Raw genomic sequence first — 72,089 nt, forward strand, 5'->3', positions numbered from 1 at the left:
CTGGACCTTGTCCAGGCTCCACCAACCTCCACCAACATACAAAGGTAATACTCGAGTATACCAAAACGTTCACCCAGGTCACCGTATCGCCCGACCGAGTCCGCTTCTGGCTCGAGTCGATCGGTAACAAGGGGCAGTGGCCAGTTCAGCCAAAAGGCTTACATCCATGCGCAACTAGCATTTCAATTATTAAATCCTTGAAAATTGCACAGTTATTTTGGTCGAGTGCGATAAAGTACACCCTCGCCTAGAAAGCTCGTTTTGGAAATCATTAAAAGAACTTAACACGTTATTAATCAATAATACAAGTTATGAAGTCAAGAAGCATTTAACAAACAAGGAACACTCACATGTAAGCACGCATGATATGCAAGAAAACAGTTCAAAAGTAACTTTGGAAACAGTTCAAAAGTAAATAATGCAGGAAACGGTTCATAAATAACTTTAGAAATAGTTTGAGGTCACTCACCTCCATGGCTCAGAAATCATCCATCATATAACATTGCCTTGCTCAAATCCAAGTCTTAGATCACAAACTCAATGCAAACAAATCCCTTCAAAGTTCGGACAGCACTTCCCCTGAATTTGCTAACTTTTCCAGCCATCATGGCTTCATTATTTCCTCAGCCAGTCCCAAAGTCACACGAAATATAAATTCTTCACAGCGGCCGTTCAATAGGCTCCCAATAGTACAAGTACAATTCAAGCTAGGGAAAAGTCCGGAAATGAAAGTTAAGCTCAAAACCAGAAAAACAGTTTTTGACGTCATTTTACGGTAATGGCACCAAATGCGCTACGATTGTCGGATGAAGGTGCAAGATACACCGTTTCGAAGCTAAGAGATAGGGCTACAATATTTCAGAAGGTCACTCAACCCAGTTTCGAGTGTAACCAGGTCAAAAAGGCAAGATACTACACCAGAACCGCAAAAACAGATTCACAGAACGCATTCTAGCGGAAACATCATAAATCAGGCTACCTAAGTCCAAATCCAGAAATTCCAAAACCAGCTGAAAGCTAAGAAACAGGGCTACATTTCATCATAATACCTCAACAACCAATTCGGAAGCAATTCCAGCCAAAACAACCAATTACAGGCGCAATTCTTACATTCGGGTAAAACCAGGACAGCAAGGGTAATTCCGTCTTTTCACAAGCTACAATGCTCCGATTGACCTGAAATTTTGTAGGCACCTCTAAAATGTCATTCCCTACAACTTTCATGTTTTAAGCCAGGAAAATTCGGCCTCTAACTAGGAGCTATAAATTCGGGCAGAATGTATTCATCATAACCCTAACTTTCCAAAATTTCTTCCAAAACAGAAATTGGTTGCAATTAACCACTTTTCCCACCTCCTAGAGTCATTATATACCATTTCCAATCATCATAGACAGCCACACAATCATGTTCATATTAAAACAGAAAAATCCCCAAAAATTATAAAACTTCATCACTTCAACCACAAATCAAGAAATAATCCATAAACTTGCATCTCATACTACCACTAATCATGATTTAAGCATCAATTAAGGGAGGAGGGTGGTTCTTCATAACTTACCTTAGAAACAAGAGAGAGGGAGCAATAGGTTCTCTTAGCTTTCCAAATAACTCCACAAATCAACTCACAAACACTAAGAGAAGAGGTTTTATAGAGAGATTGCAAGATTAAATGGTTAGATTGTTGAACTTGAGCAAGATTGAAGCCAAAAATTGAAGAGTTTTCTTTCTTTTCTTGCCTTGAAGAAGTAGGCCAAGAGGAAGACAAAAATGAGGAATTTTGGTGAATTTTTAGTTATTTAAGTCAATTGGTAAGACATGGAATAGTAGTCAAATGCTCCACCCAATAGCTAAGTGACACTTGTCACTTAATTTAATGCTTGCCTAACTTTTGTCTCTCTCATACGAATCCACTTAGCATCCTCTACTTATCTCTTAACACCCGATAAATTAATTCCAGTATCCAAAACTTAACCTAGTTGGCCGAATTTTACCGAACTTTTCGCACTAGTGGGTCCCACGTCCGGTATATGCTCTTAATTTCTCAAAAATTATCCGATACTAGAAAAATCATCCAAAAACTATATTTACTCATAAAAATTATTTTCCCAATTTCTCACATCAATAAAATGTGGAAAAACGTGCAATTATATAAAAAAAAATAAAACCAAGTACTTTAAAACAAAATTACAGGCTCTCACACTTATACTTTTCGGGGCGTCACAATCTCCCCTCCTTAAAAGAATGTCGTCCTCGACATTTCCTCTTGTACCAATCAAGTCATGACATCCCGCAAAAATCACTCAAGCATTCCAAGTAAACACTAAGAGTCAAATCAAACCCACAGTCCGGCATCCTAAACTTCAAGCCTAGGACACACTACAGAGATCTGAAGCCTAAGCTCTGATACCAACCGTGACAGCCCCACCTCCCCCTAAGGCGAACCAGAGGGTTCGGCGGGCCGCCTGCCCAGCTCTCGCCGGGACTCAGTCGTTCACTACATTCCTCAAACAGATTACAAGATAAAACTCAAATATTACATCAAATTCTCCACTAATTACATATCCAAAGCGAAGCGTCCATGCTTCCGCTGCGCCACTCTGATCCATGATCCAACTATTATACAAGAGGAAGTCCAAATTCAAAGTACACATGAGATAATTCATCCGATCACAGGAATAAGTACTACAAGCCTTCCTTCGCCTTGAGCCCTGTGGAGGGGAATAAAATATTTTTGGGGTGAGCTAGAAGCTCAGCGAGTAACCAGTAAAATCAGTAATCAAATCGGTTTAACAATAGTTCATTTCAATGAAGTCATAAATCAATGATGTCATAATTCAAATGATAAGTCCAGAAACAATTACAACATTTACAATGGAAAGCGATAGTAACATTCATGAAAAGGATACGGGCCCACATGGAGCCAAATATTCGCGCGCTCGCTCGTTCTCCTGCCATTTCCCCTTATTCCTCCAATTATTTGAAAATTTCATTTTGTGAATAAACCCTCGTTTGTTCGTTCATTTGTTCATTTCATTCACCCTATCCTGGACCTTGTCCAGGCTCCACCAACCTCCACCAACATACAAAGGTAATACTCGAGTATACCAAAACGTTCACCCAGGTCACCGTATCGCCCGACCGAGTCCGCTTCTGGCTCGAGTCGATCGGTAACAAGGTGCAGTGCCCAGTTCAGCCAAAAGGCTTACATCCATGCGCAACTAGCATTTCAATTATTAAATCCTTGAAAATTGTACAGTTATTTTGGTCGAGTGCGATAAAGTACACCCTCGCCTAGAAAGCTCGTTTTGGAAATCATTAAAAGCACTTAACACGTTATCAATCAATAATACAAGTTATGAAGTCAAGAAGCATTTAACAAACAAGGAACACTCACATGTAAGCACGCATGATATGCAAGAAAACAGTTCAAAAGTAACTTTGGAAACAGTTCAAAAGTAAATAATGCAGGAAACGGTTCATAAATAACTTTAGAAATAGTTTGAGGTCACTCACCTCCATGGCTCAGAAATCATCCATCATATAACATTGCCTTGCTCAAATCCAAGTCTTAGATCACAAACTCAATGCAAACAAATCCCTTCAAAGTTCGGACAGCACTTCCCCTGAATTTGCTAACTTTTCCAGCCATCATGGCTTCATTATTTCCTCAGCCAGTCCCAAAGTCACACGAAATATAAATTCTTCACAGCGGCCGTTCAATAGGCTCCCAATAGTACAAGTACAATTCAAGTTAGGGAAAAGTCCGGAAATGAAAGTTAAGCTCAAAACCTGAAAAATAGTTTTTGACGTCATTTTGCGGTAATGGCACCAAAGGCGCTACGATTGTCGGATGAAGGTGTAAAATACACCGTTTCGAAACTAAGAGATAGGGCTACAATATTTCAGAAGGTCACTCAACCCAGTTTCGAGTGTAACCAGGTCAAAAATGCAAGATACTACACCAGAACCACAAAAACAAATTCACAGAACGCATTCTAGCGGAAACATCATAAATCAGGCTACCTAAGTCCAAATCCAGAAATTCAAAAACCAACTGAAAGATAAGAAACAGGGATACATTTCATCAGAATACCACAACAACCAATTCGGAAGCAATTCCAGCCAAAACAACCAATTACAGGCGCAATTCTTACATTCGGGTAAAACCAGGATAGCAAGGGTAATTCCGTATTTTCACAAGCTACGCTGCTCCGATTGACCTGAACTTTTGTAGGAACCTCTAAAATGTCATTCCCTACAACTTTCATGTTTAAAGACAAGGCCAATTCGGCCTCTAACTAGGAGCTATAAATTCGGGCAAAATGTATTCATCATAACCCTAACTTTCCAAAATTTCTTCCAAAACAGAAATTGGTTGCAATTAACCACTTTTCCCACCTCCTAGAGTCATTATATACCATTTCCAATCATCATAGACAGCCACACAATCATGTTCATATTAAAACAGAAAAATCCCCAAAAATTATAAAACTTCATCACTTCAACCACAAATCAAGAAATAATCCATAAACTTGCATCTCATACTACCACTAATCATGATTTAAGCATCAATTAAGGGAGGAGGGTGGTTCTTCACAACTTACCTTAGAAACAAGAGAGAGGGAGCAATAGGTTCTCTTAGCTTTCCAAATAGCTCCACAAATCAACTCACAAACACTAAGTGAAGAGGTTTTATGGAGAGATTGCAAGAATAAATGGTTAGATTGTTGAACTTGAGCAAGATTGAAGCCAAAAATTGAAGAGTTTTCTTTCTTTTCTTGCCTTGAAGAAGTCGGCCAAGAGGAAGACAAAAATGAGGAATTTTGGTGAATTTTTAGTTATTTAAGTCAATTGGTAAGACATGGAATAGAAGTCAAATGGTCCACCCAATAGCTAAGTGACACTTGTCACTCAATTTAATGCTTGCCTAACTTTTGTCTCTCTCATACCAATCCACTTAGCATCCTCTACTTATCTCTGAACACCCGATAAATTAATTCCAGTATCCAAAACTTAACCTAGTTGGCCGAATTTTATCGAACTTTTCGCACTAGTGGGTCCCACGTCCGGTATATACTCTTAATTTCTCAAAAACTATCCGATACTAGAAAAATCATCCAAAAACTATATTTACTCATAAAAATTATTTTCCCAATTTCTCACATCAATAAAATGTGGAAAAACGTGCAATTATATAAAAACAAAATAAAACCGAGTACTTTAAAACAAAATTACAGGCTCTCACACTTATACTTTTCGGGGCGTCACAATCTCCTCTCCTTAAAAGAATGTCGTCCTCGACATTCCCTCTTGTACCAATCAAGTCATGACATCCCGCAAAAATCACTTAAGCATTCCAAGTAAACACTAAGAGTCAAATCAAACCCACAGTCCGGCATCCTAAACTTCAGGCCTAGGACACACTACAGAGATCTGAAGCCTAAGCTCTGATACCAACCGTGACAGCCCCACCTCCCCCTAAGGCGAACCAGAGGGTTCGGCGGGCCGCCTGCCCAGCTCTCGCCGGGACTCAGTCGTTCACTACATTCCTCAAACAGATTACAAGATAAAACTCAAATATTACATCAAATTCTCCACTAATTACATATCCAAAGCGAAGCGTCCATGCTTCCGCTGCGCCACTCTGATCCATGATCCAACTATTATACAAGAGGAAGTCCAAATTCAAAGTACACATGAGATAATTCATCCGATCACAGGAATAAGTACTACAAGCCTTCCTTCGCCTTGAGCCCTGTGGAGGGGAATAAAATATTTTTGGGGTGAGCTAGAAGCTCAGCGAGTAACCAGTAAAATCAGTAATCAAATCGGTTTAACAATAGTTCATTTCAATGAAGTCATAAATCAATGATGTCATAATTCAAATGATAAGTCCAGAAACAATTACAACATTTACAATGGAAAGCGATAGTAACATTCATGAAAAGGATACGGGCCCACATGGAGCCAAATATTCGCGCGCTCGCTCGTTCTCCTGCCATTTCCCCTTATTCCTCCAATTATTTGAAAATTTCATTTTGTGAATAAACCCTCGTTTGTTCGTTCATTTGTTCATTTCATTCACCCTTTCCTGGACATTGTCCAGGCTCCACCAACCTCCACCAACATACAAAGGTAATACTCGAGTATACCAAAACGTTCACCCAGGTCACCATATCGCCCGACCGAGTCCGCTTCTGGCTCGAGTCGATCGGTAACAAGGGGCAGTGCCCAGTTCAGCCAAAAGGCTTACATCCATGCGCAACTAGCATTTCAATTATTAAATCCTTGAAAATTGCACAGTTATTTTGGTCGAGTGCGATAAAGTACACCCTCGCCTAGAAAGCTCGTTTTGAAAATCATTAAAAGCACTTAACACGTTATCAATCAATAATACAAGTTATGAAGTCAAGAAGCATTTAACAAACAAGGAACACTCACATGTAAGCACGCATGATATGCAAGAAAACAGTTCAAAAGTAACTTTGAAACAGTTCAAAAGTAAATAATGCAGGAAACGGTTCATAAATAACTTTAGAAATAGTTTGAGGTCACTCACCTCCATGGCTCAGAAATCATCCATCATATACATTGCCTTGCTCAAATCCAAGTCTTAGATCACAAACTCAATGCAAACAAATCCCTTCAAAGTTCGGACAGCACTTCTGTACAGCCCCACTTTCCCCTAAGGCGAACCAAAGGGGTTAGCGGACTGCCTGCCCAGCTCTCGCCAGGACTACGGATCCGTTTACGTCAATCTAATACGTTCCGGAACTTACCAATGCGCGCAACCAAGTCAAAATGGCAACATAACCCAGAATAAGAAAATGAAATCCGGAGTCGGCCATGATAGTAACCGACCCGTCAGAACCCAACCGAAAGAGCACGCAAACATTCACATCTGAACTTTAGCGATTACAATCCAAAATGACATACAAAAGTTTTCAAAAGTTAATACATATACACGTTTTTGCCAAATCAAAAGAGAAAACGCCCCAAAAGTACACTTAGGGTTTTAACTACATGAGCTATACAAAAGATATGTTCAACTAGCTCAATTTGGCAGCCATTTGTCAAATCCAGACCAAAAGGGTTTATTTTCCTGTAAGGAAAACAAAAGGAACAGGAAGGGGTGAGCTTGCACTCAATGAGGTACCAAACATATAGCAGAAAAATCATGGCATTTCATATTTAACAAATCAGATACGCATGCCAGATGTAAAGTAAAGCAACTAATGATTCACATAGGAAGGATACAGGTGGCTCTCAGGAGCCAAATTTCCAGCGCAGTACTTGATCCAAACTGGTTGACTCTCCGTCAACGTATATAGAACCAAAACGTCCGTAGACTCCTCTTTACACCGAATTCCGTCCACCAAACACCCCTTTACCGGGCCCGCTCACCTCAAACGAACAAAATGGTAATACTCGAGTATACCCGGAATCAAGGGTCTCAATACCCAAAATCCCCGAACAGACTACCGTGGTTCGTTATCTAATCGTCCAGGCCCTTGCCGGCCTGACTCGAATAACTTAGCCACAGGATTGAGCTCATAGGTCATAGAAATCCGAACAGATACAGACACAGATAACAGATTCAAATTTTGCATAGAAATTGGCACATGAACAGACTAGAGAACGAGTGTGATAAAGTACACCCTCGTCTCAAACAAATAAACAGATTGCAGAGCAGAAATCAAGTTAAACAGCAATGGAAGGGAGTGGTACACTCACAGGCTCAACTTCAAAAGTTTTCACTTCAGATTGGCCTTAATCGCCAAGAAACCCTAAAATAATCAAAATAAACCAATTGAAGGTTTCATATCCAAATCGAGCAAACGGAATGCACAAGTGAGGCTCGACTACACGTCGTATGCCTTGCCAAATAAATAATAATGCAAGGGTGCAAAAAACATGATTTTCTTGGAAACAAAAAGGTAACATGAAGACTTAGGCGCAAACAACCCAAAAGCCTTTCATTTCTACCAAAAGGCAAATCCAACTTAAAAGAACCAAACGGCCTAGAAAATCGGGCAGCACTTCCCCTAAATTTCTTACTTTTCCAGCCATTAAGGCTTCATTATTTCCTCGAATCAGTCCCAACATCTCACACAAAATTCACCTCATTTCCAAAGCCATTCACTAGGCCCAAAGTAAAAGTTAACTAGGAAATGACCGGAATAAAAGTAAGCCTTAAAACACACAAACAAGTACAATGAGACTCGATAACGCGTCATAAAGCCAAGCCAAACATAACCCCAATAGGGTTTCATATGCATATATAGACATATAAGCAAACCAGAAAATCAGGAAATGGAACTCATTTGTCCCAACACCAAAAACAGTTTTGGCCTCCTAATGCGGTAATGGCACACAATGCGCTACGCTTATCGGATGAGGGTGTAAGACCCACCATCTCGAACCTAAAAGACAGGGCTACAACAATGTAGAAGGCCACTCAGTCCAAATCTTAGCACAACTAGGTCAAAAATGCAGAAAACCAACCCAGAACCGTAATTGCAGTTTCCCAAATCACACAAAACTGTAATCAGTCTATCTCAGCCTACACAGGTCCAAATGCATTGATTCAAAAGGCATATGAAAGCTAAGACATCAAGATACATTTCATCAGAAGACACCAAAAACAAAATCCAAACCAATTCCAGTCAAAACAGGCAATTACTATCGCAGTTCGGACATTCTGTTCACCAAAAACAGCAACAGTAAAAACGGCATAACTCACTCTATACTACTCCAAATTCCCTGAAATTTTTCAGGCACTTCATACTCATCAATACCTACAACTTTCATGTTTTGAACAAAGTCCAATTCGGCCTCTATCTATGACCTAAAATTTCGGACAGATTAGGGGTTCATGAACCCTAACTTTTCACATTTCATTCCAAACCCAAAATTGATTGCATTATCAACAATTCACACCCACTAGAGTCAAAGCCCCTTATTACCAACCATCAAAAACAACCACACCATCAAGATCATATGAAACCAGAAAATTCCTCAAAAAATAAAAACTCAACCAAATCACTTCAAACCAAGAAATAAATCACATATACCATCACTCAAGCTACTTCTAAGCATAACATAAACATCATTAGGTGTAGTAGGGTGTTCAAGCATCACTTACCAAGAAATTAAGAGAGAGAGATGTTGGACACCTTAGCTCTTCAAACAAACTCCACCAAACTACTTACTAGCACTAGAAGAAAGGTTTTTATGGAGTAGAATCTATTCTAGGTGATTAGTTGTGGAAGATTGAGTGAAATGGAAGCTAGAAAGTTGAAGAATTTCTTTCTTCTTTGCTCAAGGAAGAACCGGCCATGGAGGAGAAGAAAATGGTGATTTTTGAGCAATTTTTCAAGATATTTACTCAATTTGGTCAAAAGTCAAAAGTGTGAATAGTTGCCAACAAAGTCCAACCAATGGTTGTGTGACACTTGTCACTCCATTAATGCAATCTTATCACTTCTTTTTCTCTCTCACATCAATCATTTCACACACTCTACTTATCTCTTAAATTTTACACAGTATCCGGAATTTAACCTAATTGGCCGAATTTTTCCGAACTTTTCGCACTAGTGGGTCCCACGTCCGATATACGTCCTTAATTTTTCAAAAACTCTCAAATACTAGAAAAATCATCTAAAAACTATATTTACTCATAAAATTTATCTAGAAATTTTTTTCCGGATACAGAAAGTGCAGTAAACAAGCCATGAAAATTGCGAAAACCTAGAAAATGCAAATTACGGGTTCTCACACTCTCTGTGGAAATTGATGAACTAGGGCTTGTGGAAATTCTGCCCAAATTGTTGTATGATGCTTATATGTTGCAATTGAGGTTTTATAAGGTGTTATGGTAGTGATTAGACCAAGAAATTAAGGAAAGTTGCACTAGAAACTCAAAATTCCAAAATCTGGAAAATTTGCTCAACATTCTGTCCGAATTTGTATCTGTATGTTAGAGGCTGATTTGGCCTTAGGTCAAAGAAGAAAATTTGTAGAGAATGGCATTTTATAGGTGCCTACAAAATTGCAGCTCAATCGGAGCAACGTAGGACGTAAAAAGTCCAAAATACCCTTACTGTTCTAAGTATTTCCCAGCAGTCCGTTTCAGCAGTTACGTCCAGTTTATCGCATTTTGTGACCAGGATCCATTCTGATTTAGCTCTGGGCCAAAACATGAAAGTTGTAGTTTTATGAAGTAGCTTTAAAATGCCTCTAAGAACACTTGAATTTGATTTTTGTACACTGAGTTATGACCATTACAGTGTTCTGCGTTTAAACAGCCGACGAGTTGGTTTCTGGTTTAGTAATTTGAGAATTTGACCAAGTTACATTAGAAACTGGACTAAGCGACCTTCATGAACAATGTAGCCCTGAGTCTTAGCTTCGAAACGGCATAGGTTGCGTCTTACTCCGATAAGCGTAGCCTCGGATAAGTTATTTCCGCATTCATACGGCAAATCTGTCTTGTGCTAAATTGAATTTCTGCACTTGTGATTGTTGTGATTCTTGTTGTTACGATATTGTGAGCCTATGGAACGGCTCTTGACCTGAATTGCTTATATGTATGATGTTGGGTTGGTTGAGGAAAAATAATGAAGCCTAAATGGCTGGAAAATTAGGTAAACACAAAGGGCATGCTGCCCGAATTTTTACTCGAGAACTAGAAAACTATATTTGCAACTTGAGTGAAGGTTAAGTGATTACCACTTGAACTAGCGAGAACTTTTGCTACTTTGTTATCGATGGTATACATTAAAAACCTAAACGAACTTGTACTCTTGAGGAAAAGATATAATGGCCAATGTAAACTTGTATTTCCTTGTACTTTCAACTCAAGTATTGTTTCCAAGTATATATGCTACAAAAACCTTACGATTTGAAAAGCGAGCAAGTATTTCACGAATGTCTTTCAAATGAATTTCAATTGGTTGATTCTTATGAACGGAACGTTTAAGTCTCAAATCTTACTCGTGTTTCAAAGTTCTCAAATTGGATTTCTATCGCAGATCTGGACTCCAAACCTGGAGTATAATTGAACGTGACTACTTGAAGCACTATAGTTTGAGTGAGTGATCCCTCGACCGTTCCCAAAGTTACTTTTGAACTAATTCTTGCATTTTTTTACTCCATTGCATATCATTTGGGGTTCGGGTGTGTGCCATGACATAATTGGCTCCAATGAGTTCCTGGAAAGTCTTGTGCTTAGAACCAATGTCTCCACTATTGTTTACACATTCTTTGGAGCCCGATGGCTCCTTACTTCTGTTTCACGGTTACTTGATCTAAACGAGCATTGGATATTTAAGTACAAGAACTTCAATGGCTCACATGAGCAATAAATGAACATTTGATTACTGCATCATGACATCATATCAATGCTTTATTGTGAAATATACTTGGCTGTTGATTTTACTGGTCACTCACTGAGCTTCTAGCTCACCCCCTATTATCTTCTTCTCCCTACAGGGATCGAAGTAAATGAAGAACTTGTTTTTGGATCTTTGTGTAGCTGGATGGCGTACATCTTGTATAGTTTAGTTTTAGTTTTGGTTTATGTACTTTTGGGCCTGTATAAATATTTGGAATTGAATCAGATGTAAATCTATATTTTACGCTTAGAACTAGTTTCCGCTTCGCTCATGATATGTAATTTTGGAGAATTGGATGTATTATTTGAGTTGTACCTTGTAATTTACTTGAGAAATGTAGTAAGTGAGTGAGTCCCGGCGAGAGCTGGGCAGGTGGTCCGCTAAACCCTTTGGTTCGCCTTAGGGGGAGGTGGGGTCGTCACAATTCCAGCCGAAACAACCAATTACAGGCGCAATTCTTACATTCGGGTAAAACCAGGACAGCAAGGGTAATTCCGTCTTTTCACAAGCTACGCTGCTCCGATTGACCTGAAATTTTGTATGCACCTCTAAAATGTCATTCCCTACAACTTTAATGTTTTAAGACAAGGCCAATTCGGCCTCTAACTAGGAGCAATAAATTCGGGCAGAATGTATTCATCATAACCCTAACTTTCCAAAATTTCTTCCAAAACCGAAATTGGTTGCAATTAACCACTTTTCCCACATCCTAGAGTCATTATATACCATTTCCAATCATCATAGACAGCCACACAATCATGTTCATATTAAAACAGAAAAATCCCCAAAAATTATAAAACTTCATCACTTCAACCACAAATCAAGAAATAATCCATAAACTTGCATCTCATACTACCACTAATCATGATTTAAGCATCAATTAAGGGAGGAGGGTGGTTCTTCACAACTTACCTTAGAAACAAGAGAGAGGGAGCAATAGGTTCTCTTAGCTTTCCAAATAACTCCACAAATCAACTCACAAACACTAAGTGAAGAGGTTTTATGGAGAGATTTCAAGAATAAATGGTTAGATTGTTGAACTTGAGCAAGATTGAAGCCAAAAATTGAAGAGTTTTCTTTCTTTTCTTGCCTTGAAGAAGTCGGCCAAGAGGAAGACAAAAATGAGGAATTTTGGTGAATTTTTAGTTATTTAAGTCAATTGGTAAGACATGGAATAGTAGTCAAATGGTCCACCCAATAGCTAAGTGACACTTGTCACTCAATTTAATGCTTGCCTAACTTTTGTCTCTCTCATACCAATCCACTTAGCATCCTCTACTTATCTCTGAACACCCGATAAATTAATTCCAGTATCCAAACCTTAACCTAGTTGGCCGAATTTTACCGAACTTTTCGCACTAGTGGGTCCCACGTCCGGTATATGCTCTTAATTTCTCAAAAACTATCCGATACTAGAAAAATCATCCAAAAACTATATTTACTCATAAAAATTATTTTCCCAATTTCTCACATCAATAAAATGTGGAAAAACGTGCAATTATATATAAAAAAAATAAAACCGAATACTTTAAAACAAAACTACAGGATCTCACACTTATACTTTTCGGGGCGTCACAATCTCCCCTCCTTAAAATAATGTCGTCCTCGACATTCCCTCTTGTACCAATCAAGTCAAGACATCCCGCAAAAATCACTCAAGCATTCCAAGTAAACACTAAGAGTCAAATCAAACCCACAGTCCGGCATCCTAAACTTCAAGCCTAGGACACACTACAGAGATCTGAAGCCTAAGCTCTGATACCAACCGTGACAGCCCCACCTCCCCCTAAGGCGAACCAGAGGGTTCGGCGGGCCGCCTGCCCAGCTCTCACCGGGACTCAGTCGTTCACTACATTCCTCAAACAGATTACAAGATAAAACTCAAATATTACATCAAATTCTCCACTAATTACATATCCAAAGCGAAGCGTCCATGCTTCCGTTGCGCCACTCTGATCCATGATCCAACTATTATACAAGAGGAAGTCGAAATTCAAAGTACACAAGAGATAATTCATCCGATCACAGGAATAAGTACTACAAGCCTTCCTTTGCCTTGAGCCCTGTGGAGGGGAATAAAATATTTTTGGGGTGAGCTAGAAGCTCAGCGAGTAACCAGTAAAATCAGTAATCAAATCGGTTTAACAATAGTTCATTTCAATGATGTCATAAATCAATGATGTCATAATTCAAATGATAAGTCCAGAAACAATTACAACATTTACAATGGAAAGCGATAGTAACATTCATGAAAAGGATACGGGCCCACATGGAGCCAAATATTCGCGCGCTCGCTCGTTCTCCTGCCATTTCCCCTTATTCCTCCAATTATTTGAAAATTTCATTTTGTGAATAAACCCTCGTTTGTTCGTTCATTTGTTCATTTCATTCACCCTTTCTTGGACATTGTCCAGGCTCCACCAACCTCCACCAACATACAAGGGTAATACTCGAGTATACCAAAACGTTCACCCAGGTCACCATATCGCCCGACCGAGTCCGCTTCTGGCTCGAGTCGATCGGTAACAAGGGGCAGTGGCCAGTTCAGCCAAAAGGCTTACATTCATGCGCAACTAGCATTTCAATTATTAAATCCTTGAAAATTGCACAGTTATTTTGGTCGAGTGCGATAAAGTACACCCTCGCCTAAAAAGCTCGTTTTGGAAATCATTAAAAGCACTTAACACGTTATCAATCAATAATACAAGTTATGAAGTCAAGAAGCATTTAACAAACAAGGAACACTCACATGTAAGCACGCATGATATGCAAGAAAACAGTTCAAAAGTAACTTTGGAAACAGTTCAAAAGTAAATAATGCAGGAAACGGTTCATAAATAACTTTAGAAATAGTTCGAGGTCACTCACCTCCATGGCTCAGAAATCATCCATCATATAACATTGCCTTGCTCAAATCCAAGTCTTAGATCACAAACTCAATGCAAACAAATCCCTTCAAAGTTCGGACAGCACTTCCCCTGAATTTGCTAACTTTTCCAGCCATCATGGCTTCATTATTTCCTTAGCCAGTCCCAAAGTCACACGAAATATAAATTCTTCACAGCGGCCGTTCAATAGGCTCCCAATAGTACAAGTACAATTCAAGCTAGGAAAAAGTCCGGAAATGAAAGTTAAACTCAAAACCAGAAAAATAATTTTTGACGTCATTTTGCGGTAATGGCACCAAAGGCGCTACGATTGTCGGATGAAGGTGAAAGATACACCGTTTCGAAGCTAAGAGATAGGGCTACAATATTTCAGAAGGTCACTCAACCCAATTTCGAGTGTAACCAGGTCAAAAATGCAAGATACTACACCAGAACCACAAAAACAGATTCACAGAACGCATTCTTGCGGAAACATCATAAATCAGGCTACCTAAGTCCAAATCCAGAAATTCAAAAACCAGCTGAAAGCTAAGAAACAGGGATACATTTCATCAGAATACCACAACAATCAATTCGGAAGCAATTCCAGCCGAAACAACCAATTACAGGCGCAATTCTTACATTCGGGTAAAACCAGGACAGCAAGGGTAATTCCGTCTTTTCACAAGCTACGCTGCTCCGATTGACCTGAAATTTTGTATGCACCTCTAAAATGTCATTCCCTACAACTTTAATGTTTTAAGACAAGGCCAATTCGGCCTCTAACTAGGTGCAATAAATTCGGGCAGAATGTATTCATCATAACCCTAACTTTCCAAAATTTCTTCCAAAACCGAAATTGGTTGCAATTAACCACTTTTCCCACCTCCTAGAGTCATTATATACCATTTCCAATCATCATAGACAGCCACACAATCATGTTCATATTAAAACAGAAAAATCCCCAAAAATTATAAAACTTCATCACTTCAACCACAAATCAAGAAATAATCCATAAACTTGCATCTCATACTACCACTAATCATGATTTAAGCATCAATTAAGGGAGGAGGGTGGTTCTTCACAACTTACCTTAGAAACAAGAGAGAGGGAGCAATAGGTTCTCTTAGCTTTCCAAAAAACTCCACAAATCAACTCACAAACACTAAGTGAAGAGGTTTTATGGAGAGATTGCAAGATTAAATGGTTAGATTGTTGAACTTGAGCAAGATTGAAGCCAAAAATTGAAGAGTTTTCTTTCTTTTCTTGCCTTGAAGAATTCGGCCAAGAGGAAGACAAAAATGAGGAATTTTGGTGAATTTTTAGTTATTTAAGTCAATTGGTAAGACATGGAATAGTAGTCAAATGGTCCACCCAATAGCTAAGTGACACTTGTCACTTAATTTAATGCTTGCCTAACTTTCGTCTCTCTCATACCAATCCACTTAGCATCCTCTACTTATCTCTTAACACCCGATAAATTAATTCCAGTATCCAAAACTTAACCTAGTTGGCCGAATTTTTCCGAACTTTTCGCACTAGTGGGTCCCACGTCCGGTATATGCTCTTAATTTCTCAAAAACTATCCGATAATAGAAAAATCATCCAAAAACTATATTTACTCATAAAAATTATTTTCCCAATTTCTCACATCAATAAAATGTGGAAAAACGTGCAATTATATAAAAAAAAATAAAACCAAGTACTTTAAAACAAAATTACAGGCTCTCACACTTATACTTTTCGGGGCGTCACAATCTCCCCTCCTTAAAAGAATGTCGTCCTCGACATTCCCTCTTGTACCAATCAAGTCAAGACATCCCGCAAAAATCACTCAAGCATTCCAAGTAAACACTAAGAGTCAAATCAAACCCACAGTCCGGCATCCTAAACTTCAAGCCTAGGACACACTACAGAGATCTGAAGCCTAAGCTCTGATACCAACCGTGACAGCCCCACCTCCCCCTAAGGCGAACCAGAGGGTTCGGCGGGCCGCCTGCCCAGCTCTCGCCGGGACTCAGTCGTTCACTACATTCCTCAAACAGATTACAAGATAAAACTCAAATATTACATCAAATTCTCCACTAATTACATATCCAAAGCGAAGCGTCCATGCTTCCACTGCGCCATTCTGATCCATGATCCAACTATTATACAAGAGGAAGTCCAAATTCAAAGTACACATGAGATAATTCATCCGATCACAGGAATAAGTACTACAAGCCTTCCTTCGCCTTGAGCCCTGTGGAGGGGAATAAAATATTTTTGGGATGAGCTAGAAGCTCAGCGAGTAACCAGTAAAATCAGTAATCAAATCGGTTTAACAATAGTTCATTTCAATGATGTCATAAATCAATGACGTCATAATTCAAATGATAAGTCCAGAAACAATTACAACATTTACAATGGAAAGCGATAGTAACATTCATGAAAAGGATACGGGCCCACATGGAGCCAAATATTCGCGTGCTCGCTCGTTCTCCTGCCATTTCCCCTTATTCCTCCAATTATTTGAAAATTTCATTTTGTGAATAAACCCTCGTTTGTTCGTTCATTTGTTCATTTCATTCACCCTTTCCTGGACATTGTCCAGGCTCCACCAACCTCCACCAACCTACAAAGGTAATACTCGAGTATACCAAAACGTTCACCCAGGTCACCATATCGCCCGACCGAGTCCGCTTCTGGCTCGAGTCGATCGGTAACAAGGGGCAGTGGCCAGTTCAGCCAAAAGGCTTACATTCATGCGCAACTAGCATTTCAATTATTAAATCCTTGAAAATTGCACAGTTATTTAGGTCGAGTGCGATAAAGTACACCCTCGCCTAGAAAGCTCGTTTTGGAAATCATTAAAAGCACTTAACACGTTATCAATCAATAATACAAGTTATGAAGTCAAGAAGCATTTAACAAACAAGGAACACTCACATGTAAGCACGCATGATATGCAAGAAAACAGTTCAAAAGTAACTTTGGAAACAGTTCAAAAGTAAATAATGCAGGAAACGGTTCATAAATAACTTTAGAAATAGTTTGAGGTCACTCACCTCCATGGCTCATAAATCATCCATCATATAACATTGCCTTGCTCAAATCCAAGTCTTAGATCACAAACTCAATGCGAACAAATCCCTTCAAAGTTCGGACAGCACTTCCCCTGAATTTGCTAACTTTTCCAGCCATCATGGCTTCATTATTTCCTCAGCCAGTCCCAAAGTCACACGAAATATAAATTCTTCACAGCGGCCGTTCAATAGGCTCCCAATAGTACAGGTACAATTCAAGCTAGGGAAAAGTCCGGAAATGAAAGTTAAGCTCAAAACCAGAAAAACAGTTTTTGACATCATTTTGCAGTAATTGTACTAAAGGCGCTACGATTGTCGGATGAAGGTGAAAGATACACCGTTTCGAAGCTAAGAGATAGGGGTACAATATTACAGAAGGTCACTCAACCCAGTTTCGAGTGTAACTAGGTCAAAAATGCAAGAAACTACACCAGAACCGTAAGAACAGATTCACAGAACGCATTCTAGCGGAAACATCATAAATCAGGCTACCTAAGTCAAACTCCAGAAATTCCAAAACCACCTGAAAGCTAAGAAACCGGGATACATTTCATCAGAAGACCCCAACAACCAATTCGGAAGCAATTCCAGCCAAAACAACCAATTACAGGCGCAATTCTTACATTCGGGTAAAACCAGGACAGCAAGGGTAATTCCGTCTTTTCACAAGCTACGCTGCTCCGATTGACCTGAAATTTTGTAGGAACCTCTAAAATGTCATTTCCTACAACTTTCATGTTTTAAGCCAAGGTCAATTCGGCCTCTAACTAGGAGCTATAAATTCGGGCAGAATGTATTCATCATAACCCTAACTTTCCAAAATTTCTTCCAAAACAGAAATTGGTTGCAATTAACCACTTTTCCCACCTCCTAGAGTCATTATATACCATTTCCAATCATCATAGATAGCCACACAATCATGTTCATATTAAAACAGAAAAATCCCCAAAAATTATAAAACTTCATCACTTCAACCACAAATCAAGAAATAATCCATAAACTTGCATCTCATACTACCACTAATCATGATTTAAGCATCAATTAAGGGAGGAGGGTGGTTCCTCATAACTTACCTTAGAAACAAGAGAGAGGGAGCAATTGGTTCTCTTAGCTTTCCAAATAACTCCACAAATCAACTCACAAACTCTAAGTGAAGAGCTTTTATGGAGAGATTGCAAGATTAAATGGTTAGATTGTTGAACTTGAGCAAGATTGAAGCCAAAAATTGAAGAGTTTTCTTTCTTTTCTTGCCTTGAAGAAGTCGGCCAAGAGGAAGACAAAAATGAGGAATTTTGGTGAATTTTTAGTTATTTAAATCAATTGGTAAGACATGGAATAGTAGTCAAATGGTCCACCCAATAGCTAAGTGACACTTGTCACTTAATTTAATGCTTGTCTAACTTTTATCTCTCTCATACCAATCCACTTAGCATCCTCTACTTATCTCTTAACACCCGATAAATTAATTCCAGCATCCAAAACTTAACCTAGTTGGCCGAATGTTTCCTAACTTTTCGTACTAGTGGGTCCCACGTCCGGTATATGCTCTTAATTTCTCAAAAACTATCCGATACTAGAAAAATCATCCAAAAACTATATTTACTCATAAAAATTATTTTCCCAATTTCTCACATCAATAAAATATGGAAAAACGTGCAATTATATATAAAAAAATAAAGCCGAGTACTTTAAAACAAAATTACAGGCTCTCACACTTATACTTTTCGGGGCGTCACAATTCACACCTCCCACTATCCCAGTTTTCGAAGGTCATTTCAGTGGTACACCTTCTCACATACCCGTATTTGGCTATACGTCTGCTGTTGTACCGTCCTCTACTATGCCTAATACATCGTTTCATCTAGAAATTAAGTTTCAAGATGATCTTGACCATATGTACCACTTCCTAGGGATCTCGACTGGCTTCTCACCTATTTTCCATATCGACGACGATAGCATTCCGTTAGTGCTCCTTTCCAGACGTATACATGGTTCCCAGATGTGGCCAAACTCTCGTGTTGAACGCCTTCGTTGATGATGACGAGGACCAAACGCCTGAACAAGTGCATGCACCACCTTAGAGGTCCGAACGACTACAATTAGGACGAGATCTACCATATGAAAGGATCCATTGGAAATGTGGCTGCTCTATCACTCCGCACGATAAGGGCAAGAGGCGCATTGATGGGTGATATTCAGATTTTTAGAATTTTTCTTGTCAAACCTCGCGTTTTATTATCATTCGAGTTTATATGCTAATTATTATATCCATTTATCGTTGAATACTACATTATTTATCGTTATTTAAATTAACATTAACATCAAAAAATTTTAAAAAAAAGATGACTTGGGCAAATTTTAATAGTAGTTAATAGATGCTTAATCATCATTTATGAAACTAACACAATTCTAATATCATATATTAAATTTTTTACAGTTCCACAATTAGGGTTTATAATAGGGTTTTAGTAATAGGGTTTAGGGATTTTGGTTATAGGGTTAGGGTTAGGGTTAGGTTAGGGTGAGTGTCGAAACTTTTTTAAAAAATAATTTTCACCGCTCATTTGAAGGGCTGTGAAGCCTTTGACAACAACAAAAAATTCGCTCACCCAACTTCATCGCCGACAAAAATAGAAATTTAAAATATTTTTCGAATCAAACCTCCATTACCATTTGCTTAGAAATTAACATAGAACACACTCCTGATTTACACCACTTTTCTGATATTTTTGAATTTTAACAATATTTCAAGAAATTCGCCCTTCCACGGTTAGGGTTTATGTTTATATTTGGGTTACAATGGTAGGGTTTAGGGATTAAGGTTTCAAGGGTTAGGGGTGTTAGGGTTACATTTTAAGAAGAAAAAAAATGTAAAAGGAATCGCCGCTTATTAAACATGTAGTGATTCCTTGTTTAATAATAAGCTTTGTCGCTCATCAAATGTGCTGCGAAGCCTTTAAAAAAAAAGAGTCCTTCACTGCTCATTTTAGGAGCAGTGAAAGCTTTTCCCAAAAAAAAAATAATAAAACTTAAGCCATTTAGACTTTTTCTTAACATAAAATCTTCTAACATGTCACATGCACATTGCTTTCATTTCATGAAAATATGTCACCAATTTTATATTTCATAGCATAGCAAAACAATTCAAATAGGCATACACGATCCATTTTACATTTATCAAGTAAGCTTTCATTTGAGAGCTTATGTTTAACATTTTAAAAACACAGGGGGCAAGTACCAGCTGTGACAGTCCCACCTCTCCTTAGGGCGAACTCTAAGGATTAGCGAATTGTCTGCCCAACTCTCGCCGAGACTCAGTCGACTAATGAACCAGAAATCCAAGGAAAATAACAAAATATCTTCAAAAGCAAAGGGTACAACCCTTTATAGAAATATAAGTTGCCACACCACTTTCCAAAACTTAGAATATAGAGCTAAGTATCAAACTTCTAACTCCACACTTAATTTACATAATATACGTCGAACTTACAATTCACGCTTACAAGAGTCAAAAGTAAGGTCTTCTAAACAAAAGGTTACGAACCAAAATACAAGTTCAAGACAAAAGCTAAAGTTATGAAAGTTCTCGACCACAGTTCCATCCCCGATCTGTTAAGGAAAACAAAAGGAGTAGGGTGAGCTAAAACTCAGTGAGGTTCCAAATAAACATGTAAGTACATAGCCAAATAAAGGCGTAATATAAACAAGTAAACACTGTATTGTATTATAACGATTTAATCACAGTTCAATTCAAGGATACGGGTGGTTTCCAAAAGCCAAATCCACTTGAGCTTAATCATAACAAGAACCCGTTGACTCTCCGTCAAGGTTTGCGTTTAAAGAATATAATGTCCGTAGAACACCACTTACTCCAATTTCCATCCATCAATCAACTCCCTTACCGAGCCCGAACACCACAAACAGTAATTAGGTAATACTCGAGTATACCGGATCCAGATTCAGCAAGCAGTCCTAAAGGTTTATCGGCCTTCTCGACCAAGCCCTTGCTGACTCGATACAACCGACTCACCTATGAGGTTGGGTACCCAAACAGTCACAATAGTTGATGGGATATCACCCAAACAACTCACATACAGTCAAATATAGAGAAATCACATCTCATAATAGCAGTATATAGAGGCTTAGTGGAATCGAAAGAGATCGAGTGTGATAAAGTACATGCTCGTCTCAAATTTGTCAAAACAATTGTTTAGCTCAACCAGTCACAGATCAATTATTCAGATATTTCACATAGACAGGTAACAGGTAATGGAACACTCACCTATCAAGAAATGTAGAGTTCAAATGTCAAGTTCTTTGGTTACGTTCACCTCCGTTTTCCAATCCTAGGGCAATAAGTGAAATCGTTAACAATCTATGTTCATTTCCAACCCAAATGCAAGTCCATTATGTGACCAAGTGAGTGGTTAAATCGACTCAATTTACCATGCAAGTTAGGCCCAAAATGCAGTAAAAGGTCATAAGAAAACAAGTTTGACAAGTGCAAGAAAGTTGAGTAAAAGCAAAATCTCATTCAAGTTCAAAGTAGCCTTCACGGGTAGAACAGTCGCGCTCGTGAAGTTTCGGGAAAATGGCCATATCTCACTGTAGGACAGTTGGAATCATGTGCCGTTAGCGGCTTTAGAAACTAGATTCAAAGGGTTTTCCAGCGGTACCAAAAGCAACCTTCAGTTCCTCTCCTATCAATACCAATAGTTCGGGGAAATTGGTTGATTTTTCAGTTCTGATCAGCTTAGAACCCTAACAAAGTCACTCTATTTCTTCTTGCCAACTTCACTTGTTTTGGTTCAAATTCACCCAATTAAACCTCCTAGAGTCCATATATAGGGGATCAAGTTATCTAGAACCATTGGAGCTTAAAATGCAAGACAACAAATGATCAAGTGAACCAAAACAGTCTAGCCAACAAAAAGAACCGAAACAGTCCACTAGTTGCCCAAAAACAACCACTTTACTTGCTTCATTTCCATTTCAACTCACACCAAACCTTAAACTAGTGTTTAGCCAAGTTCCTTAGGTTTAATTAAGGTGCAAAGAACCACAAAAATCAAGGAGAAACCTTCCCTTCAAATCCGGTCAGCCAAGAGAAAGGAAAACAGTCCACAAGTTCACATGCATCACCAACTTCCATCCTTTAATTATAGTTAACTTAACAACATCCCAAGAGTTATCCTTAACTTTAAAAGGATCCAAATCATGTTAATACATCAAGAAAACCACAAACAAAACTTTAACAATTAATCAAATACATGGTAGGCTAAACAACCAACCTTACATCCACTTGTTTAAGTCAAGAAATTTCACCACAAATATCATCCATACAAGTCCTAGTTTGCCATCAAAACTTTAAATATCAATATAACACCATAAAATCAAGAGTTAAGGATCATATACCTCTCTTATGAGAAGCATGAAATCACCCAAATAGCCACCAAAACCAAAAGCTCCAAGCTTGAAATCACACACTAGAGTTGAAGGTTGTTCACTCAACTAACTCAAGTCCTTCACTTTTGATTTTTGCTCAAGATCAAGCTAGGGTTTAAAAGGCATGAAAATGGAGTTTTTTCTCTTCCCTTGGAAGCTTCAAAATGGCCGGCCATCCTAAGGAAAAATGGAGCCAAGAATGGTTTAAATTTCCTCTAATTTCTTTGGTCAAAAAGGTTGAATGGCTAGGGTTTTGCCACTTGTCTCAATCTTGGCCATTCTCCCTCTAAACTTTGCCAAATCATGTTTCTATCCTCCAAATGATTCGAATGTCTAACTAACACCCCAAAACTATCATATAAAATCCCAACCACAATAAAAGGATACTTGGTCATAGAGTATGTGGTGAAATAAGATAATACCAAGTCAAGGAAATGTTACAATTCAAATAAAGGTAGTGCGATGCAATGCAAGGAAATGTTTTAAGTGATTTAATCATAGGGCAAGGAAAGTGATTTAGGAAAATTTATATTTTTAAATGAAGCTTCTCACATTCTCTCCCACTTAAAAGAATTTCGTTCTCGAAATTCTCACCTTGATTACTGAATAGCTTGGGATATTTTGCACGAATGTCTTCTTCCACTTCCCAAGTAGCCTCTTCTACCTCATGATTTCTCCAAAAAATCTTTACCAAGGGTATCCGCTTAGTCCTTAATTCCTTTACTTTTCAGCCTAAGATCTATACCGGTTTTTCTTCATAATTCAGAGATTCGTCAAGATCAATTTCTTCTGGTTTTAGTACATGAGTGGGGTCTGGATGATACTTCTTCAACATAGAAACGTGAAATATATCATGGATCCTGGATAAACTCGCTGGTAACTCTAACTGATAGGCCACATTCCCTACTCGTTGAAGAATCTTAAAGGGCCCACATATCTTGGTTGAAGTTTCTTTCCTTTTCCCACCTTGAAACTTCAAAGTGGGGTAACCTTTAAAAATACCTTATCCCCAACTTCAAACTCCAAGTCCTTTCGTCGATTATCTGCATAACTCTTTTGTCAGATTTGCACTATCTGAAGCTTCTGACGTATCACCTTCACCTTCTCATAGGCATCTTCGATCCATGGTACTGCAATTGGGTCTAAAACCCTTCTTTCCCCTATTTCATCCCAGTATATTGGTGATCGACACTTTCTTCCATAACGAGTTTCGTACGGTGCCATTTGTATGGAGGAATGATAACTATTACTGTATGCAAATTCAACTAACGCCATATATTGTCCCCAACTTCCCCCAAAATCCAAGATACAAGTTCTTAGCAGGTCCTCAAGTGTTTGAATGGTTCTCTCTGACTGTCTATCAGTTTGGGGATGATAAGTGGTACTAAAGTTCAACTTGGTCCCCAAAGCTTCTTGTAACTGTTGCCAGAATCGAGAAACAAATTGTGGATCTCTGTTAGAAACAATGTGTTGCTCCCCATTTTTGAAATAATAAATAAATGGTTTAAAAAGTGAATTTTGATTCAATTTTTGGTTGGAAAATGAATTTTTGATTTAAAAAGAAAAAGAAAAAACATGGGTCTAAATGGGACATGAAAATGCGACGATTTGACCCAAAATATAGTTTAAAAAGGGTTTATTGAATGAAAAATAGAGTCGCCACTTGGTATAGAGTTAAGGTGTACCAAGTCACCTAAAATAAAATTTTAAAGAAAAAATGGAAAAACCCTTTTTAAACGACTCCAAATCTACGTAAATCAAAGAAAAAGGTTCGGGAGTCACATTTGAGAAATCCAAGGCAAGGTTCTAGTTGGCTAGTTGCGTGATTTAGTCAAGGATTTTCTTATTTTAACCAAAAGATTTATCACATGTGGACGTGCTATATGAATGCAACCCTAGACCTAGGAGGGTATCGGGGGGTCAAATTTCTCTTCAAAGCTCAATTGATGCCAATCACATTAATTGTGATGCCCAATGCGGATTCTTTGGAGAGGTCACGAATAATGCAGAAAATATGAGACTCTAAGAAAAGAAATAAAAAATAATTATAGAAATATACATGTCTTAAATGAGTGCATCATGTCGGGTACGGGGGACTAATGTTCGTGACTCAATTTTCCCTTTTAATAGAGGGAATACGAGCGTGCTAAGGCTAGAAAGCCAAACTCGTCCATATCCCATATTCAAGGGGTGTTTCCTAGTCTAATCAAGTAAATGTACTAACCTAGGTCTAGTGCTTAGATGAAATGCAGGTCTAACGTCATGTTTCATACAAAGGGGTAAGTAATATACATATAAGGGAAAATACGGGGGAAGGGATATACATATATAAGGAAAGTGTCATGCAACATGGTGAAAGAGGCCCTAGAAAGTAAAGATATGCATGAGATGAAGTGATTTTATCACACAATCATGATCTAACGCGCGAAGGGCTCCCAAGGGTCTAGCGTTGGACTAGCCCATGTCTATGACTTCTCACTAGCATTGGACTAGTGAGAAAAACGGAACAAAAAGCCACAACTAGCATTGGACTAGTGGGGATTCGGGAAAGGGGACCACAACTAGCGTTGGACTAGCGTGGTGACGTCACGCGTTCATTACAGTCAAATAAATCATGTAAAGCATAATAAAGCAAATAAACACATAAATCACATATAGCACATAACACATAAGCATGGTATCTAGATGCAAGGCCCTAAGAAAGCAGTAACACATAGCACGTAAGCATGCAAACCACACAAAACAAAATAAAACCAATAAGTCCTAACTATTACATTCGGGGAGCCCTACTGCAATCTAAAGAGAAAAATGAAAATAAATAAAATAAACCTAACTATTACAACTTGGCATTTAAATGCCTTTTAAATAATTAAAATGAACTAAAATAAATATACAAAATTAAGACGACTAAAGCGAATAAATAAATAAATAAAATGAAAAACATTCAAAAGGCATGCAATTAAACACATAAATCACATAAGTACACATAGGGTCAAATAAAGTAAAATAAGGGGTAGAGTGTACCTCACTTGAGTTGGTGTCCTAATGAAATGAATTTACTTATTTACCCTCCAAAAACAAAGAAAATGTCAAGGCATCACTTTGATTAACAAAATAATCACACGAAATGGAAATAAACAGGAAATTGAATCATTCAAATAAACTAAACAACTCATATTCATCAAGTTGAAGCCAACAAGGACCCAATTGAAACAATCAAAGAAGTTAAATGGGCCAATTTGATTGATTTTTCCAATTGTTTGGGCCTTAGAAGAATTAGTTGAAAAATTAGGGGTTGAAGTATAATTCTCGAAATTATTTCATGCATGCAACGAAGCCTTCAGCTTCTGCAATGTTTTCTTTGCTGCAAAAACTCGTAGCTCATCAAATCACTGTCTTAGGCACCAGGCAAAAATATCAAAAACAACAAGACAACCCTGCGGATTCTTCTAACATGAACAACCAAGAACTAACATCAAAAGGATAAAATGAATTACTTCACATCAGCCAACAAGATTGCCAAGACAGGACTGTGCGAAAACAAAAGAGAACTCCAGCAATGAGAGAAAAGACATTTTTCTTTGCAAAGAAACACTTCAACCCCTTTACCCACTACGCAACTCAAAAATAGCAAACAAACCCCTAAACATCACGCAAACTCAGATTTTTATCCATCAAACAATGCGTCTAGCAGCGCCTGCGACAAACAAATGCCCTGTTGCAGCCCACTGTTGTACCGCAGATTGCTGCTTTAAATTGCAGCCAGCAAGTGCATGAAACGACGATCAAACAACAAGCAACCCAAAGGAACACTCAAACCATTCCAGGAACTTCAGCAAAGACCATCACTCGACATCACTTAACAAAATTGAACACTTCAAACTAACAAAATGGAACCCAAATCAGAAAATAAATTCCAAACGCATGGTTAACATTCAGGCCCCTCCCAATTCCAAAGTGCATTCACAAAAAAACAATTTTCTTCACTGACTTGAACTGATAGCATGCGATAATCTTAACCAAAAACAATCCCAAATATTTATCAAGCTTCTTACAGCTATCACCAAAAGGTAACATTGAACGCACATCGAATGAAAAAAAAACTGAGCATAGGAGGAGCTCGTCAGACCTCAGATTCACTCATTAGTTTCAAAGCTAAAGACTTGTCCAGACACATTTTCAGACCAGAGGTTGTTCATGGCATTTGACTCAAGTATAGACAACAAAACAAACAGGTCAAATGAGTAACCGCTGCAGCAAAACAAAGAAAAAGAAGCCGACATGCCTGAACTGCTGCAACAAGTCGAAAGATTCAATCTTGTTGCAGCAAACTCTTAATCTAAGGACCCGAGAACAAAAGGCCATACTCACAAAAGGAACCTCAACATCAGTCATCAAAGCACCGAACAACATCCAGGTTTCTCACAGTCCCATCATTAATAGAAACTATCTATAAAGCAAAGCAAAAAGAAAGCCTTACAGTCACGTTCTTGGTAAAGCTCTCGGCAATAATGGTGGCGATGAGTTCCTTTTCCGTGGTTTTTCTTTCCGCCGTTACGCACAGATTCTCCCTGCAATTCCTCTCTTTTCCACCTGAAACTCTTTCTTTTCCGTTCTTTTCCTCTAGCTATCTCTCTCACTTCCCTGTTTTCTCCCTCAGCCCTGCCGTCATTCTCCTCTCAAACCCCCAGCTCCTCTCTTTCCTTCTTGCTTGCCCATAGCTTTCCGTGTCCTTTCCTTTTCATCAGCCGTTCTCCCTATCTCTCAGACTCACTCTTTTCTTCCTTGCCTTTCGCTGTTTTTTTTTCCCGCCGTCAGGCACACTCCCCGCTCCTCATTCTCTCAAACTCAGTCGCCCCTTTTCATCAGCCGTCACCAAAACCTCTCAAGCGCTCCTCGGTTCCTTTCCTCATCCCAAGCAGCCAACCTCATCTGGTTTCTATCTTACTCAGCTATCCCGCTGTCACTCCTCGCTCTGTTTTCTATTCTCTCTCGCCGCCACCCTGATTCTCTTTCACTCCCCTTTTTCTCTTGGCCGAAAGCCTTTTTTCTATTTTTGCCCTCCCCGCCGTCACTCCTCTCTCGGGTTTCTTTCTTCAGCCGTCCAAAACCTCCCCCTGAAACCTTAGCTTTTCACCGCTTTTTATATCAAAAGCTCGCTCCTGAAACCTAGCATCTAAGGCACGGAAAAACTCCATCTTCTTTTGCATTTTTTACAGCCTTAGATTTTCATGTTTTCTGATAAACCTTGGATCGAGCCAAGTGTCTTCTATTGGGATCATCAGACGGAGGAGAAAATTGGGTCAACAATGGAGCTGAAAATTTTTCTTTTTGTATCTGCGTTTTTGCATATGAAATGTAAAGGGGTTTTGATTGTATGCTTCTCGGGTGCATGAGCTCGCTTTTTCTTTTCTCTTTTTTCGCTTTTTCCTTTTCTTTTCCCTTTTTCTTTTTTCTTTCCTTTTTCTAAAATTTAGTGTAAAATGCTCTTAAATCGATTAAAATAAAATGAGAGACATGAAACATAAACAAAATAAAATAAAATAGAAACCTAAAATTGAATCACATAAGTCAAAAATTTGGTGTCTACACAATGCTTACTGGGATCCCATGCAATCTCACTATCTCATTCATGTATAGTTGGGCCAATTTTTTCAAAAAGTATCTCATATTTATAGGCAAGAAATGAGCAGACTTAGTCAACTTGTCAACTATTACCCAAACTGTATCATGACCTTTCTGAGTACGAGGTAATTCTGACACAAAATCCATCGTAATATGTTCCTATTTCCACTCAAGGATTTCAAGAGGTTGTAGAAGACTTGAGGTTTTTTTATGTTCAGCTTTTACGTGTTGACACACTAAACATTTTTGGACAAACTGAGCAATTTTCTTCTTCATTTTATCCCACCAATACAGTCCCTTTAAATCCCGGTAAATTTTATTGCTCCCGGGATGTACTGTATACTTAGATCGACGTGTCTCTTCCAAAATGTCTCTTTTTATCACTTCATCTTGCGGCACCACTATCCGATCACGAAACTTCAAAATACTCTCGGAACTCATATTAAAATCTAAGATTTCCCTTTTTTGCACTTTTCTACCCATTTTTGTATCATTCGGTCATTCTTCTGAACTTCTTTAATTCGGTCGAACAAATCAGATTTCATCGTGATATTTCCCAAGATCACTTTCTGTCGATCCAACCATGGATTCCATTCACTCACCTTTTCTAATAAATTCCATTCATTGACCATTAATCCAGCTACTTGAACTTTCCGACTTAAGGCATCCACTACAACATTGGCCTTCTCCGGGTGGTAGTTAATTGTACAGTCATAATCCTTAAGAAATTTCACCCACCGACGCTGTCTCAAGTTTAGTTTTTTCTGAGAGAATAGATATTTCAGACTCTTATGGTCGGTATAACTTCAAAAGTCACCCCATATAAGTAATGCTTTCACTTCTTTAAGGCAAAGACTACAAAGGCCAATTTCAATTCGTAAGTCGGGTAATTTCGCTCATGAGATTTTAATTTCCTAGATGCATAGGCAATCACATTTCCATTTTGCATTAGAAAACATCCCAATCCTTCTCTGGAGGCATCAGTATATACAGAGAAACTGTCTTTTCCATTTGGTAAGGTTAACACTGGGCCCGAAGTTAACCGTTTCTTTAATTCTTGGAAACTAGTTTCACACCTAGAAACCCAGATAAATTGACCATGTTTTTTCGTTAGATCGGTTAAAGGGCCAGCTAATTTGGAAAATTTTTTTATGAACCGACGGTAGTACCTGGCTAAACCCAAGAAACTACGGATCTCAGTTGGTGTTTCTGGTTGTTTCCACTCAGATACAGCTTCTACTTTTACTGGATCTACAGAAATGCCATTTTTAGATATTACATGTCCTAGAAAAGAAATCTGCTCCACCCAAAATGTGATGACCCCACCTCCCCCTAAGGCGAACCAGAGGGTTCGGCGGGCCGCCTGCCCGGCTCTCGCCGGGACTCAGTCGTTCACTACAAATCTCAATTGAATTTCAAGATATATATATCAAATATACATCAAAGGTTCCCAAACTTTACATATCAAAAGCGAAGTGTCCACGCTTCCGCAGCGCCACTCTGATCCTTGATCACAACTATTATACAGGTGGAAGTCCAAAAATAGCCTATTACACATCCAAGCAATTCTAAACGTTCAATACAATCCCAATATGAATGATTACACAAAAGAAAATCCACGTTCACTCCATACATGAAATAATCCATGAATAAACACTACAAGCCCTTCCTTCGCCTTGAGCCCTGTGGAGGGGAATAAAATATTTTTGGGGTGAGCTAGAAGCTCAGCGAGTAACCGGAAATATCAGTAATCAAATCTGTTTAACAATAGTTCATTTCAATGATGTCATTTCAATATGGATTATCAATAATTCAAGAAACATTTACAATGGAAAGCGATAGTAACATTCATGAAAAGGATACGTTCGTTCTCCTGTCATTTCATTGCATTTGATTTCATTCGTTCATTCATTCACCCCGTCCCTGGCTTTTGGCCAGGCTCCACCAACCTACAAGGTAATACTCGAGTATACCGAAACGTTCACCCAAGTTCCTAGTCGCCCGACCGAGTCCGCTTCTGGCTCGAGACGACCGGTAACAAGGGGCAATGGCCAGTTCAGCCCAAAAGGCTTACATTCATGCGCAAGTAACATTTCAATCATTCAATCATTGAAAATGTCATATTTATTTAGGTCGAGTGCGATAAAGTACACACTCGCCTAGAAACTCGTTTTAACAATCATTGAAAGCAAAATCAATAATAACAAGACATTGATATGCAAGCACGCATGATATGTAAGAAACAGTTCCAAAAGTAACTTTGAAAACGGTTCAAAAGTAGATAATGCAGTAAAGCGGTTCAAAAGTAAATTTGGAAACAGTTTGAGGTCACTCACCTCAATGGCTCAGCAATCATCCATCATACACTCAATGCAATCAAGTGCTTTCAAAGTTCGGACAGCACTTCCCCTGAATTTGCTTACTTTTCCAGCCATCACGGCTTCATTATATTTCTCATTCCAACCCAAAGGTACACACACAACAACAAGTTCATCCAATAACCATCCAGCAAGCTCCAAGTAGTACTAGTACAAGTCAAGCTAGGGAAAAGTCCGGAAATGAAAGTTTAGCTCAAACCAGAAAAACAGTTTTGACGTCATTTTACGGTAATGGTGCCAAACGCACTACGATGGTCGGATGATGATGTAAGACCCACCGTTTCGAAGCTAAGAGACAGGGCTACAACAATGTAGAAGGTCACTCAGTCCAAATCCTAGCACAACTAGGTCAAATATGCAGAATACCAAACCAGAACCGTAATTGCAGGTTTACAAATTACACTATGCTGTAATTAGTCCAACTCAGTCTATACAGGTCCGAATGCAGAAATTCCAAAGGCATATGATAGGTAGGACATCAAGATACATTTCATCAGAAGACCTCAACCACCAAATCCAAAGCAATTCCAGTCAAAACAGACGATTACAGGAGCAGTTCGGCCATCCTGATCAACCCAGAACAGCAACAGTAAAAACGATATATCTCACTCTACACTACTCCAATTTCCCTGAAATTTTACAGGCATCTCAAACACATCAATACCTAAAACTTTCATGTTTTAAGAAAAGGCCAATTCGGCCTCTAACCATATGATCCAAAACCGGACAGAAAAGGGGTTATGAAACCCTAACTTTTCACAAATTCCTTCCAAACCCAAAATTGGTTGCAATTACCAATCATTTACATCCACTAGAGTCATAACCCCTCATTACCAACCATCATAGATAACCACAACCTCATGATCACATTAAACCAGAAAATTCATCAATAAAATAAAAACTTCACCAATTCATCTCAAACCAAGAAACAAACCTCAAATTTCAGCACTTTAGCCACCACTAGGCACAAATTAAACATCATTAGGTGTAAGAGGAAGTGTAAGCACCACTTACCAAGTAAACAAGAGAAAGGAAGTTGTAGAACACTTTAGCTTCTCAAAGAAACTTCACCAAAACACTCACTAACACCAAATGGAGGAATTTTATGGAGTAGAAACTAGTTTAAGCACTTGAGTTGGATGATTGGCACTAAATGGTAGCTAAACTTGGAAGAGTTTTTCTTTCTTCTTTGATAGAGAGGGCCGGCCACCAAGGAGCAAGAAATGGTGATTTTTGGTGGTAATTTTAAGATATTTAACCAATGGGTCAAAAGTCAAAAACATGAATAGTGTTCCATAAAGTCCACCCAATGATATTGTGACACTTGGCACCTCTTTAAATGCATTTCTATCCTTTGGTCACCTCTCACATCAATCACTTCACCTCCTCTACTTATCTCTTAACACCCGATAAAGTTTACACAGTATCCGAAACTTAACCTTATTGGCCGAATTTTTCCGAACTTTTCGACTAGTGGGGCCCACGTCCATAATCTATCCGTAATTTTTCAAAAACTACTCAATGCTAGAAAAATCATCTAAAAACTATAATTACTCAAAAACTAACCGATACTAGAAAATCATTTTAAAACTATTTTTGCTCATAAACTTTATCTGGGGAATTTTTCTAATAAAGAAAATGTAGAAAAGGCGGGCGTTTAAAAAATAAACCCTAGAAAATTAGAAACTTTCCGAGTTCTCAAACTCATTTTTTTTCAGGGCGTCACACAAAACTCACACTTGCTAAACTTGGCATATAACTGGTGTTCTCTCAAAATCTGCAAAATTACTCTCAAATGTCATTCATGATCCTCTCGAGTCTTAGAATATACCAAGATATCGTCTATAAACACCACGAAAAATTGGTCCAAATAAGATTTAAAGACTCGATGCATTAAATCCATAAATGTAGCCGGGGCATTTGTTAAACCAAACGGCATCACTGAAAACTCGAAATGTCCATATCTGGAATTGAAACGGTTTTCGGTATGTCCTCCTGCTTAATTCGTAGCTGATAATAATCTTGCCTCAAGTCTAACTTAGAGAAAATCACTGCTCCTTGCAACTGGTCAAACAACTCGTCAATGTGTGGCAAAGGATATTTATTTTTCACCGTGACATTATTTAAGCCACGATAGTCGATACAGAATCTCAAACTGCCATCCTTCTTTTTAACAAATAGAATAGGCGCTCTCCAAGGTAATTCACTTTCTCGAATAAACCCGCGCTCTAACAAATCCTGTAACTGCAGTCTTAGTTCCTTGAGTTCGGCAGGGGCCATTTGGTGTGGTGTTTTCGCAATAGGAACGGTTCCAGGCACCAAATCAATCTTAAATTCTTTTTCCATCTCTGGCGGCATCGACTTTAACTCGTCAGGGAAAACATTGAAAAATTCGTTGACTACTAACACATCCTCCAGTTTTACCTTATCTCTAGGAGTATTAATCAATAAAGCTAAGTAACCCTGCGCCCCTTTATTTAATAATTTCCTGACCCGAATTCCCGAAATAAGTGCGGACGAGCCTAATCTACCTCGCACATCCAATCTTAGAGTCGCTTCTCTGGGTATGCAGAACTCTACCACCTTAGTCTTGTAGTTCAACTGAGCATTATAACGAGCCAACCAATCCATGCCTATAATCACGTCATATCCCTTGAAATCTAAACTTATCAAATCTACCACCAACTTCCGCTCTCCTACCCAAATTTCACAATTTTTATAAATCATGTTGGTACTTAGGCTTTGATCCCCAATAGGTGTTCTAACTTTCAAATCGTAAGGTAATTTTATGGGATTTACATCAATACCACACATGAAGGTAGGATTTACAAAAGAATGAGTTGTCCCAAGGTCAATTAAAAGCTTAGCTAAGCGGTAGAATACAGGGATCGTACCTTTCACTACTTCAGATGACTCAGGGGCTTGCTGATGGTCCAAGGTATAAACCCTCGACTTTCGATTTACTCCCACTAGCAGTTGGTTGCTTAGCGTTTGACTTCTCTGGTTGTACACCCTTATCTCCTTCACGGGTTTTAACAGGACAGACTGCGATTTGATACTCGAAACTTCCACAACAGAGACATTTCCTCATTTTTCGCCAACAAGTATCCTCGGTGTGGTTTGTCTTACCACAATATCCACAGCTCGCTCGAGGAGTAGGTGCAAGACCTCCTTGGGAGACAGTCCTCTGTTGTCCCCTTCCATTTTGAGCCCCTCTGGATTGAGCTCCTCTCGGTGTCCCTGAGATTCGAACTCCACCCATATCTCTTCCAAATTTAGGAGACGGTACATTCTGATCGCCTCGCCCGGTAGTACTACTAGATACACCTCATCTCTTTGCTTGAAAAGTCTGAACTTGAAATCGGGCATGTTCCACTCGTTAAGCCTTCTCAAGAGCATCTTTAAATGTATCAATTTGAGCTGCAGCTAAGTCTTTCTGAATTTTCACATTCAAAATCTGTACAAATTGCCTTATGCACTTCTGCTCAGTAACCACCAGTTCTGGAGCAAATTTAGAGAGTCTGGTGAATTGGATCTCATATTCCACCACACTTGAAGTGCCTTGGCGCAGTTTGATAAATTCATCCTCTCTTTTCTCCTGAATTAAAGGCGAAAGAAATTTCTCATTAAATTCCTGAGTGAAGTTAAACTAGGTACGTGGGGTTTGATCCCTGTCCCATTTTACCCTTACTACGTTCCACCAGGAATGGGCTGCGCCTTCCAACTGAAAAACGGCAAAAGTCACTTGCCTTTCCTCGGTGTAGTGCAATGCAACAAATATATCCACCATTCTTTCAAACCAGTTTTCGACAATTTCGGGATCTGGTTCTCTAAGAAATTTAGGAGGAGAAAACTTTTGGAAGCATTCCAGGGCCCTATCTTCACCTACTTCAGGGTCTCTTTGCTGATTACCAGGCACTTGACCCTGCTGGTCAACCAATCGAGCTAACAGATCAGTCATACGATTGATAGCCGTAGCTATCTGGTCCCCTTCTTCATCTTCAGGTCCCTGGTTCTGATTGGCTACGGATCCTTATTCCTCTTCTTGCCTGGGTCCACGCCCACAGCCCCGACCACGTTGTCGTCTACCCTCAATTATTTCTCACCGGTCTAGGGTCCATGGATTATAACTAATGGTGCAAGCAAGTATTAGCATATAATAGATACTTGTGCGTAATCGAAAGTCAAAGGAAAATAAAATCGAAATCACGATAGGCAAGTGAAAACACAAAGCATTTAAATGCCAAAATCGAAATAAAGTCAAAGTCAGAGTCAAAGTCAAAATATTATACATTCAAAGGCTCATAGCAGTTATTTACAAGCTAACAAGGCCAAAAGGATCAAGTACAAGCCTCAAAAGTACAAACACAGTCCATCCAGCCATATCATACAAAATCCAAAGCAAGCAGCCAAAAGAAAACGGTACAACCACTGAGTCACCACCTCCCCTATCCTTTCTATGTACAAGGGTCAAAATCACCCAAAATAGTAACCTAGTAGTCAAGACTTAGTCCGCCGCGGGACTAGCTAACCTCCCATCCTGGGCAGGTTCAGCTCCTACTCATCTCCTACGTTAGAAGCCTCATCGCTTAAGTCCCCAAGTTGATCTCCACAAATATTCAGGATCGACTCAGCTCTAGTCTTCACCTTCATGGTTCCCCTAACCAGCTGTTCCTAGGCTTCTCCAAGTTGTGCACTGAGGTCATCAGTCCTTTCTTGACCCTCCAATGCATCATCCTCAAGTTCCTTAATCCGGTCGACTTGCATTTTAATAGTTTCCTTTAATTGTTTCACTTCCGCTTCAAACCTAACATTGTCCTTCGCTAGCGCTTTCCTTTCCTCCACCACAGCCAAAACTATTGGGTTGGGATAGGCATAAGTGCGTTGACACTCGCAACGTCGATGGTGGTTAGCTGGACTCTAGTGTATGATAACTTCTTCGGGCTTGATCTGGTACCTAATCATCGGTAATGGAGCACGGGGCTGCCCGCCAACCTGACTATCGCTAGGGCCTCTAGGTCCGTCCATCCTACACAAAGTATAGATAAAACTTAAGTACTCTTAAGAGAAAATAGTCAAATATAATCTTAAAGTCAAAAATTTCTAATACATCCAGGCCAATTCAAACCGAGCTTCCGATACCACTTGTGACAGCCCCACCTCTCCTCTGGGCGAACCCTAAGGATTAGCGAACTGCCTGCCCAACTCTCGCCGGGACTCAGTCGACTAATGAACTAGAAATCCAAGAAAACTAATGAAATATCTTCAAAAGCAAAGGGTACAACCCTTTATAGAAATATAAGTTGCCACACCACTTTTCAAAACTTAGAATATAGAGCTAAGCACCAAACTTCCAACTCCATACTTAATTTACATAATATACGTCGAACTTACAATTCACGCTTACAAGAGTCAAAAGTAAGGTCTTCTAAACAAAAGGTTACAAACCAAAGTACAAGTTCAAGACAAAAGTTAAAGCTATGAAAGTTTTCGACCACAGTTCCATCCCCGATCTGTTAAGGAAAACAAAAGAAGTGGGGTGAGATAAAACTCAATGAGATTCCAAATAAACATGTAAGCACATAGCCAAATGAAGGCGTCATATAAACAAGTAAACACCGTTTTGTACTATAACGGTTTAATCACAGTTCAATTCAAGGATACGGGTGGCTTCCAAAAGCCAAATCCACTTGAGTTTGATCATAACAAGAATCCGTTGACTCTCCATCAATGTTTACGTTTAAAGAATATAATGCCCATAGAACACCACTTACTCCAATTTTCGTCCACCAGTCAACCCCCTTACCGGGGCCGAACACTACAAACAGTAATTAGGTAATACTTGAGTATACCAGATCCAGATTCAGTAAACAGTTCTCAGGGTTTATTAGCCTTCTTGACCAAGCCCTTGCTGGCTCGATACAACCGACTCACCTATGAGGTTAGGTGTGAGGACCCAAAAAAAATTTACTTATTTTAAACTCATATTACTGGCTTCTTTAAATAATTAATTACCCTTTTTCTCTGAATAATTTATTTCAACCCTTTTAGAACCATTTACATGGAACTATGACTTGCATATATTTTTAAAATATCCCGTTAATAAATTTAATTTTTGGAAGCTCGTTTGGCGAGATTTAGTGAATACGCGTTTGGAGGCAATAGTCGATTTGAGAGTACAGTGACCTTGGAGATTTGAGGACTCATGCGTTAGTCTTAAAATATGTATTTTTATGATTAATTACCCTAGTATTAGTTAGTTATATCATCGTTACAAGAATTTCTTAGAAATTGCGCTTTATCGCGCGCGAGTCGAAAGTTCGCGTTCTCACGCACGTGACTAATTGAAGGACTTTAGAAAATTATTGTTAGACTACTAAGAGTGAATAATAATAGTGCTAAAGGAAGTGCATTAGAGGTTTAGTGCACAAGTGAAATGAACCCGAGAGAAAATCGGCACGAAACGCGTGCGTACGCACACTATTCAAAGTTGACTTTTGTGCCAAACTTAAACCACCAACTACCAAGCTTCTAAGAGAAGCTTCACCATCAGCCTTTACACTCTCTCTCTCTCTTCACTCCATTGCTGGCTGAAAATCCAAGGAGGAAGAAGGAGCAAAGTTCATCTCATTTCACTTCAAATCTTTTCACCATTTCACTCCAAATTCACCACACAACTTCCACTTCACTTGGAGATTCACTTGGACTAGGAAGGAAGCATCTTTCTCACGGTTTCTTGGAGCTTTTGGTGGCCCAAAATTTCTGAATTTTCATCATCTAAGAGGTAGTAATCATCCAATCCTTGAAACTTGGATTTAGTGAGTTAAATTTGGCTTTGGAGCTTGTAGCTTCATGTGGGTGTTGTTATTTGGTTGAAAATGATTGGAGTGGGCTCTATGAAATCCCACAATGGATTTATTGGACTGATATTGTGATTATGTGTGTTGTTGGTGTTAATTATGTGTTAAACAAGTGGATATAAGTTGGAAAAATGGAAGAAAAATCAAAGGGAAGTTGCATGGAGAGAGGCCGAATTCTGCCCTATTTTTCTTGAATCCATAACTCAAATTTTTTGTGATCAAATGACCTTTAATCTAATGTAAATATGTTATATAGGATGTATGGAAAGTTTTCACCAAAAATCACTTGATTTGGTTGAGGAAAAAATCGAGTTTTGGTAGGAACAAAACTAGAAAATCGTATAACAGGGGCTCTCTGGCAGTAAATTTTGAACGATCATAAATCTTTGCTCAGATGTCAAAATCAAGTGATGTTAGTGGAATTTGAAACTACACATCTGTAGTTTTCTAACAGTATAAAATGTATCCCCTGATTCAAAGTGAGTGAGCCGTACTAGTTCACCAAAGTTACCTGTTCTGTTTTATTGCATTGCTCGAGGGTCAGTGATGAGCTGAGGCTTGTTGCTTGAATTTGAGTTAGTTATGAACTGAATTTTAAAACGATTGCTTCTGATGAATTGTAGCCTATTGAATATAGTTTCCAACACCATCAACCATGCTCAATTTCAAGTTGAATTGAGTGAGATGTGGTCAAATTACCGAACTGCACTAGTGATAGAAAACCCTAATTTTGACTAGTCGAATGGCCTAGCTTGACTTGGGAGTTGTTGTTTTGCAAATTTTGATGTCAATCACCTACCAAATGTATATTGGATATTTATTAGAATTTTGTTTCATAAATGAGCCAGATTTAAGTCGTTTGCATTGGACAAAATGTATGAAAAGGGAGAAGAAAGCAAAAGACAGATTGGTCTTGGGATTTTCTTGAACTTTGGTAGTTTGGTTCACTACCTTCCCGTGTGAATTTTCAAATGAAATTTGGCATAGGAGTAGTCCTCATATGGAAGTTGAGTTGTACCAATTTTGGTGTCAATACAAGACCATTTCGATACCTAAATGATGGGCCAAAGTCGTGTTTTCAAATCTGGAAAATGTTCAATCTGTCCTTATTTTAGCTAACTTTGAGCTATTATATCTTGATGCTCGAAACTCCGATTGTTGTTCTGCTTATTTTGTTTTAAACCTTGATTGGAATTCTAATTGAGGTACAAATTTCAGAGGCTAGTTCACTTTCTGTGAATTTTTCCGAATTTCCAAAGTTCACCAAAAACTAAGGCTGAAACTGTCTTGGGAGTCCAAGTCAGCCCCTTTAGGCCACAATTTGAGTGTCTTCCATTTTGAATCTTAGAAAAGTGTCCTCTAGGAACTTTTAGTACTTTGAAACTAGTTTCCAAAGATACCAAGTTTTTCAATTTTGGACCTACGGAATGCAAGATATGATTTTTCAAAAATTGCTCCTTAAAACTGAAATTTTTGAACTTGGTGGGAATCGAGTTTTTAGAGACTCTTCCCTATCCTTCAATACTAATTGACCATTTTGGACTTGCCTTCATGAAGGAAACCAGTTTTTCCTTGTGTTGTTAAACACCACTTTTGAACCTTGAATTTTGAGCAAGTAAAGCTCTATTTCACGATATTTTCTTAGATTGTACAAGTGTACAATCTCTCTCTTGTTAATAAGGGGTTTTAAAGTGATAGTGTGTAATCGTAAATTATTTGCTCAGGCACTCAAGGAGACCTTCAAGACGATCTCACAAGGGACGCCTAAACACTTGATTGTGCACCACTATCTTATTTTGACTAGGTGAGTGTCAAGTGCATGTTTTGTTGCAATTATGTGAATTGCTGCTTCTGGACTGAAAATTTATAACTGCTGAGTCGAGTGTGTACTTTATCGCACTCGTTCTCATTTAACTGAATCGAAATGTAATTGCCTGAATTGAATTGAATTATCTGAACTGAATTGAACTGAATTATATGCTATGGCTGCATATGTCGTTGGAGTGAATCTCCTCGACCTTTAACTGAACTGTATACATATCGTTGGAGTGAATCTCCTCGATACACAACTGAACTGGGGGATGCCCAAACTCATTGGCCGACCTTGCGACTCGAGCCGGCAAGGGCTTGGTCGGGAAGCTTGGTGAGCCCTGAGAAAACTAAAAGCTTGATCTATTGGAGAGATCATGCTTGGCCTACTCGTATAGTAGTGCCTTTATAGAAGTTCGGGGCCAGTAGGTTATGTATGGTGGACGGAGAACGGGTAAGTGGAGTTTCTACGGACTAAATACCGACCCGAATGATGGAGTGTCATCGCGGGGAGGTAATTGATCGAGCATTGGCAAAGCAAGTGAAACTTAGCTCTTGAGAGCTTCCATATCCTTGAATTGTGTCTGTTCACTTTTCTCACTCGAATTGTAATTACTTGAATATTACTGTTTTACTTGGTAAATTGGGATTGCTACTTGAACTATGTGCCTGCATGTGTGTTTCTTGGCCTCATGAGCAATCGCTCACCCCGTAGATTTGTTTTCCTTAACAAGTGGATTGGAAGATTTTGGAAAAGCCGACTAGGTTATACTTTTGATTGGAATCTTGGCTGTAAATGTTTAGTCGACTTTTAATGATTGTATTTTGGAATTTGATGTATCTTTCGAGAACATGATGTAAGATTTGGATACTCAATTAAGGAAGTGACTTTTCTTCATTTTAGACTTGTATTATTTGGTTTGTATCTTTAAGTTTGAATTGAATTGTCTTGAGTCCTGACGAGAGCTGGACAGGCGTCCCGCGGAGACTCTTGGGTTCGCCCTTGGGAGAGGTGGGGGCGTCATATTGGGTGCCCAAACAGTCAAAGTAGTTGATGGGATATCATCCAGACAACTCATATACAGTCAAATATAGAGAAATCACATCTCATACTTGCAGTATATAGAGCCTCAGTGGAATTGAAGGAGGTCGAGTGTGATAAAGTACACGCTCGCCTCAAATTTGTCAAAACAATTGTTTAGCTCAACTAGTCACAGATCAAGTATTTAGATATTTCACATAGACAGGTAACAGGTAATGGAACACTCACCTGTCAAGAAATATAGAGTTCAAACGTCAAGTTCCTTGGTTACGTTCATCTCCGTTTCCCAATCCTAGGGCAACGAGTGAAATCGTTAACAATCTAGATTCATTTCCAACCCAAATGCAAGTCCATTAGGTGACCAAGTGAGTGGTTAAATCGACTCAATTCACCATGCAAGTTAGGCCCAAAATGCAGTAAAAGGTCATAAGAAAGTGCAAGAAAGTTGAGTAAAAGCAAAATCTCATTCAAGTTCAAAGTAGCCTTCGCAGGTAGAACAGTCGCCCCCACGCAATTTCAGGAAAACGGCCATATCTCACTATAGGAAAGTCAGAATCATGTGCTGTTAGCGACGTTAGGAACTAGACTCAAAGGACTTTCCAACGGTACCAAAAGCAATCTCTAGTTCCTTTTCTATCAATACTAGTAGTTCGGGGAAGTTGTCTAATTTTTCAGTTCTGATCAGCTTAGAACCCTAACAAAGTCACTCTATTTCTTCTTGCCAACTTCACTTGTTTTGGCTCAAATTCACCCAATTCAACCTCCTAGAGTCCATATACAGGGGATCAAGTTATCTATCACCATTGGAGCTTAAAATGCAACACACCAAATGATCAAGTGAACCAAAACAGTTTAGCCAACAAAAAGAACCAAAACAGTCCACTAGTTGCCCAAAAACAACCACTGACTTGCTTCATTTCCATTTCAATTGTTATTCTTGATTTTGATGATCACAAAGCACTTTGAAATAATTATCTAATTCTCTTCAAATATAAGTGTTTTGCTTTTTAGAGAATCAGGTACAAAGTTGTCAAGAAAAGAAAATCAACCAAAAGAAGAAGCAAAAACAGGGCACTCATGTCGGACGTCCGTAAGGAATCTGTAGGACGTCCGAAAGGATGAAGAACATCAAGAAGGAAATTCTGTCGGACGCTCGTGAGGAAGCATCGGACGTCCGGATGGATCGGACGCACTCCTCGGACGCACATCGATCGTGTCGGACGTCCTAAAAATTCCACAAAGTGTTGATGACTCTCTGCCAACGTTCGAATGCAGAAGCTGTCGGACGATAAAATTCCATCGGACGTCCGAACAACAACTTGACTGATTTTCGGACGATGGGATCGGACGATGACTAAGCTGTCGGACGTCCGACAGCCCCAACGGCTAGCTGACTCTTCATCTGCCTTCTATCCGTTGGAAGCATTAATGAAGCCCATTTTTGGTTCCCTTTAAATACAAACGATTCTGAATCAGAGAGGGACTTTTGCACACTTTGTTTACAAGATCTCAAGAGATATTTTAGCAAGAAAATAGTCTCCTAGGAAGGATTTGTTCTCTAAGAAGTGTGAAGTACTTGTAAGCTCTTCTCTTGTGTTTGAAATTTTCAATAGTGTAGCTTTGTTGAGGGTTATCTGAGTGATAGTAAAACTTCCTAGCTTGACTAAGAGAGGCTTGGGGCAAGGAGGAAGTGATCCCTCCATTGTACATTGAGTTGATTATTGTTCATCAAAGAGAAGGTGCTCATCTTTGTGATTGGTCTTCAAGTTTGAGGAAAGCTTGGTAGACAATCGGTTTGATACTCTATCTTATTCTTTTTGTTTAATAAAATTCTCATTGCTTATATATATCCTTATTTCTGATCAACATTGTTCTATTCTTTAAAATTACTTGATTGATCTCTACTAGAAAAGAAGGTAAATTTTTATTAAGTAAAAAGTGCATAAACTCAATTAAGTTTTTAATCAACCTAATTCACCCCCCTCTTAGGTTGTCTTTGGGCCTTACAATTGGTATCAGAGCTTGGTCTCCTAGAGATTAAGATCAAGCGGCTTGGAGTAAAGATGACAACTAATCATGCCATGTTTGTTGAGGGGCAATCTGTTACTAGGCCTCCCATGTTTAATGGTTCTAATTATGTTAGTTGGAAAGAAAGAATGATTATCTTTTTGCAATCCATTGATATTGAGTTATGGTTTATTGTGAATGAAGGACCGCATGATGCTAACATTCTTGATGCAGATACAGGTTTGTTTCGGCCTAAAACAAGAGTTGAGTTGAATGCTCAAGATAGAACCAATCTCACTTTGAATGTCAAAGCCATGAATGTTCTTTATAGTGCCTTAGACTCAAATGAATCAATTAGAGTAAAAGGTTGTAAATCTGCTAAAGAAATGTGGGATAAGCTAAGAGAAATTCATGAGGGGAGTGACAACGTGAGAGAACAGAAAAAGTCTATCTTGGTCACAAAGTATGAATCATTTAAAATAGAACCCCTTGAGGATATTGACAAAATGTATTGCAGGTTCAATGACTTGATCAAAGATCTCGAGGTGTTAGGCAAAGAGTACACCTTGGGAGAGAAAAACAGGAAAATTCTCAATGCGTTGGGCAAAGAATGGGAAAGTAAAGTGACTGCAATAGAGGAGGCTAAGGATTTGAATTCTGTGCCTATTGAATCTCTCATTAACTCACTAACCTCCTATGAGTTGAAGTTGAAAACTAAAGTGCAGGAGGAAGAGGACGCGAGAGCAAAGAGAAACATAGCTCTAAAAGCAGCTCAAGGTGAAGATGATCCAACTCTGTTGGATGATGAAGACTCGGATGGTGATGACAACGATCTTGCTCTCATCACAAAAAGCTTCAAGAGAATCTTGAATAAAAGGAAGTTTAGAAGGGGAGGACCTAGCAATCAATTCCAGAATCAGTCTTCAAACGCAAGAAACAAAGGAAAACAAGAATTCAACAAGAAACAATTGGACAAATGCTACAAATGTGGACAGCCTGGACACTACGTAAATGAATGCTCTCTGAAGAAAAAGAAAGATGGAAAAACTGATCGAAAGTCAAGGTTCAACAACTTCCAAATTACATGGAATGAATGTAACTCCGAAGGTGAAGTTGAAGAAGAAGAAGAATTAGCTCAAATGGCCTCCATGGCTATTGGAGATAATGAGGTAACTTCCATACACTCTCAATCTGATAGTGATGATGAAGATGATGATGATCTTGAATCCTTTGTTGAAAAATTGCATAATGCCTTGAAGGAATCTTATGATAAAAACAAGCAGCTAAAACAGAAAATTGTCTTTGTCATTCAAGAAAATGCAAGTCTTTTTCAACAAAAGAAACAAGTAAAAGCTGACAATGAGTGTCTTGTAAGAGCCGGATTTGATGTTCAAAATGAACTTGATAGAAAGACAAGTGTTTGTAAAATGCTAAAGGAAAGACATGGGGATTTGAATAAAAGGATGGACAAGCTGGATGAGACCTTAAAAGCTAGAAAACAAGACTATCTCAAAAAGACCATGTCAACCACCTGTCTTACTAATCAGAAAAGAACATTAACACACAACAAAAATGCACATGGTTTCACAACACATAGAAGGAGTGGATTGAGATTTATCAAACCATTACATGTTGAAAACTCTTCCATTATGTGTAATTTTTGCTGTCAAAGAGGACATTTAAATGGAGATTGTTATGTGAAAAGAAATCTGAACAGAGGAATGAGATGCATGTGGTTAGTTAGACACAATGCTAACTATTGAGGACCCAAAAGTTAAAGAGTACCAAACACTCTCTCTTTTCAGGGAAAAGGCTCAAGCAACTCCAAATGGTTCATTGACAGTGGCTGTTGAAGGCATATGACCAGTGATCCTTCTTTGTTCATAAAGCTAAAATCAAAATCAAGTGGAAAAGTGACGTTTGGTGATGACGTGAAAGCTAAGACAATTGGAATAGGTGATGTGGGTAAGGATGGTGAAACTTTTGTTCATAATGTGCTCTTAGTTGATAACTTAGGTTATAACTTGCTTAGTGTTAGTCAATTATGTGATAAAGGCTTGAATGTTTTGTTCAAAAAGCATGAATGCATTGTTCTTAACTCTAAATATAATGTTGTGTTCAAAGGTAAGAGGTTTAACGATATTTATATTGTTGTTCTTGATAAACTTGATTCATCTAGCTTCCAATGTCTTAAAGCTTCAAATGAAGATCCTTGGTTGTGGCATAGGAGACTTTGTCATTTTAACATGGAATTACTAAAGGAAATTTCAAAAAAGGAGTTAGTTAGAGGCTTGCCAAAAATCAGTTTTGAAAAGGACAAAATTTGTGATGCATGTCAATTTGGGAAGCAAACAAAAATTTCCTTTAAACCAAAGAAGTGTGTATCAACTTCTAAACCTTTGGAACTCTTGCATCTTGATTTATTTGGTCCTACTCAGATTACTAGCTTGGGAGGTAAGAGATATTGTTTTGTGATTGTTGATGATTATTCTAGATATACTTGGGTGATATTCCTTGCTCATAAAGATGATGCCTTCAAGAATTTTACTTCATTGTTTGCTAAAGTGCAAAATCTGCTTGGTTTAAAAATTGTTAGGATTAGAAGTGATAATGGGACGGAATTCAAGTTTTGTGGTTTTCCAGAATTTTGTGATCATAATGGCATAACACATGAGTTTTCTATTGCAAGGACTCCACAGCAAAATGGTGTTGTAGAAAGGAAAAATAGGACACTCCAAGAGGCTGCTAGAACTATGTTGAGTGAATGTAGTTTGCCAAAATATCTTTGGGCTGAAGTGGTAAACACCGCATGTTATGTGATGAATAGAGTCCTCTTGAGACCTATTTTGAATAAAACATCTTATGAACTGATTTTTAATAAGAAAACCTACGGTTGGATATTTCAAAGTTTTTGGTTGTAAATGCTTTATTTTGAATTTAAAGGAACATCTTGGTAAGTTTGAGAAAAAATCTGATGAAGGAATATTTTTGGGCTATTGTGAGAACAAAAGAGGATATAGAGTCTTTAATAGAAGAACTCTTGTGATAGAAGAAGCTATACACATAACATTTGATGAAACTAATGATGATAATTCCAAAAGTTCGTATGAGGATGATGATGTAGGTGTTCGTGAAGGAATGAAAAAGATAACAATTGAAGATGAAGGAAACTCTAATCCGGAAGCAAAGGAAATGGAGGATGAAGCTCATGAAGATCAAGAAAAGGAAGATGAAGACAATAATGATGATTCATTCAAAGACCTTCCCAAAGCTTGGAAATTTAGCCAAAATCATCCAAGAGAGCTTATAATTGGTGATCCATCCGAGAAGGTAAAGACTCGTTCCTCATCTAAGAATTTGATAGATAACTTTGCTTTAGTCTCTCTTTTTGAACCTAAAAATATCAATGATGCCTTAAAGGATGAAAACTGGATTTTGGCAATGCAAGAGGAACTTAATCAATTTGAGAGAAATAAGGTTTGGACTCTTGTTGATAGACCACAAAATCAACCTATCATTGGCACGAAATGGATATTTAGAAATAAGTTGGATGATAAAGGTGTAGTTGTAAGAAATAAAGCTAGATTAGTTGCTAAAGGATATGCACAAGAAGAGGGAATTGATTTTGATGAAACATTTGCTCCCGTAGCTAGATTAGAATCGATTAGAATGCTTCTTGCTTTTGCTTGCTTCAAAGGTTTCAAACTGTTTCAAATGGATGTTAAAAGTGCCTTCTTAAATGGTTTTATTGATCAAGAAGTATATGTGGATTAACCCCCCGGTTTTGAAAATACAAAATTTCCAAGTCATGTGTTTAAACTCTCAAAAGCATTATATGGACTAAAACAAGCTCCAAGAGCTTGGTATGAAAGATTGAGTGGTTTCTTGATTGAAAATGGTTTCAAAAGAGGTATTGTGGACACCACACTTTTTACTAAGCAAGTGTTAAATGATCTTCTTATTGTGCAAATATATGTAGATGATATTATTTTTGGTGCTACTAATGAGTATCTATGCAAGGAGTTTTCCACCATTATGCAAAGTGAATTTGAAATGAGTATGATAGGAGAATTAAATTTCTTCCTTAGATTTCAAATACATCAAGCACTAGAGGGAATTTTTATAAATCAAGCAAAATACACCAAGAAATTGCTGAAAAGATTTGGCATGGAGGACTCAAAGCAAGTTGGAACTTCAATGTGCACTTCTACAAAACTTGACAAAGATGAAGAAGGTAAACATGTGGATGAAAAGCACTATAGAGGTATGATTGGAAACCTACTCTATTTAAGCGCAAGTAGACCCGATATTATGTTTGCTGTTTGCTTGTGTGCTAGATTTCAATCTTGTCCAAAAGAATCACATTTGAATGCTGTTAAAAGAATTTTTAGGTATTTGAAAGGTACATTAGACTATGGTCTTTGGTATGCTAGATCTTGTGAATTTGCTCTATATGGATATTCGGATGCGGACTTTGGTGGTTGTCGTGTGGACAGAAAAAGTACTAGTGGAACCTGTCACTTTCTTGGTAATTGCTTAGTTTCTTGATTTAGCAAAAAACAAAATGCAATCTCTTTGTCAACAACCGAAGCGGAATATATTGCCGCTAGTGCATGTTGTGCTCAACTTTTATGGATGAAGCATGTGACGCCCCGAAAGAATGAGAGTGAGAACCCAGAAATTTTCTAATTTTCTAGGGTTTATTTTATTTAATCGCCCGCCTTTTCTACATTTTCTTTATTAGAAAAATTCCCCAGATAAATTTTATGAGCAAAAATAGTTTTAAAATGATTTTTCTAGTATCGGGTAGTTTTTGAGAATTTAAGAGCGTATACCGGACGTGGGACCCACTAGTGTGATAAGTGCGGTAAATGTGGTTCATTTGGAGTAGCTTTGTATATATGGTTTATATTACATGGTGTTATGAGATAATTAGGGGTTTGGTTAGTTCATTAATTCTTGCAAGACAAAAGATATGAGATAAGCTTGGAATGGACACATGTTGCCTTGTGATTGGAGCTTGGCATTTGACTAGTCTTTCTTTATCTTTACTAAACCAATTTTGACCAAAATTTGTCTTTCATTTTCACCTTCTTGGTCGGCCAACTCTAGAGAGAAAAGAAAGAGAGCTCTTCAATTTTTGCTCCCTTTTCTTGCCCAAATCTTGTAATCCAACCATTTATTTCTCAAATTCCTTCATAAAACTTACTTACTAGGAGTGATTGAAGTGCTTGGTGGTTTTTGTTTGGAGGGAGAGACTCTCATCTACCTTGTATCTAGTGTTTGTAAGGTAAGTGGTTAAGAAATTGTTTCCTTGTTGGTTATGAGATGAAATTAGTAGGTGTGATAGTTGAACAAGTGATTTTTTGGATGATTTCATGACTTATGGTGAAGATTGATGACATTTTCTATTTAATCATGAATTTTCTGATTTAATATGATTCATATGTTGTGGCTTTGTATGATGATTGGAAATGGTATATAAGGCATCTAGAAGGTGGAAAAAGTGGAAGATTGCAAGTAATTTCTGTTTTGGAAGAAAATGGAAAAACCTAGGGTTCATGAAGCTACATTCTGTCCGGTTTTATAAATCCTAGTTAGAGGCCGAATTGGCCTTGGCTTAAAACATGAAAGTTGTAGGAAATGACATTTTAGAGGTGCCTACAAAATTTCAGGTCAATCGGAGTAGTGTAGAATGAGAAACGTTGAAATTACTATTGCTGTCCTGGTTTTACCCGAATTGGAGAATTGCTTCTGTAATTGGTTGTTTTGGTCAGGAATGCTTCCGAATTGGTTGTTGAGGCCTTCTGATGAAATGTATCCCTGTTTCTTAGCTTTCATATGGTTTTGGAATCACTTGATTTGGACTGAGGTAGCCCGAGTTATAGCCAAAACACTCGCACCTGTTTTGTACCCTGGAATTTACGTACGTTCTGCATTTAGCTTCTGCCCTGTTTTGTCTGTTTTGATAACGTACGATCTGGGTGTTGACCCCTTCATAAGAAATATAGATCTTGGTTTCAGCTTCGAAACGGTATAAAGTTCATCCAAATCCGAGTCCCGTAGCTCCAGTTGTGACCAAAACAAGATCGGTTGTCAGAACTGCCTTCGAATTTGGACAGTTCTGACAGGAATGTTTGGACCCATTTTTCTCCATGCTCTGTATTGATTCAGCTTTTGATCCAAACGTGAAAGTTATAGCCTTATGTCCTAGCTTTCCAACGCCTTTAGAATTTCTTGATTTGGATTTGTGAGCTGTGAGTTATGGTCCAGCAAACAAACCCTGTTCGTCACCCGAACACGTAAATTTCTGGTACTGTTTTCCATAATTTCGACCTGCTTCCATTCAGATCTAGATTAAGGTGTCTTCATGAGAATGGTAGCCCTTCCTCATAGCTTCGAAGCGGTGTCTCACCCACTTTGATCCGACATTCCCAGCCTAACTTTTGATCAAAACGGTTTTTGGTGCCAAATCTGGCCGTTTCCGTTGCCGTTTCCGCACGCGTGCATGTGCCGATTTTGCCGTTTTGTTTAATTTGCGTCCTTTAGTAGTTGTTTGTGTGATGATATGGCTCAACCTTCTGCTACAGGCGAAGGCGGGCTAGACGGAGCCGGTGGGGCCCACTAGCTGGCGACTTGAATTCATTTCCGTACTTTCTCTCGTTATACTTGCTCTTTAGGTGAGTGATCAGGATTTCTGTGTAACTCAATACAAAAAATGAGTTTACTATGAATGGGCACTTAGGCGAGGGTGTACTTTATCGCACTCGATCTAAACCCCATTAATTGCTATTCATACCTGTGAAATATGATTTTTATGATTTGTTATAGAGCATTCATGGCTTGTGAATATTTGCAGAGCATTTATTGCTTGAACCAGAGCATTTATTGCTTGAGAGCATTTATTGCTTGAACCAGAGCATTTATTGCTTGAACTAGAGTATTTATTGCTTGAAAAATATTTTAGAGCATTTATTGCTCGTGACTTGGGCAAGAGAAGTGAGCTGTGTAGCTCAGGATCTTAAGGGTCAACCAGTGATCAAACTCGACAAAAGAGTTGGCTTGGGAGCCACCCGTATCCTTACTATGTAGTGTTACTTTTCTGCTTTTGCTTTGCTCTTACTGGTCAAATGTTGACATGTAAAAACTACATTTTTACCCCTGGTTACTCACTAAGCATATAGCTTACCCCATTCTATTTGTTTTCCTTAGCAGGGGGCCGACGCGGGGATCGCTCGGGAAGGTGTTTAGATAAGTTGAACTTGTACTTGTTAGAAGTGGACTAGTAAGTTGTATATATTTGTCATGGTGGTTAGAGTTATCAGCTTTTCTAGGGTACTTCTGGTACTCGTGGTTTGTATAACTTGATATATTCGTTTATGTAATTATTGCAGAATTTGATGTAATTTTTGAGATTTATATTGTAATCTGTTTGAGGAATGTAGTGAGCGACTGAGTCCCGGCGAGAGCCGGGCAGGCGACCCGCCGAACCCTCTGGTTCGCCTTAGGTGGAGGTGGGGCCGTCACAAAGCATACCTTGAATGATTTTGGATTGTTATATGATTGCATGCCTATATTCTGTGATAATACCAGTGCTATAAATTTGACCAAAAATCCAATTCAACATTCTAAGACAAAACATATAGATATAAAGCACCACTTTATTCGCGATCTTGTCCAAAAAGGTGAAGTTTGTGTGAATTATGTTTGCTCTAAAGATCAAATTGCTGATATTTTTACAAAAGCTTTGCCATTTGATCAATTCATTCATCTAAGATCAAAATTAGGGATAATCGTAAAATCATCTTAAAATTTTTCTGTTCAAAGCTTTCGGACGTCCTAAAGCAGATGAACGGACGTTCGATGATGTTCTTCAGCTATTTTTCCCAGAAAACATCTGTTCAGACGAAACTGTAGGACGCACGACTACGTTCGGCCGTCCGACAGTACAACGGTACACTTTTTAAAATGACTTCCCTCCTCATTTGCTTCAGAACTCTCTTCTTCTCTTCTCATTCGGACGGAAACCTCTACTTTTCTCACACTCAATTCGTTCTTTTCTGAAGCACTCATTCCAAAATTGACTCAACCAAAAACTTCTCCTGATCATTGCGAGTTCAATTTTCGGATCTTTTCACCAAATCTCATCATATTTCGAAAGTTCCCAAATTTCCCTCAGAACCCTACTTTCTCATAACCGCTCTGGTCAATCATCTTCAAGGCTTCTTTAACTCGAAATTCTTGTGTGATTCACTTCCATTCCACTGTGTGCATCATTTGCATCATACATCTCACACATTTCACACAATGGTGAATCTAAGAGAAGGAAAAGTTCCTGCCGGACGCAAGCACACACTCAGGGATGAAGATATGGATTCTCCTAGGGCCTCACGATCATCCAAACGCTTCAAAAGGGGAGCAGTAAAGACTCAAACTCCCCGACCTTCCGCTCAACCTGCATCCGAACAAGGAACTCCATCTCAACAGCCTTCCCAATCAACCACCGTCTCCCCATTCTTTGATGCTACTGCCAAAGAAAAACACTCCTTGATATCCCAGAAAGGTTTCATTCCTCAACGCACCATTAATCTCTCTGAATTTCGTAAGATAGGTTTAGAGTCTATTCTAAATCTCTTTGAATTCCAGAAATGGTCACATATCATTTCCATGCCTAATGTTTATTACCCTGAAATGCTGTATCAATTCTTTGCCAATCTTAGGAAAGGCACTGATCACACTGAAATCATGTCCAGGGTAAATGGGGTAGACTTAGTATTTGATCTTGAAACTGTGAATGCCATTTTAAATACTGTTATTGAACCAGGATGCAAAAGTAAAATTGCCAATTTCTTTTGTTATGAAGAGCATCCTACTGCTGATAATCACTTTGATAATGCTAAAATGCTAACCTATTTTCGAAACAAATTTTCTGCTCCTGCTGATGCAAAACTAAATGACCTTGCCCCTGTGAATCTTATTGCTTTCTCAATCATTTCAAATCTGCTTGTGCCTACTGACGGTCATAGAACAGATGCAAATAAAATGGAGTTGTATCTGTTTTATTGTTTTCGAGAAAAAATTCGCATTGATTTTGGCTTTGTCATGTGCAAGTTTTTACTTCGCTATACCACTGATTCTCGTAGAAAATTGTCCTATGGAAAATTCCTTCAAAAGATTTTTGAATTTTACAAAGTACCTATCCTTGGTGTTTGTCCCAAAGAAACTTTTTCCTCTGCCTTCACTAAGGCTTATTTTGAGCGCAAAAATCTTGTCTTTAGGGATAATTTGTGGGCGTATAAGGGGGCCACTTCTAATGAACCTAGGTCTAAGGCTGCACATGATCCACTTCACACTTCATCCTCTGTTGCATTGACCTCTATTCATCCTTGGAAGACTGCCACTAAGGCATCTTTTTCTTCAAATTCTGAGGTGGTTGAGCTCCTTCGAGACCTTAAGCAACATGTTCTGCTTCTTGAACATGGTCTCATGCTCACCATGTCATCCCAGCAACAAGCTGACTTCCTAGATAAAAAGAATCTCTTTTTCCCCCACCTGTGGTTGAGGAAGTCCCTCCTGGCAAGGAGCCACGCTTCAATGATCCAAGTTCATCAGCCCCTGTTCGCTCTATGAGTCCTGCTCCTATCGACCTCACCTCTACTCCCGTGGCACCACATGATCCTTCCACATCTGATAAAGGCAAGAAACCAGTTGGTGAAGCTGTTGAAGATGATGAAGACACTGAGGAGGAGGATCTCTCTCAGTATTAGCTTACTCGAAGGAAGTCTGGATCCTCTTAGCTTATCATTTAGGATCACTAGTCCTATTAGGATCATTTGCATTCTGTTTGACTGTTTTTATTTGCTGAATGTTAGATAGTTGCCTTGAACTCTTTTTATCTATTGAATTCTGGTGCTTGGTGTCATTTGGTATTTTGTAATGTCCAAAACTGGACATATGTTTGTAATGTTTGTGAATGGTTGAATTTTTACATTTTGCTTGGTTGCATGGTTGGATATATGGATGTAATGCTCGTAAGATCATTTTGCTCTGAATGGATTGGATATATGGTCGAATCTTTGTTACTAGTTCTCCAAATGTATCTTTACATTTTGAATTTTGTGATGACAAAAAGGGGGAGAAGATATGAATATGGATATGTGCGTTGCGTTGAATTGACTGGATATGTGGATAAATCTGTGAAGTAGCCAAGTGAGGGGAGTTTCTCAATTGCTTAACTATTTTTTTTTGGATAAATCAGTGAATAAATTGCTTAACTAAGTCAGGGGGAGTTTTTCAATTGCTTAACTATTTTTGGATGATTGAATAAATCTGTGAAGTAGCCAAGTAAGGGGGAGTTTTTCAATTTTTGTTCTTCGATTGATTGAGAAAGGGGGAGCCTATTTATAATCATCAAATTTCATTTCAAATCAGTGTTTTGTCATCATCAAAAAGGGGGAGAATGTTATTCTTGATTTTGATGATCACAAAGCACTTTGAAATAATTATCTAATTCTCTTCAAATATAAGTGTTTTGCTTTTTAGAGAATCAGGTATAAAGTTGTCAAGAAAAGAAAATCGACCAAAAGAAGAAGCAAAAACAGGGCACTCATGTTGGACGTCCGTAAGGAATCTGTAGGACGTCCGAAAGGATGAAGAACATCAAGAAGGAAATTCTGTCGGACGCTCGTGAGGAAGCATCGGACGTCCGGATGGATCGGACGCACTCGTCGGACGCACATCGTGTGACGCCCCGAAAAAAAATGAGTTTGAGAACCCGGAAAGTTTCTAATTTTCTAGGGTTTATTTTTTAAACGCCCGCCTTTTCTACATTTTCTTTATTAGAAAAATTCCCCAGATAAAGTTTATGAGCCAAAATAGTTTTAAAATGATTTTCTAGTATCGGTTAGTTTTTGAGTAATTATAGTTTTTAGATGATTTTTCTAGCATTGAGTAGTTTTTGAAAAATTACGGATAGATTATGGACGTGGGCCCCACTAGTGCGAAAAGTTCGGAAAAATTCGGCCAATAAGGTTAAGTTTCGGATACTGTATAAACTTTATCGGGTGTTAAGAGATAAGTAGAGGAGGTGAAGTGATTGATGTGAGAGGTGACCAAAGGATAGAAATGCATTTAAAGAGGTGCCAAGTGTCACAATATCATTGGGTGGACTTTATGAAACACTATTCATGTTTTTGACTTTTGACCCATTGGTTAAATATCTTAAAATTACCACCAAAAATCACCATTTCTTGCTCCTTGGTGGCCGGCCCTCTCTATCAAAGAAGAAAGAAAAACTCTTCCAAGTTTAGCTACCATTTAGTGCCAATCATCCAACTCAAGTGCTTAAACTAGTTTCTACTCCATAAAATTCCTCCATTTGGTGTTAGTGAGTGTTTTGGTGAAGTTTCTTTGAGAAGCTAAGGTGTTCTACAACTTCCTTTCTCTTGTTTACTTGGTAAGTGGTGCTTACACTTCCTCTTACACCTAATGATGTTTAATTTGTGCCTAGTGGTGGCTAAAGTGCTGAAATTTGAGGTTTGTTTCTTGGTTTGAGATGAATTGGTGAAGTTTTTATTTTATTGATGAATTTTCTGGTTTAATGTGATCATGAGGTTGTGGTTATCTATGATGGTTGGTAATGAGGGGTTATGACTCTAGTGGATGTAAATGATTGGTAATTGCAACCAATTTTGGGTTTGGAAGGAATTTGTGAAAAGTTAGGGTTTCATAACCCCTTTTCTGTCCGGTTTTGGATCATATGGTTAGAGGCCGAATTGGCCTTTTCTTAAAACATGAAAGTTGTAGGTATTGATGTGTTTGAGATGTCTGTAAAATTTCAGGTCATTTGGAGTAGTTTAGAGTGAGATATATCATTTTTACTGTTGCTGTTCTGGGTGATCAGAATGTGCGAACTGCGATTGTAATCGTCTGTTTGGACTGGAATTACTTTGGAGTTGGATGTTGGTGTCTTCTGATGAAATGTATCTTGATGTCTTAGCTAACATATGCCTTTGGAATCAATGCATTTGGACCTGTATAGACTGAGTTGTACTGATTACAGCATAGTGTAATTTGTAAACCTGCAATTACGGTCCTGGTTGGGTATTCTGCATATTTGACCTAGTTGTGCTAGGATTTGGACTGAGTGTCCTTCTACATTGTTGTAGCCCTGTATTTTAGCTTCGAGATGGTGGGTCTTACACCCTCATCCGACAATCGTAGCGCCTTTGGTACCATTACCGCAAAATGACGTCAAAACTGTTTTTCTGGTTTGAGCTAAACTTTCCTTTCCGGACTTTTCCCTAGCTTGACTGGTACTACTTGGAGCTTGCTGAATGGCTCTTGGATGAACTTGTTGTTGTGTGTGTACCTTTGGGATGGAATGAGGAAATAATGAAGCCTTGATGGCTGGAAAAGTTAGCAAATTCAGGGGAAGTGCTGTCCGAACTTTGAAGGAACTCGTTTGCATTGAGTTTGTGATTTAAGATTTGAATTTGAGCAAGGCAATGATATTTGATGGATGATTTCTGAGCCATGGAGGTGAGAGACCTCAAACTGTTTCCAAATTTACTTGTGAACCGCTTTACTTCATTATCTACTTTTGAACCGTTTTCAAAGTTACTTTTGGAACTGTTTCTTACATATCATGCGTGCTTGCATTAGTGTCTTGTTATTATTGATTTTACTTTCAATGATTGTTAAAACGAGTTTTCTAGGCGAGTGTGTACTTTATCGCACTCGACCTAAATAAATATGAAATTTTCAATGATTAATGTTTAAATGCTACTTGCGCATGAATGTAAGCCTTTTGGGCTGAACTGGCCATTGCCCCTTGTTACCGGTCGTCTCGAGCCAGAAGCGGACTTGGTCGGGCGACTAGGAACTTGGGTGAACGTTTCGGTATACTCGAGTATTACCTTGTAGGTTGGTGGAGCCTGGCCAAAAGCCAGGGACGGGGTGAATGAATGCACGAATGAAACCAAAAATGCAATGAAATGACAGGAGAACGAATGTATCCTTTTCACGAATGTTACTATCGCTTTCCATTGTACATGTTTCTTGAATTATTGATACTCCATATTTAATGTTTTGTAAACGTTGAAATTGTTTCTGGACTTTTCATTTGATTTGAATTGAACATCATTGAAATGAACTATGGTTAAACCGATTTGATTACTGATTTTACTGGTTACTCGCTGAGCTTCTAGCTCACCCCAAAAATGTTTTATTCCCCTCCACAGGGCTCAAGGCGAAGGAGTGGCTTGTAGTGTTTATTCATGGATTATCTCATGTATGGATTGAACTTGGATTTCCTTTTGTGTAATGGTTCATATTGGGATTGTATTGAACGTTTAGAATTGATTGGATGTGTAATAGTCTAGTTTTGGACTTCCTCCTGTATACTAATTGTGATCAAGGTTCAGAGTGGCGCTGCGGAAGCGTGGACGCTTCGCTTTTGATATGTAAAGTTTGGGAACCTTTGAGTGATATTGTAATATTTGAGGTTTATTCTTGTAATTCATTTGAGGATTGTAGTGAACGACTGAGTCTCGGCGAGAGCCGGGCAGGCGGCCCGCCGAACCCTCTGGTTCGCCTTAGGGGGAGGTGGGGCCGTGACACATCGATCGTGTCGGACATCCTAAAAATTTCACAAAGTGTTGAAGACTCTCTGCCAACGTTCGAATGCAGAAGCTGTCGGACGATAAAATTCCATTGGACGTCCAAACAACAACTTGACTGATTTTCGGACGATGACTAAGATGTCGGACGTCCGACAGCCCCAACGGCTAGCTGACTGTGACAGCCCCACCTCCCCCTAAGGCGAACCAGAGGGTTCGGCGGGCCGCCTGCCCAACTCTCGCCGGGACTCAGTCGTTCACTACAATCCTCAAATGAATTACAAGAATAAACCTCAAATATTACAATATAAATCTCCAATATACATCAAATTCTCCAATAATTACATATCAAAAGCGAAGCGGAAAAAATTCCCAACTATACATAAAATGATTTCAAATCCAAACTGTACAAGATAGAGGCCATCCAGACATGTGAATAAGCACAACAAGACCTTCCTTCGCTTTGAGCCCTGTGGAGGGGAATAAAATATTTTTGGGGTGAGCTAGAAGCTCAGCGAGTAACTAGTAAAATCCTTAAACAAATATATTTCACAATGTTGCATTTCGATCATTTCGATGATGTCATGATTCAGAGATCAAATGTTCGTTTAGTGCTCTCGTGAGCCAGGGAAATCATAGCACTTGAACACCCAACGCTCAAATAGATCATTTAACATTAACATTAACATTAAGAGGGAGCCCCTTCTTGAGCTCCAGATAAACATGAACATGAACCATAAACAGAGTGGAGACGTTGGTGTCTAGCACAAGACTTTCCCAGAACTCATTGAAGCCAAATCATGTCATGAACTCACATGCAAGCACGCATGATATGCAATCGAGTACATAATGCAAGAAACATTTCACAAGTACTTTGGAAATAGTTTAGGGTCACTCACCTCCACGGCTCAGAAATCATCCAGCATATAACATTGCCTGCTCAAATCCAAGTCTTAGATCACAAACTCAATGCAAACAAATCCCTTCAAAGTTCGGACAGCACTTCCCCTGAATTTGCTAACTTTTCCAGCCATCATGGCTTCATTATTTCCTCATTCCAACCCAAAGGTACACACACAACAATAAGTTCATCCAATAGCCATTCAGCAAGCTCCAAGTAGTACTAGTACAAGTCAAGCTAGGGAAAAGTCCGGAAATGAAAGTTAAGCTCAAAACCAGAAAAACAGTTTTGACGTCATTTTGCGGTAATGGTACCAAAGGCGCTACGATTGTCGGATGAAGGTACAAGACCCACCGTTTCTAAGCTAAGAGACAGGGATACAATATTTCAGAAGGTCACTCAACCCAGTTCCGAGTGTAACCAGGTCAAAAATGCAAGATACTATACCAGAATCACAAAAACAGATTCACAGAACGCATTCTAGCGGAAACATCATAAAACAGGCTATCCAATTCCAAATCCAGAAATTCCAAAACCAACTGAAAGCTAAGAAACAGGGATAAATTTCATAAGAAGGCCTCAACAACCAATTCGGAAGCAATTCCAGCCAAAACAACCAATTACAGGCGCAATTCTTACATTCGGGTAAAACCAGAATAGCAATAGTAATTTCAACTTTTCTCATTCTACACTACTCCGATTGACCTGAAATTTTGTAGGCACCTCTAAAATGTCATTCCCGACAACTTTCATGTTTTAATCCAAGGCCAATTCGGCCTCTAACTAGGAGCTAAAAATTCGGGCAGAATGTTCCTTCACAAAACCTAATTTTCTGAAATTTCTTCCAAAACAGAAATTGATTGCAATTGACCACTTTTTCCACCTCATAGAGTCCTTAAACATCATTTCCAATCATCATATATAACCACACAACCATGTTCATTTTAAAACAGAAAAATCCCCAAAATTTATAAAACTTCATCAAGTCAACCACAACTCAAGATATAATCCATCAAACCATCTCTTTAGCCATCACAAGTCACTAATTTAGCATAATCAAGAACATAGAAAGGATTGCTAGACATGAACCTTGAAATATCAAGAAAGTTGATGGCTTAGTCCTTTGCCTTCTCTAATCACTCCACCACTACCTTCAATCTTCCTAAACAAGTGACTTTTGTGGAGGAATTTGAAAGTTTAACGGTTGATTCACAAGATTGAGCAAGAAATGGAGTTGGAGTTGAAGGCTTTCTTCTTGTATTTTTGCTCCAGGAGGTTCGGCCAAGACAAGCTTAAAATGGAGAGAAATTGGTCAATTTTTGAGGCTTAGTAAAGGTGATGCAAATTAGTCAAAGTCCAACTTTGAATAAGAAGGTGACACATGTCACCTTTTGGTTTAAAACTTATCTTTTTGTCTCTCCAATACAAATATCTTAACACTTTGTAAAATAATATCACTTAATACAAAATTCCAACAAGTTGTCAAAAATATAATGCATTTACCGCACTTGCGGGTCCCACGTTCAAAATACGCTTTTAATTTCTCAAAAACTAACCGATACTAGAAAAATCATTTTAAAACTATCTTTGCTCATAAACTTTATCTGGGGAATTTTTCTCATAAAGAAAATGTAGAAAAGACGGGCGATTAAATAAAATAAACCCTAGAAAATTAGAAAATTTCCGGGTTCTCACTCTCATTCTTTTCGGGGCGTTACACTGACTCTTCATCTGCCTTCTATCCGTTGGAAGCATTAATGAAGCCCATTTTTGGTTCCCTTTAATACAAACGATTCTGAATCAGAGGGGGACTTTTGCACACTTTGTTTACAAGATCTCAAGAGATATTTTAGCAAGAAAATAGTCTCCTAGGAAGGATTTGTTCTCTAAGAAGTGTGAAGTACTTGTAAGCTCTTCTCTTGTGTTTGAAATTTTCAATAGTGTAGCTTTGTTGAGGGTTATCTTAGTGATAGTAAAACTTCCTAGCTTGACTAAGAGAGGCTTGGGGCAAGGAGGAAGTGATCCCTCCATTGTACATTGAGTTGATTATTGTTCATCAAAGAGAAGGTGCTCATCTTTGTGATTGGTCTTCAAGTTTGAGGAAAGCTTTGTAGACAATCGGTTTGATACTCTATCTTATTCTTTTTGTTTAATAAAATTCTCATTGCTTATATATATATATCCTTATTTCTGATCAACAATTGTTCTCTTCTTTAAATTTACTTGATTGATCTCTACTAGAAAAGAAGGTAAATTTTTATTAAGTAAAAAGTGCATAAACTCAATTAAGTTTTTAATCAACCTAATTCACCCCCCTCTTAGGTTGTCTTTGGGCTTTACATCAATTCACACCAAAGCTTAAACCAGTGTTTAGCCAAGTTCCTTAAGCTTAATTAAGGTGCAAAGAACCATAAAAATCAAGGAGAAACCTCCCCTTCAAATCCGGTTAGCCAAGAGAAAGGAAAATAGTCCACATGTTCGCATGCATCACCAACTTCCATCCTTTAATTATCATTAACTTAGTAACATCCCAAGAGTTATCCTTAACTTTAAAAGGATCCAAATCATGTTAATACATCAAAAAAACCATAAACAAAGCTTTAACAATTAATCAAGCACATGGTAGGCCAAACAACCAACCCTCCTCCACTTGTTTAACTCAAGAAATTTCACCACAAATATCATCCATACAAGTCCTAGTTTGTCATCAAAACTTTAAATTCTTGATATAAGACCATAAAACCAAGAGTTAAGGATCATATACCTCTCTTATGAGAAGTTTGAATTACCAAAATAGCCACCAAAACCAAAAGCTCCAAGCTTGAAATCACACACTAGAGTTGAAGGTTGTTCACTCAAGTAACTCAAGTCCTTCACTTTTGATTTTTTAGCAAGATCAAGTTAGGGTTTAAAAGGCATGAAAATGGAGTTTTCTCTCTTCCCTTGGAAGCTTCAAGTGGCCGGCCATCCTAAGGAAAAATGGAGCCAAGAATGGTTTAAATTTCCTCTAATTTCTTTGGTCAAAAATGTTGAATGGCTAGGATTTTGCCACTTGTCTCAATCTTGGCTATTCTCCCTCTAAACTTTGCCAAATCATGTTTCTATCCTCCAAATGATTCCAATGTCTAACTCACACCCCCAAACTATCATATAAAGTCGTAACCACAAGAAAAGGATACTTGGTCATAGAGTATGTGGTGAAATAAAATAATACCAAGTCAAGGAAATATTACAATTCAAATAAAGGTAGTGCAATGCAATGCAAGAAAATTTTTTAAGTGATTTAATCATAGGGCAAGGCAAGTGGTTTAGAAAAATTTATATTTTTAAATGAGGGTTCTCACACCAGCTATCTCAAACTACTCGCAAGAAATAACGTTAACCCTTCTTATGCTTGTTTCGTACCTATATCAAATACATGTATGTCCTAATTAGTTTATATTCCCTCGTTGTAGATTACACTTCTTAGTATATGTAGATCTATGATCCATGTCTGGGCATTCTACAGAGTGTGATTGAAAAGCTCCCCAATATAGAAATCTTTTGTTTTTTGAAAGTTTCCTCATTTAGAAGTTTTTCCCTTCATAGAAAGTGTGAGAACCCTAAACCTTTCATACTTTCTAAGTGTTTTGGTATATTCCCGTTTCCCGTTTAATTGAAGTTTTGTCCACTAATCGTTTTAAAAACGGGAAGGCCTTTTTGTTATGTGCAATTATGTATGAGATATGTATGTATGTGTATGTGTTAGAACTACGTTTGAGCATGGCATTCAAACTTGGAAAAGAGGAAAAATTTTACGAAAATGCTGAAGGACCGAATCTGGCCGGAAATCCGGCCATTTCTTGGCCTGATTGTTGGCCGGATTGTGGTGCAGTTTTGAAAAAAAATTTGATTCGTCTCTGCCTCATATCCGGCCAGGAATCCGGCCAGAAATCGGCCGGATTGTGACAGGACAGCTGGTTTGACCAGCGTTTTTTCTTCCTTCTTATCATCTTTTTGGTCCAAAATATCTCATTTCTTCCCTGTCCAACCGTGAGCTTTGAGAGCAAGGAGAGAAAAACTCTTCAATCTTCATCTTTGATTTTTGCTTCAATCTTGGAATTTCACCGATAGATTTTGAAACCACTCCGTACAAGTGAGCTTCTTGGAAGGTTAAAGCTTTTGGGTGGAGTGATTTTGAAAGGGAAGCTTTGAATTGCTAGTCTTCTTGAGTTGTGAGGTAAGTTGATTAAGAAAGTTCTCTCTTGCATTGATAATGGTTAAATTGTGAGTTGTAAGGGTTGGATATGTCACTTAGTGAGTTATATCTTGATTTGGGTTGATTTATGGTGAAGTTTTATATTTAATTATGATTTTTCTGGTTTAATGTGATCATGATGTTGTGGCTATCTATGATGGTTGGAAATGTAGGGTAATGACTCTAGTAGGTGTATATGATAGATAATTGCAACCAATTTTGGATTTGGAAGGAAATGTGAGAAGTTAGGGTTTTATATCCCCAATTCTGGCCGGTTTTGTATCTCATGGTTAGAGGCCGAATTGGCCTTGGCTTAAAACATAAACGTTGTAGGTATTGATGTGTTTGAAGTTCATGTAAAATTTCAGGTCATTTGGAGTAGTGTAGAGTGAGAAATGTCGATTTTACTGTTGCTGTTCTGGGTTCTTCAGGATGGCCGAACTGCGTTTGTAGTTGGCTGTTTTGACTGGAATTGCTTTGGATTTGGTGGTTGAGGTCTTCTGATGAAATGTAGCTTGATGTCCTAGCTACCATATTCCTTTGGAATTTCTGCATTTGGACCTATTTAGACTGAGTTGTACTGATTACAGTATAGTGTAATTTGTAAACCTGCAATTACGGTTCTGGTTTGTTATTTGGCATATTTGACTTAGTTTTGATGGGATTTGGACTGAGTGACCTTCTACATTGTTGTAGCCCTGGTTCTTAGCTTCGAAATGGTGGGTCTTACACCCTAATCCGATAATCGTAGCGCCAATGGTGCCAAAACCGCAAAATGATGTCAAAAACTGTTTTTATCCGAAAATGTTTCTAGCTTGCTTTTCGTATTTATTTTGTATTGATATGACTTGTAAGCCTAGTGAATGGCTTTTGGATGAGATTCTTCTATATGAGATGTTGGGACTGATTTGAGGAAAATAATGAAGCCATTAATGGCTGGAAAATAGGTAAAAACAAGGGACATGCCGTCCGTTTATTTTCTTGTAATGTGAGCAAGTTAAAGTGAGTTTTGCGAATGTATTTTGTAACGAATTGGATGTAGTTATTGAAAAGGTTACCGACTCTTTCAAGGGGTGGCCGAGGGTTAAATTTCTATTTAAACCTATATATTTCCGCTTGGCAAATAAAATGATTATTTTACCATTCTAAAACCTAATACCAAAATATAGAGGTTGACCTAGGGTTCTCTTGGCCACAAGTGAATAACTTTTAAGTGATCGGGTTTTTTCGATTTGATTTGATAGTGTTGCTAGATAAATGGTAATATCTTTTCTCTTGTTTAATATTAGGTTTCATTGGTGACTGAGGGGAATACCCGGTGGGGTATTTTGAACGTTGTTTTGCATAACTAGGTGAGTGTTCCTTGCTTGTTACGTTTCATGATTATATGGCTTGTTTGAATGATTGATAACATGTTAAATGCTTTCAATGATTGCTAAACGAGTTTTCGAGGCGAGTGTGTACTTTATCGCACTTAGCCTAAATGATTGTGAAATTTTAATGATTGAGCGATTGAAATGTTAATTGTGCATGAATGTAAGCCTTTTGGGCTGAACTGGCCATTGCCCCTTGTTACCGGTCGTCTCGAGCCAGAAGCGGACTCGGTCGGGCGATTAGGGACTTGGGTGAACGTTTCGGTATACTCGAGTATTACCTTGTAGGTTGGTGGAGCCTGGCCAAAAGCCAGGGACGGGGTGAATGAAATGAATGAACGAATGAATGAATGAGGGGTTTTACTTATACAAAAATGCATTTTAAATGATTGAAGGTAGGGGAACGAAAGGAGAATGAATGAACGAACGAATGAACGAATGGCTCCTTGTGAGCCCGTATCCTTTTCATGAATGTGTTTATCGCTTTATTTGTACTTGTAACTTGAATTGTTGTTTATATGTATTAAATGCATTGATTCTCTTGTTACCTATGTGTACGGAACCTCACTGAGCTTTCCAGCTCATTCCTTTAGTTTTTTTTGTTTTCCTTAGCAGGGGAAGACGTGCAAGGACGGAAGCTACGTATAGACTAGCCGATCTAGTACTTTTGATTCTTTTGTTATGGTTCTCGCCCCAATGTTTGGTGGGCTGGTTGTATGGAGAATGGAGAACCTTTGTACATAAGTTGTTTTGCTTTTGGGATGGCTATGTATAAAAGTTTACGTTTAAGTTTGGGATTATTGTTATTTCGATTGTTTTGTGGGTTTTATGGTCTTTTCTTATAGTGACTGACTGAGTCCCTGCGAGAGCTGGGCAGGCGGCCCGCCGAACCCTCTGGTTCGCCTTAGGGGGAGGTGGGGCCGTTACAGAAAGTTTTGCCCTTTTTATTAAAGGTTGCTTAATTAATTTGAGCTTATAAAAATTGTTCTTGAGTTTATTTAATAATACTTAATTAATAGAATTTGGGTTTTATTAAAATATCTTGGGCTAAATCCAATAAAGCATGGGTCTTGGATATTCAATTTGTATTTCTTAACAAAAATTATATTGGGCCTTGTAATTTAATAACAAAACAGTAAACCTATATCAAATTGTTTTAACCTTATCCATAGGTTTATTTAATTGAAAATTTTGATAGACCCAATGGTCACTTTTGAGCCAATTACCTTGATCTTCTTTATCACTGGTTCAAAATAACTAATGTTGGCCCATTGGTAGTCTTGCCCAACTAATCTCCTTTGTTATCCATTTTAGTCTTAGCCAACCACCAGCCTACATGTTAGCCCAAACATTTTAATCTAGTGGCCTAATTAGGGAAAAATTAACCATTATTTGACCCAACTTAACTAAGTAAACTCAACCCGTCAAAAGAAAAAAAAAATGAACCAACCTAATTATCAAACAACCTAACTCATTTCAAGAACGGGTCGTCTTCTTCCTCAAGATTTTTTTTTTCTAAAATCTTAATTTTCACAAGCCCTAATCGCCACTCTCTCCATCTCCTCCATCACCAACACTGTTGCCACTCTCTTTCATCACAATATTCAACACCGTTGTTGCCAGTTGGGAGCAAAATAGCAGCAATGGCTACCACTGCTGTGATTGATTTTGCAGCAGGAACGCCATTCCTTGGAGGTGTGGCTGTAGCTCCTAGCAACTATGGCCACTGCCATCGGCTTTTTTACTAGCAACGAGGAGATAAGGGAGGGTCATCAAACCCTCATTCTTCTTTGTTCTCTCTCTCTCTCTCTCTTGCCTTCTAGAATCACCCCACCATTAATGGTTTCTTCTACTATGACCCTACTCTATTAAATTTTCTATAGTTTTTGACTCAAAATCTTTAAACTTGCCTAGTTATATTATGAATGCTACATTGAGGAAAAAAACCAATCAGAACATGATTAAATCAACCATAAGTCCTATGCAAAACATGAATCTTCTTATAATCTCAATGATCGAAGTATACAAACATGAACTATAGAAATTTAACAGAAAACTTCTTAGAATTGATTAATCTAAGAAAAGAATATAATTAATTTTTGAAGACTTATTTGTGCATGGGTTTGTGATTGATTGTCCTACTTGAACCTCTGCTTGAGTGTCAAAAATAATTTCTTCCTTCGAGACACTATTGTTTGATAGAGGAAGAGGAAAGAATGAAGCCGTAAATAAATATCGTGTATGATTTTAGGTAACAGATAGATATCCTATTAGAGTAGTTTCTCTTTTAATAACTTTCCTATCTGTTTATAACTACTTCACCCCATTTCTACCCACACTCTTGATAAACCGCTTATATTTGGAGACTAGCATGGGTCTGGCCATGCTACGCACTAGCCTACCCACTAATATGACCAACTAAATTGTGGGTCAAAAAAATTTTGCTATTTATTCAGCTTTTTTTGTTTTTTGGATCTGCTATAATAATGAGTATAATTTGCTAAAAATCATAATGTATTTATAGGTTCAAGAGGTAAATAATATGCAAATCACAACCATATGTTACATAAACTAAGTCATTCATGTCTTAGTAGAATACATACTTTAGTGCTAACCATAGTTACATATTAAGAGGTTTAAATAAGCCTCACTGCCTATGGAAGTACAACATTGTTGGTTAAACTATTAACAGTTATATTACGATCCATTACTTTTTAAGTCAAAAGAATAATGGACCATAATATATTTCAAAACAAATTGTCTAAACAATGGAGGCAGGCACTGAGGTAATTAACAAAAGATTTAACAAAAATACAAAATTATGCCATATTAGACTTGCTTAGCTTTAGCTTTCTTAGTTGGACTGTCTTTGATATTGCCATGTGGACCATTCTGTTTTGCAATTTCTTTGGCAAACTATTCAGGAGCCTTTGTTGCATGTTTAGCTGGTGTTTCTACTAGTAAAGCTTCACTTTGAGATGGACTTTCTGGAAACTGAAGGCTTCTTTTCACTCCACTGCTTATAGATGTGTGGCTTTCTTTGCAAGAACTGGCTGCAACAATTTCTTCAAGTACCGACTTTTTGGTTGGTGTGAACATTTGGTCCTTTGATGATTTTTCTCCATGTGTTGCTAATGAAGTACCAAGTGCAGAAGAAACTTCAATGTTTTCTGGAAATGCTAGTGGGAGTGGAATATGTGATAGTTTAGCTGTAATGTAAGCCTTAATGACACTATTCTTTCTTTGGAGTTGACCTTGAAAGGGAGATGCATATGTTTTCAGAAAACAGAGCACTGTGTACTTTTTCAAGCTATCATTAAGTACAGTGTCTATTCCAAAACCCTACACCAAAAAATTTTTTCTCAGGTTTAGTGAATTGTTTTCTATGTATATCTATATTTATGGTTGAATATAAGACAAAAAGTTTTTACTTACATCTTCTTGTGCTTGCTTAAGTTGCAGTGGAGTGAACTTAATCATTTTTTCAGCATCTTCTTAGATATAATGCAATGTATTGAGCTCGAAGCATCAGTTATAATAATTGGAATGCGAGCCCTTTAATTGAGTGAAGGACTTAAGATTAATGAATGGTGACAAAACAGAATAATGTTTAATTTAGAAGTATAAGTTAATATTCTAACCTGAGTTCAACTTCACTTTGCTGCTTGCATGAAGGACAATGGATGATCCAGTCAATGTTGGCATTTAGATTTTTGTGGCAATTCACACAGGTAGTGTGACGCCCCGAAAAGTATGAGTGTGAGAACCCGAAAATTTTCTAATTTTCTAGGGTTTATTTTTTAAACGCCCGCCTTTTCTACATTTTCTTGATTAGAAAAATTCCCCAGATAAAGTTTATGAGCAAAAATAGTTTTAAAATGATTTTTCTAGTATCGGTTAGTTTTTGAGAAATTAAAAGCGTATTTTGGACGTGGGACCCGCAAGTGCGGTAAATGCATTATATTTTTGACAACTTGTTGGAATTTTGTATTAAGTGATATTATTTTACAATGTGTTAAGATATTTGTATTGGAGAGACAAAAAGATAAGATTAAAACCCTAAAGGACCATTTGTCACAAAACCATTGGACCTTGACTTTTGACCAAGACTTTTCTAACTTTACTAAAACCAATTTGGACCCAATTTCTCTCCATTTTAGCTTGTCTTGGACGAAATTTTGAGAGAAAAAGAGAGAGAAAATCCATCATCTTGCACTTCAATTTCTTGTCCAAATCTTGAGTTCCAACCGATTAAATTGCAAATCACTCCATAAAACTTGCTAGCTAAGGAAGATTGAAGCTCTTGGTGGAGTTATTTTGGAAGAAAAATCCCTAAGTCATCACCTTTCTTGATATTTGAAGGTATCATGTCTAGCCATCCTTTCTTTGTTCTTGATTATGCTAAATTAGAGACTTGTGATAGCTAAAGAGATGGTTTGATGGATTATATTTTGAGTTGTGGTTGAATTGATGAACTTTTATTATTTTTGGGGATTTTTCTGTTTTAATATGAGTATGATTATGTGGTTATGTATGATGATTGGAAATGATGTTTAATGATTCTAGAAGGTGGAAAAAGTGGAAGATTGCAAGTAAATTCTGTTTTGGAAGAAATCTGGAAAATTAGGGTTCTTGGTTCTTCATTCTGTCCGAATTTTTAGGTCCTAGATAGAGGCCGAATTGGCCTTTTCTTAAAACATGAAAGTTGTAGGTAATGATATTTTAGAGGTGCCTACAAAATTTCAGGTCAATCGGAGTAGCGTGGAATGAGATAAGTCGAAATTACTATTGCTGTTCTGGGTTACCCAGAATTGGAAATCTGCGACTGTAATTGGTTGTTTTCGCTGGAATTACTTCCGAATTGGTTGTTGAGGTCTTCTGATGAAATGTATCCGTGTTTCGTAGCTTTCAGCTGGTTTTGGAATTTCTGGATTTGGACTTGTGTAGGCTGAGTTATGATGTTTACGCTAGAATGCGTTTTGCAAACCTGTTTTCGTGATTCTGGTATAGCATCTTGCATTTTTGACCTGGTTACACTGGAAACTGAGTTGAGTGACCTTCTACAATATTGTACCCCTATCTCTTAGCTTCGAAACGGTGGGTCTTGCACCTTCATCCGACAATCGTAGCGCCTTTGGTACCATTACCGCAAAATGACGTCAAAACCTGTTTTTCTGGTTTTGAGCTTAACTTTCATTTCCGGACTTTTCCCTAGTTTGACTTGTACTAGTACTACTTGGAGTTTGCTGAATGGCTATTGGATGAACTTTTTGTTGTGTGTGTATCTTTGGGTTTGAATGAGAAGAATAATGAAGCCATGATGGCTGGGAAAGTTAGCAAATTCAGGGGAAGTGCTGTCCGAACTTTGAAGGGACTTGATTGCATTGAGTTTGTGATCTAAGACTTGGATTTGAGCAAGACAATGATATATGATGGTTGGTTCCTGAGCCGTGGAGGTGAGTGACCTCAAACTACTTCTAAAGTTATTTATGAACCGTTTCTTACATTATTAATTACTTTTGAACTGTTTCCAAAGTTACTTTTGAAATGTTTTCTTGCATATCATGTTTGCTGGCATTTGAGTGTGCCTTGTTTGCTATATTTCTTGACTTCATGACTTGTATTTTGGTTGATAACGTGTTAAGCGCTTATAATGATTTCCAAAACGAGTTTTCGAGGCGAGTGTGTACTTTATCGTACTCGACCTCGATAAATGTGAAATTTTTGATTGCAATGTTACTTGCGCATGAATGTAAGCCTTTTGGGCTGAACTGGCCATTGCCCCTTGTTACCGGTCGTCTTGAGCCAGAAGCGGACTCGGTCAGGCGATTAGGAACTTGGGTGAACGTTTGGTATACTCGAGTATTACCTATGTAGGTTGGTGGAGCCTGGCCAAAAGCCAGGGACGGGGTGAATGAAATGAAATGAAGGACCAAATGAGCGAGGAAATGTCAGGAGAATGAATGTATCCTTTCATGAATGTTACTATCGCTTTCCATTGTAAATGTTTCTTGAATTATTGATAATCCATATTTACTGTTTTGCAAATGATGTAGTTGTTTCCGGATTTATCATTTAATTTATGACATCATTGCTATATGACATCATTGAAATGAACTATTGTGAAACCGATTTGATTAATGATTTTCTGGTTACTCGCTGAGCTTTTAGCTCACCCCAAAAACTATTTATTCCCCTCCACAGGGCTCGTGGCGAAGGAAGGACTTGTAGTACTTGTGCACGTGTATGGATGGCCTAAACTTTGTACAATTTTGGATTTGGAATTATTTTATGTATATTTGGGATTAGTTTCCGCTGCATTTGTGACATGTAATTATTGGAGACTTGGATGTATATTTGTGGACCATGTGATGTATATTTGAAGTTTATTCTTGTAATTCATTTGAGGACTTTAGTGAACGACTGAGTCCCGGCGAGAGCCGGGCAGGCGGCCCGCCGAACCCTCTGGTTCGCCTTAGGGGGAGGTGGGGTCGTCACAGGTAGTACCCCAATACTTGGTGAACCCATATGCAAGTTTCATAGTTCCTTGCACCTAAACTATCTTTTGTTGAGTGAAGCAAGCATGAATGGCATTTGCATGTAAGCTAGAGACAAAATAGTTATATTTAAGGGAAATTTTTAGATACCAAATAGAACTTACAATTGGAAATGATGCTTGAAAATTGCTGATTACTTTGATGCCTTCTTCATTTGGAGGAGGAAGTAAATAGTTTGGATCATTGTATGTTTTTGCATCAAGCAAATTTCCAATTTCTTCCTTGTTCAAACAATACCTGAATAGTTATGTTTAGAGTACAAATAGAAAATTTAACATTGGAATAAATTGATATTTTATAGTTAAAAATAAAAAGAAGATTAAGTTTACCATTGCCTGAAAGAGAGGTCATCTAGTAGCGGAGGATTTGTCAGAATGGCATACTAATATCTTGTAATGAATGACATAGCTGTAGAAATGATGAAAATGTTTAGTAAGATAACATATGAATATTTAGAAGTCTAATAGTAATCATAATGCATAATGAAAGCTTTACTATTGAATGTGGTCACTTTGACGCAGAGAGCTATGATTAGAGGGGCAGTGCTGACCATGTTTGCTATTTTGTTCCCTTCATCATGTTCAAATTCATTCCAAAAAGCAATAAGCATGAGTCTTTTCCTGTCAAGTATAACAAAGAATTGTAACTGCTATCATTAATATAAAATGACTTAATAAAAAAGTAGTATTGAGGTTTGATTTACTCTTCATTCACTATTATAAAGTCTCTAGAAGTATAGTCTAGATCTACCTGTTTCACTGGTAATGCTTGAATCACAAAACCTCTAATATCTGAAATAAAAAAGTTGATATGAGTGTACATAATTAGTGAAATGTCAAATGATTGTCGGTAGAATAAAAAACAATATAAGGAAAATTATTGCAAAGATTATCTGAATCAACATATTTGTGCACATCAGAGAACTTTGTCAGCTCAAATGTGCAAGGTAACACAGGCGGCACAAGTTCAATATAGTTTTCAACTAAAGTATTGTAGTTCAAAATCCATGATCATTCATAGTTCCCAACTCTATATGTTGGGTCAGCGGCAATGAAAGTTGCATTAGAAATCTAATATCTTTGATAAGGCTGGAAAAATTTGTTGAAGACCTTAATGTGTTGCTCATAGGTCACAACAGAAACTTTTGTTCCCTGATTAGGATTACAGAAAGTTAGTTTTATATATACCATGAGTTAAAACTATAAGTGTCATGTTTATGGCTAACATCATATTTATCACACAGAAATTAAAATTATAGGCATGAATACTTTAATAGTTAGGTACCTATTCATTCATAATGAAACTATAGTTGTGCCATCGATAGTATTTGTAAACTTAGATGAATACTAAGGATTTTTTCTTAGGCAAATATACCATTTTTTATGTTCTAATATATACACCAGGAAGGAGTAGACAACTTATGCAGTGAGCTGAAAATGTTTGTATAGAAAATTTAAATATAATTTGCATTTGAAAGGATAGTAATATGAGTGATGTGATTATATTTTTTACATGAAAATTATTTGCTAACCTAAGCATCTGTTAGTAGAAAACGCATAATTCGCATAGGCAGAACTTCACGAGTTAGTTGAATGTGGCCTCTGTGAACAACTTGTGCTAGAACAGTCCATTTTTTTATCCTTTCTAAATGTCCAGCACTAAAGATATATGTCTTGGCATGATGACCTATATTCGTAGAGAAATTAGACGGTCAATTAAACAAAATGATAAAAATTCTAAGTAAAAAAAAGGCAATGAATATTGAAACCTGGTAATATAATCTGGTGATGTCCAAGAACTTCTTTATATACTATATTTTTAGTATGATCAGTATATGATTTATCAAAGTAAGTTGGTCTTATAAGTACTTTTACAGCTGAAGCTGTTTTGGCCCTTGAAAGTGCAACGAATAACAAGCCATGTGAGAACACGGGCTCTTTCAAATAAATACCAACAAAATCTAATGTTTGGCGTTGTACTTTATTTATTGTCATTGCAAAGCACAAACGAATTGCAAATTGTGTTCGTTTATATGGAACTGTATATTGTTCATCTTGGTGGTTGCATGAAAATTCTATGTATAAAAACTTCTTTGCCACAAAAATTACCTATTGCAATTTTAGCACAAATAGCATTCTTACTCAAACTCTTTATTGTGAATCTAGTTCCATTGCATAATCTTTCAATATGATCAAGATTTTTGAAAAGAACTATTGGGGCATTGGGTTTTGATAGCAAACTATGTGGAGGTAAGCTGCAAGGTGTAAGAGTATTCAGGAGATCAATATACTCAGACTGATGATTTTGATTCAATGTTTCATCATAGCTTAAGTACTCAGTCAAATCAATTGATCATTTATTTCATCTATAAAGTTATTCTTTGTAGTTAAAATTGCTCTATTTTGTGAGCAATGCAATTTCTTTGAAGGATCTTCAAATTTAGGATATATAATATTGATTAGCTTTTCAATTCCATTAGTCTCATTATTATAGTTAACTATAATTGAAGATAGAAGTTTTACCATGTCATTCTCTTCCATTCTCTTCCGTTTGTTGTGTTCCATCTCCAATTTTTAAAAGAAACTGAGTGAATGAAGGATCTAATTTTGCTCTCATGTTCTTTGTTAATTGCAATTTTCTAATTTGTGCCATAATGGAGAATTTATCAAACATGTATTTATCATTTCAGCTTTTGTTCCTTTTCGAACAACTGGTAATGTTTGTCTAAAATCTCCATCAAGTACAACTACGTTTCCCCAAATACTTCTTCTAAATTCATTAAATCTATTAAGAGGTCATCTAAAGCTTCGATTGCTGCTTTTTTAGACATTGTGCTTCGTCCCAAATTATTAGTTTTGCTTCCTTCATCATTGTAGCTAAAGAAGTTTGTTTACTGATTTGACATGT

The 72,089-nt window shown here is 38.0% G+C and overlaps 1 protein-coding gene across 1 annotated transcript in view; it reads right to left on the reverse strand.

Moving 5' to 3' along the window:
• Nucleotides 1-71,981: 71,981 nt before the first annotated feature.
• LOC113755904 overlaps nucleotides 71,982-72,089 on the reverse strand; it is a 669-nt gene continuing 561 nt past the window's right edge. Inside the window, exon 1 of the mRNA XM_027299767.1 lies at nucleotides 71,982-72,089. This exon is cut by the window's right edge and continues 561 nt beyond it. Within this exon, the coding sequence (XP_027155568.1) occupies nucleotides 71,982-72,089 (108 nt within the window).

Source organism: Coffea eugenioides, unplaced genomic scaffold, assembly GCF_003713205.1.
Source record: "Coffea eugenioides isolate CCC68of unplaced genomic scaffold, Ceug_1.0 ScVebR1_1834;HRSCAF=2760, whole genome shotgun sequence".
In the NCBI taxonomy this organism is placed as follows: Eukaryota; Viridiplantae; Streptophyta; class Magnoliopsida; order Gentianales; family Rubiaceae; genus Coffea; species Coffea eugenioides.